At 36.9% G+C, this 72,089-nt stretch overlaps 1 protein-coding gene and 2 pseudogenes across 3 annotated transcripts; all 3 read left to right on the top strand.

Annotated features, from left to right (window-relative positions):
- The first annotated feature begins 19,158 nt into the window (after nucleotides 1-19,158).
- Nucleotides 19,159-19,858, top strand: LOC143624034 (root allergen protein-like; annotated as a pseudogene). The gene is made up of 2 exons (XR_013152024.1): nucleotides 19,159-19,372; nucleotides 19,477-19,858. The product of XR_013152024.1 is annotated as a root allergen protein-like (transcript).
- Nucleotides 19,859-27,132: 7,274 nt separating this feature from the next.
- On the top strand, nucleotides 27,133-28,015 carry LOC143624033 (root allergen protein-like; annotated as a pseudogene). The gene is made up of 2 exons (XR_013152023.1): nucleotides 27,133-27,394; nucleotides 27,509-28,015. The product of XR_013152023.1 is annotated as a root allergen protein-like (transcript).
- A 17,481-nt stretch (nucleotides 28,016-45,496) lies between these two features.
- Nucleotides 45,497-46,223, top strand: LOC143624032 (root allergen protein-like). The gene is made up of 2 exons (XM_077094783.1): nucleotides 45,497-45,730; nucleotides 45,845-46,223. The coding sequence occupies exons 1-2, from the start codon at nucleotides 45,550-45,552 to the stop codon at nucleotides 46,129-46,131; spliced, it is 468 nt and encodes a 155-aa protein (XP_076950898.1). The 5' UTR covers nucleotides 45,497-45,549; the 3' UTR covers nucleotides 46,132-46,223.
- Nucleotides 46,224-72,089: the final 25,866 nt, after the last annotated feature.

Below are 72,089 nucleotides of genomic sequence, written 5' to 3'. Positions count from 1 at the left end.
ACTCTACCACAAATACAAAGAGACTTAACCGGCATCCATATGATATTTCTTATTTATTTTTTTACATGCAACTTACCCATTCACTATAGAAAGATATCGTAGAATAATAAGATTTTTTAAGACGTTATGTACTGTGAATGTAGAATACTTAATACTTTATTGTTCATTCCAGTGTTTATGGGCTTTAGAATTTGGTGTATATGATAGTTGTAGCTACCCACGCTAATGAATAAATCAGTTACTTAATTTGTTTTCACGTTATCACAATTGAACGCAATATTAAATCAAGAAAAACACCAGTTGTCTTTTATCTAAATTGATTTATGATAGAAACAAAAACTACTCCAGTACCGTTCGTCAGCCTGAAGCCATTTTGAAGCCACGGGAATGGCCACCCCCACAAGTTGTTTGAGATTCCAATCTATAGTCACATGGTCCATTGACACTGTTGCGCACTAACCGTGACTTTTTATCTTATCTATAATAAACATTTATCCCTAAATTTGTTCACTTGCTAAAACACTCCATATCCAATTTCCTACATATATTTTTAATCAATTAAATAATAACTTTTTTTTATTATGGGTTAAGAAACATAGTAAATCCCCAAATATTATATTTATTTAAGTTTTTTTATTTTTATTTTAAAGCACAGGGCCTCAATTTATGAGCACTCACATTGAAGTATCAATCTCCATAACTATAATTTACAGAAAATACTATTTATTAATAGAATTGTTCGGTCAACTTTTAAAAATCTTAACATTCGATTATATATATATATATATAATCAACTGAATAATATCATTTTCACTCGCAACCACAATAAAATATAGGATAAGAGATGAATAGTATATAACATATCGATTTTTTCTTATTTGTATTCGTTTATGTTTAACCTGACTCGGGAATGTAATATCACTAGTACAAAAAAAAAGAGCTAATAAGACGTTTTTTTAATCAAATAAGACGATAGGCTTACCGTCTTAAAAGCCAGCGTAGTATTTGATCATTTACCGTCTTTTTTTGTACTAAAATCTTTTAAGACGTTTACTTATAAACGCCTTATTATGATTCAATAAAACCATCATTTTTGACAAAAAAAGGCACCATATTAAAACGTCTTATTAAAGCCTAATAAGGCGGTTTTTAAATTTTAATCAAAACGTCTTATTAAAGCATAAAAAGACCGTTTGTGATTTTTAATCAGTCACCATATTAACTGTAGTAATAAAGCCAAATAAGACGATTTATTGTGTGACCTAATAAGACGTTCAGTGGTTTTTTTAATTCTTTTAATATGTATTTTATGTAGATCATTATTGAATCATTTAGTCCATCAATATCAAATTTAATATAAACACAAATTATAAGAAAATATACCAAACAAAGAAAATTTTTATAAATATCTTCAAACAGCTAAAGCATCCATATTGACTAATTGTTCTAAAGTATAACATAAAAACTATTCGAGCATTCAATTTGAAACATAAACAACCATCAAAAAAACCTTCTTTGACTTCGTGCAACCTCTTTCATCCACCACAAGCTCCAAGGCTAGCTAGAATCCGTTTTTGCCACTAATCAATACACATAAATTTTCTATTAGCTATTATTTAATTAAAATTAAAATAAAGTGTGATCCATCTTTGAAATAATAAAGGAAATTAAAATGCAAAAGTCATGCCTACTAGAATCAACATTTATACAAAGCCTTTTGAGCTCCCATGAACACCTAACATTATATGCTATCAATGATGTCAAAAACCCTTTAGCGGGGGTAGGCCTTGGGTCAAACAGACGGGTCAAAGTAGATGAGCAAGCCAAGGTGACTTAAACAAACATGTACTGAACTCTCAGTATAATGAATAAAATGATTGGGTTTCTATGCTCACTCAATTGTCCTAAACAGTTATTAATAAAAATAAAGAAAATGAGAAAAAACTATAAAAGAGATAGTTTACTATACGTACCTTCATTCATTCACCCCCATCATTCTTATCCTCATTGTTAGCAAATAACAATGTAAACGCTTTTAAAGTGCGCTCTACAAATTTAGTAATCTCATCTTGACGAACCTTTTTTTTTATTTGGCAGCTAAAACATAAATATAATACAAGTTAGATTACGTTTTAATATACATTGTAAATATATATAAAAAATAGAAGTGTATAAAATAATATGCTTACCATACATTCTTTGTCACAACCCACAAAATCATACATGGCCATCATAACACAATAACCGCACTCCCATCCATTAGGTTGTTGACGACACTAAATATTTAAATAACTTCACAGTTAGTTAATTAAAATATAAACATAAACAACATGTAAAAAACGAAAGAGAACTTACTTTTACCATATCTCACGTTATATTATGTTCTATGGCCTTTTCAAATAATTCCGTGATCTCGTAATTTGAACGATCCTTTGTAGCTTTTATTGAATCAAATATGTGACCCTTCCAAGTTTGAGAAATCGGATTACATTGAAGCAAAATCAATACCCAATGTCCCCTGCGTAAATGATCTGACTTAAACAACACTTAACAAATAAGATTTAAACAATATTTTAACATAACTTAAAGAAAGTTCAGATCCTAAAAAAATTGATCTATATATATATATATATATATATATATATATATATATATATATATATATATATAAAGCAAATTGATACCGGATTAGATGTGGTGCCATAAACCATTGTTTGTCGTTATGGAAGGTTATGACTTTTTTGATGTGCTCAATCACAAAGTCACCATCATCCGAGACAAGATCCGCATCAGTATAACGAGGTTGAAAATAAACGGTATCATTTAAACCCTTTTGCCTCCCGGTTTCATATAAGTACCTAAAATAAAAGTAGGAAAAAAACATGCTAAGGTCAGTAACACCCGGTTATAATGTAAGAAACAATGCAATAAAATATTTAAACAAAAAAAAGTCAAACATACATTGTAAACCAATGCATAAAGCAAACTTTTACGAAACCATTGGCGCATACTTAGGTGCTGTTTGTTTTTCAGAGGTAAAATGTCAGAAGACTGCGAAACCACATCTGCCAACATCTGTAGCAGAAGAGGTGGACCAAAACTCTGCAGTCTGCAACAAGAAGACTGTTTGTTTTTTAACATCTGCAGACTGCTAAAATAAGCTGAAATTTAAATAATTAAAGAAAAATAAGTAGTATAAACGATGATGGTTCGGGTGAAATATATGACTCAAAAATCTTCAAATACCATCATCTATAAATATCAAAAGAAACTAAAACTTGAAATTCATCAATGATTTAATAATCACTATAAAGAGGCTCAGACCTATTGAAACATTGGTGCAAAAGGTTCAAAGTGCCATGGCTGCAAGGGTACCTGCCATCCTGCATTTTTGCCACGCCAGGCATATATCCTGAGCTGATGTTAACTCGAACAACATTAGATCATCACAGCCACAAACCTGATTTCATATTTCAAACAACCATCCAAAAAACCCAAATCAAATGTCAATCGACATCGACAGAGGCGGCAACCGGCGTCAGAAACCGTGGATTTAAAAGCCATCACTTCCCCACACCGGAGTACAGCCACCACACCGAATCCGGTAACAATCAGAGGTCATAAACCCTAGATTTAACAACCGTAATTTCCCAACATCGGAGAGCTGCCACCACCACACGATCGCTGCCTAGGGTTCGTAAATCAAACCCGGTAACAATCGGCGATGATGGCGGCAATCGATAGAAAAACACAGCCATAAACAAAGATTATGGTGACAACAAATGAAAAGAATAAAATGAAGAGTGAAGAATTGCTGGTGGAGTCATCAGTAGCAACTTGGCTCATCACTTCTGGGAGAAGAGGTTAAAGAAGTAATAATACCAACACTTCTGGGAGAAGAGGGCGCGCAGACGTTTTTTAATGAAACGTCTTCGAAAAAACAAACACACTGCAGAGCCCAACGTCTGCGCGCCCTCTTCTCAGTGCAGACAAAAGAGGTGGAGAAGTCCTTCTGAGGAAATACAAACAGCACCTTACATAACCTCCTCAAACTCAACAGTCTCTTCAAAACCATCCTCATGCATCCCCGGTGGCGAAATACGAAGTACAGACAAGGATTTTTTAGATTGAATTGCCACTTGTTGAGCTAATTCATATATGCTTTGAGGCCGACACCTTGCCTTTTCTAAAAGTTTTGCTATTTTTTCCTCTCTTTTGATACTTCGGTTTGTTATGTTAAAGGTTTGGAACCAGCAACTGGCATTTTTGTTTTTTCTTTTGATATTTCTGTGTTTTCAGTTAAACTTTTAAAAGCACCAGCAGGCTTGGTAGGTTGACTATAACAAATAGAATCTGTAGGTTGATTAGCAACGGGCTACATTAACCAATAACAAAATTATTAGTAAACATAGTAACATACACACACAAATATATATTTATATATATATGTATAATTAATGCGATTACCAATTCATTAAAAGCATCATCGTCTTGTAATGCGTGTGAGTATATTTGATACTGCTCATTTCTTTCATTTAGAAATGTTTGATGTTGTTGAATAGATGTTGCCTGAAACTACAATTGCAAAATAGAACATTTTTTATTACAAATATTTATTAGAATAATGAGATAAACTAAAGTTACCTGTGGCCTATAAGGTGTACTCATAGAATGGTGAGACGGTTCTACAGATTGGGAAGAATCATTGTTTAAAGTCTGTACGTTGAAAACAAATTTAGTATATCAACAAACAAAATCTGTATAAAAATATTTATATAAAATATACCTTTATTAGTTTAAATGGCCACTGAATAAAACCTTCTTTTGCATCTTCCAAATATTCTATTTCGTCTGTACATGACTCAGGCAAGAGTTGGGTTAATTCGTAACCTTCTACAATTCTATCCACTTGAACTTTGACAAAGCCATCTATCATTGGGCATCCATGAATAATCCTCCCAGGATTAGGATGAACACAACCCATAGCTATAACCTTAAGGGTGCCTTGATTGTCATGATGTAGAAGTTCACACTTTTTAATAGACTGAAAACGATAATTTCCAATCCTCCCAGGATTAGGATGAACACAACCCATAGCTATAACCTTAAGGGTGCCTTGATTGTCATGATGTAGAAGTTCACACTTTTTAATAGACTGAAAACGATAATTTCCGGTAAATATATCTAAAATAAAGAAATTAATAAACTTTGACAATATATTACCAAGATTTCTGTAGATGAACTACAAGACGCACGACTGAAGTCACAAACATCAAGTCTCTCGTTAACCGCCAACTCTACAGCCTTGCTCTTCTTCTTTTTTTTTTTTGGGTTCAAGTATTGCTGTCAACTTTTCTTCTGATTCTAGCTCTTCTCCAAGTTCATATAAATTTGTGATCGGATTGAAATGTGCTTTACTAATTGTCAGCTCTTTAGACCGTTTGTCTTGAATAAAATTTAAGAATGGATAGATTGAAACAAGCTGATTCCATCTATTTTCAATGTGGGGCTTCAATCCAGCAAATCCTGAACGTCCTAAATGCGCAAGAGCAGTGTTATGTCCTGAACTCTTCTTTGCTTTTTCACTTGTTACCTACATAAAATATTATAACAAGAGTAAATAAGAAATAAATATATAATAATAAAGAATATAATGATAAACTAACAAATAATTACAAATAACCTTCCAATCTTCATTTTTAACAGCTTCAACAAAAGATTTCCAAATTCCCTTGTCAAGATAATCATATTTGCTAAAAGGCGTTTTTTCTTTATCTTCATATTCGTCTTCATCTTTTTCTTCGTCTTCATCGAGAGATCTAACATTATAAACAATTTTTTTTCTAAGAGTGTAACGAAATTGCCTCATCATAGCCTTCCCCTTTGATATTGTAACTTTTTTTGCGTTGTCATTTGGAATCTTTCATGTTTCCTACATATTATAATTAATAATTAAACATGAGGAAGAACAATTAAAAATGGCAGCAAAGAACTCTAAAGATTTTGTCTACTTATTAAAAAAAATTCACAAATATATATTTTCAAAATGTATTGGAAAAGAAGAAAAAAATACCTTAGCGAATTGCCAGATATCTTCATACGCTTTAGGGTTTATCTGTCTAGCGGTTTTATTATATGGAATCCTTCTGCATTCTACACCAAGCCAAGACGAAAACTCCCCGCCAGTCTTACCGACCGCTCTACCAATCACGTCAAAGGCAACTGTACTTTCATCAGGATTCAAGAACTTCTTTTTACATTTCGAAACCCTCTCGTTCTCTTTTTCTTGTCGGGCATTTTCATACTTGATTTCTAACAATAAAACACAATATGGACAGCGATTGTGTGTATAATATCTCTTTGTTCCTCACAGGCAAAATAGCTTCTGAATGCAAAAGTCTATGTCTCTAAATATGATATCAAATAATAAAAAAGAAAGCAAACCAACAAATAAAATGGATTTCATTTACTCTGTTTATAACTGTAAATCAAAATACCAGATAAAAACCACATGCCTTAAGCAGCAGATTGGTGGTCCACATTCATGAAAACCACCTCTACTATAGTACTATTTTGATTAACAATATCTGGAATTAGCAATACCCTTGCATCAGATGATTACTAACAAGTACACACAACAAAACCGATTTATACATCAAAAATACACAAAAACAATTTCCCATACTTCGTCAAATTTGAACAAAACTTTAAATTTTACTTGAAAATTAATGCATAATAATAGTTAGGTTGATAGCATTAAACGAAATTCGGAGAATGTGAGACAAATGGTAAATTCAATAAAGTAATAACAATATAATAATATATAATAAATAAATAAAACTGCATCATCACCCGTTATAAATAGTTATATGAATAATTGTAAAAAAATAATTATAATAATTATCTAATTCTAATTATAAAGAAAACTACTTTTTAACAACCAACACATACTATACGTGCATCAACAATCGATCATTTAATAAGAATTAACTAAGTCAACAAGATAGTCAAACGCGCCAAAAACCGTATAGTTCTCAAACGATTATATAAGTTTAGTGGATAATATATGTTTAGAGCAGCAAACAAAACAATAATAATTGTAGTAATTGTATGTTTGAAAAAGAAAACAAGTAACTAAGTTTTGAAAACAAAAATTAAAAAGATGGCTAAAATGGAAATAGAACATTTAAAATAACAACTCAAAATATAACCAAATAATCGACAAATATCCTTCAGTATTCATCATTGTTAATTTGTCCTGCAAAAAAAAATATACCTTTATCAATAAAATTACTTAAATTTAATTATTTATATAGAAAGAATATATAAGCATATGACTATATCAAACCTTTATTATTTGGTTTATGCTGTTTTTACGACATATATCCCATCGTTGTGGTCTGTTCGTAAGTATGAGGTGCCAAGGGTGGTAAAGTCATTATCTGGTTGAGTACCAACAGAAAATGGTGGTAATTCATCAAACTGGTTATATTCTTCCTCGTCGTCAACATCAACACCAAGAATACGTCGCTTACCTTGCAATATTATATGGTATCTCGGTTTGCTCGGGTCTTTAACAAAAAATACTTGTGTGGCATGAGTTGCGAGAATGAATGGTTTTGATTTATGCCAATCTGTTGAAAGATCGACAAGTGTAAAACCGTGTTTGTCAACTTTAACACCGGTGCGATTATTGACCCACTTACATTTAAACAAAGGTATTTTGAACGAAGAATATGATAACTCCCAAATTTCTTGTATGACACCGTAATATGATTCTTTGGCGATCATTGTTCTATCAACTGTTGTACTTGAGGCTATTTGTGCAACTCCGCTATTTTGCGTTGCACTTTTATCATCTTGATTTTTAGTGTAAAAAGTATAACCATTAATATCATACCCTTGGTAAGATACTCTATGATCCGGTCCCTTCGCTAACCTCTCCACAGTTTTATCAAAGTTTGGTTCAACACAAGTTTCTTCCACCTTCTTCTTCAACTAATCAGAAAACCATTGCTTATGTTGTTTGGTATACCAATTATCTGACTTGTGCAAATGTGTCGACCGTAATATTGTCTTGTGTTCATTAACATAAGGATCAATGCATGTCATATGTTGTAGAACAGTAAAATGAGCATTTTGTAGCTCATCGGATAGCGGGTTAATTAATTTCTTACCAACTCATCCCACACCTGCAAGTCGACCTGAATGATGTGATTTAGGAACGCCAATACTTTTGACCCCTTCCATATAACCTGTAATAAACCAAGTATATTAATAATATTTATAATTAACAAAAGATTTTATTATAAATGTTGTGATATAAATACCTGTGCAGAACTCAGTCGCCTCTTCGGAAGTATACCCTTGAACAATACTACCCTCTGGTCGATTACGGTTTCTCACATAACCTTTTAGCACACCCGTGTATCTTTCAAAGGGGTACATGTATTGTAGGAATACAAGACCACAAGACTTTATCTCTTTTACAATATGAGATACTAGATGAACCATTATATCAAAAAAGGATGGTGGAAAGTACATCTCTAGTTCACAAAGGGTAATATAAATACCTTTCTCCAGCTTATCTAAGTCTTCGGGATCAATAACCTTTGAGTGAATCATGTTAAAAAAACAAATAAAGTTCTGTGATTATGTGTCGAACTTCCTTAGGTAACAATCCACGAATTGCAATAGGAATCATATGTGTCATCAAAACATGGCAATCATGAGACTTCATACCAATCAATTTACGATCTTTTATCGATACAAACCTTTTAATGTTTGCAGAATAACTAGATGGAACTTCAATATCATGCAAACATTGACAAAACTTTCTTTTCTCTTCTTTTGACATCGTATGACATGCGGGTGGAAGAAAAATACTCTTGGCTCCCTCAACACGAGCAAGCTCTTCACGTATTCTCATTTCTTCCATGTCTTTATGGACTTTAATCCCATCTTTAGTTTTTCCAGAAATATCTAACAGTAAACCTATCAAACTTTCACATACATTTTTCTCAATATGCATAACATCTAGGCAATGTCAAACTTCCAAACTTTTCCAGTAAGGTAAATCCCAAAATATTGACTTCTTTGTCCAATTGCCTACTTTTTCGATACGAGTTCTTTTTCCCATAACGGTATTCATATTTTCTACTTTCTTATACGCATCAAAACCTTTCCTAGCCCTTTCGAGCTTGACATTTCCGTCAAACTCTTTTGTAAGTGTTCGATAACGGTGATTTCGCGGAATAAATCGTCGATGTCCCATATATACCGTTTTTTTGCAATGTTTTAATCGTTTAGAGCTTGTTTGGTCTTCACATACAGGGCAAGCTTGTTTACCTTTCGTACTATATCCTGACAAATTGGCGTATGCTGGGAAGTCACTTATAGTACAAAAAATCATCGCTCACAACTTAAAGTTCGCCTTTTCATAAGCATCATACACATCTACACCTGGACTCCATAGGGTTTTAAGGTCATCAATCAAAGGAGACAAATAAACATCAATGTCATTACCAGGTTGTTTAGGACCCTGAATGAACAATGACAACATTATGTATTTTCTTTTCATGCATAGCCATGGAGGAAGGTTATAAATGGACAGAAGAATCGGCCAAGTACTATGACAACTACTCCTGTCTCTAAAAGGATTGATACCATCTGAACTAAGACCAAATTGTATATTTCTAACCTCGTTACCAAAATCGGGATAATCAAAATCAAAATTTCTCCATTGAGGTGAATCAGCCACATGCCTCAACTTTCCGTCATCTTTACGCTCATCGGAATGCCAACGCAACAACTTTGATTCTTTAGGATTAGCAAATAAACGTTTTAGTCTTGGTATAATGAGGAAATACCACAATACTTTAGCTGGTGGCCCGTTTTTCGTCACATCATCATCATATTCATCATTTTCATTTTTACGCTTGTACCTTGATTCCCCACACGTTAAACACGTATGAGCCTTTTCATGATTTCTGAACAACATGCAATCATTAGGACATGCATGTATTCTTTCAACCTCTAACTCCATTGGGCACATCAATTCTTAGCTTGGTATATGGATATAGGTAACTCATTGTCTTTGGGGAGCATGTCATGCAATAACTCTAATAGACATGTAAAACTCTTATCACTCCAACTGTAGTTTGTCTTTAAGTTAAAGAGTCTCATGTAACGTCCTAAATTTCGTATTTAATAAAAGAAAGTCGCGTTTAGTTATTGTGCCTGAATAATAAATTAGTATTTATAAAGATCATGGACTTGGACTAACTAAGATGGATTAAAGGGAATGGGCATTAGGTCCATGGGCTTTAAGGGATATAAATACCCCTTAAACCATCCTAAAACCCTAACTATCATTTCCATCTTTCATAAATCTCTACACACTCAAAAACACACACACACACACACACACTTCCTTATTACTATTTACGGCCAAGAGAGAGGAAGAGGGTGAAACGACCAACGAACATCGAATAGCAATAGATCTCTCATATACGAGCTAGATACAAGATAACCAAGCAAAACGCGACCAACCGAAAGTATAAAAGGTATGTTTTGATCCTAAAGTTTACGTTTTTATAAACGTTTAGCCTTGAAACTTAGAATGAGAATAGATCGGGGGTAAACGAAATGTAAAGTTGTAAAATTGATACTAAAACGAAACTAATGAACCCTTAAACCTGTGCGAATCGATTAAATGGAAAGATATAGTCTTGAACGCTTAAAGGTCCCAAATTTATGCATTTTCGGGCCAAATCTTATCCAAAAATGACCATAGGGTTGATCGCGAGTTGGTTAAATATCGTATCCAAGAATTTCCCGTTAAAACAGATATGATTGTGGGGGATTAAGATTGAACAGAGGCGGCAGCTGGGCAACTTCGCCTGCAGGTAACCTCGCCTGCAGCTAAGTTCGCCAAGCTAAGTTCGCAAAGCCAAGTTCGCCAGGCCAAGTTCGCCAAACCAACTTCGTTGAGGTTATAAGTTCGCTGCTGTGTGAACTTCGCTGGTTAAGTTCGCTATTATATAACTTTGCCTAGTGACAACTTCGCCCGGCATATGTTCGCTTAGGGTTAACTTCGCCCATGTTAAATTCGCTTAATATTAAGTTCGCCAAAAGTCAAGTTCGCTGAGAAATAAATTAAAATCCTAATGAACAATGTGTTAAGACAGCTAATGGAAATAAATTTTTTCCAAGCTCGACCCCCAGCCAGGGGCTCTGCCCTTTGGACCCTGCTAGGGGCTGCCGCCCCTAGAACCCCGCTGCCATGGGCGCTGCCCCCAGACCCCCATTCGTTGTGGGTAATAGCTAAGACTAGAAAGATGATATGAGTAGCGATAGTTAATTGATACGTGAAATTATTATACAGTTAGCCGTGCACAACTGAAGAAAGGGATTACAATTAACGGTGAACGTAACCGTATTCAGGTGAGTTTCTAGCCCCATTTATGTGTTATGTTTTCGGGGCTGTGTGCATACTCAATATGTTTGTTAATACGCTTATCCTAAGAGATAAGTGTATGCCTTATGTGAATAATGTGAAATGTATGAATGATTGCGTGATGGTACGTGAACGATCTTCGGATATTGCACGTACTGTCAGATTGTAACGCTATGTATAAGGTAAGTATGATATGTATGCTTATGTGTATGAACGTGATAAAGTTAATAAAAGAAGGAAATGATGGTTGTATGGTTACGAAAAGGGTACCGAGCCCTAATAATACTCGAGGTTTGATGTATGGTTGTATGGTAACGAAGAGGGAATCGAACCCTACTAATATTCGAGAACTAGGGAACCGAACCCTACTAATATTCGAGGAAAGAGGGTACCGAGCCCTAATAATACTCGAGGAAGGAGGGTACCGAGCCCTAATAATACTCGAGGAAGGAGGGTACCGAGCCCTAATAATACTCGAGGAAGGAGGGTACCGAGCCCTAATAATACTCGAGGAATGTAGGGCGTAATGCTCTTTATAACATAAGATATGAAAGCAAGTTAGTACAAAAGAAAGTATGAAAGTATGGAAGTATGATTAGAAGAATATAAGTTTGTGTGTATTGTATAATGTATGATTAACTAGAACTCACTCAGCGTAACTGAATTTTAGTATGCACGCAGGTGAGTAGGATGAGACAGCTCGCTTGAGGGGACACGTGGTGTTGAATAAGATACTGGCATAGGAAGGCTCAGGGCGTGTTATGTTTTAATTACTTAGTTTTCGAAAGACAAGTTGGTTGTTTAAGACAAGTTTTGAATTGCTATGAAATGTTTTATTAAAGTTTTTATATTCCGCGAATGTTTTTAATTAACTCTGATATTAGAACTGCATTTATGAGTAAATCCAACACAAAGGTAGGGCTACCGGTAGCGGGGCCTTACATCTCAACACAGCGCTAAGCTTAGAAAATTTTTTGCAACCAACATATAACGGCTTTTCCGCATCGGCAAAGATCTGTTGTAGTTTTTCTTGCTCATTGTCGTAAGTATTAGTTTCCAAATCATGGCACATGTCATTTAAATCATCATTCCCTTCGTTTAAAATATCATTGCTCTCATTTAAATTACTGATGTCTTCAATAATGTGCGGAGAATTGTTCTCTTCATTATAATTAGCATATAAGTTTATCGAAGTTGTGCTACGACTAGCAAGTGACTCCCCGTGTTTTGACCAGCAAGTATAGTTAAACATAAAACCATTTCTCAACAAATGATACTCTATCTGTTTTATATCATTGAATTCGGTAAAAGTTTTGCATTCCATACAAGGACACGAAATGGTTTCTTTTCCTTTTTTAACACGATCATCTTGAGCAGCCTTAAGAAAACTTACCAAGCCAATCGCAAACCTTGGGTTAGTATATCTATTTTCATACATCCAACTGTTACAATCCATCTGAAATCAATAAACAAACTATCAAAAAAACAATATTGATAGGAACAATCTAAAATTAATCTCTAATAGAGTAATATCATGATGAGTATAAACTAAATGGTCTACATCTAAACAAATATTAATTTATATAACTTACATAACAAATAGTTTAAATTAAATCTAAAAATATTAATAAAAGTGTGACCTTAAATATCACCTAGCCACCACCCAAAAGAAGAAGACGAAAAGTACGCTGTTTGGCAATTGTAACTATTAGAATAATATAGTAGAATAATAATTTGTTTTGTTATCTCAAAACTTAAAAGTCGCGGTACGTGTTTAAATTTCATATAGATTATATAATATTTGATTTATAATACATATAAATATTTCATATATAAATATAAAACTATATATGTATATATGTATAAACTAGTTATGTCGGGTACATCGGGTATATAATTGGAAAATAAGTCAATGTTATCGGGTAAGCGGGTCAGGTAATTATCAGGTATATTATAAATCCCAAACCCGTCTCATCATACCCATGAAAAATTTCAAAACTAATCCAAAACCGGTCCCAATATGACGGTTCTCATCAAGACGATTCCATCAAATAAGGCGGTTTTGATAAATTATTTAATTTAAAAAATCGGTTTAAATCTCAAATATGACGGTTCTCATCAAAACGCCTTAAAAAGTTTTTACAAACCGCGTTATTTAGTGTTTTTTGTACTAGTGAATCCAGATTTTTCTGATAATTAAAATCTTGCATTTATTAGTATTTAACATGGTTTAACTTATTTTATATCCTTGTGACTTTTAAACTCAACAAACAACTCTTAGAAACCCTTAAAATCGCTTATTTTGGCTTAAGATAACATTTTTATAAGTTTTCGGGCTAAAAGTGATAAAGTGTTCAGGTTATTTACCACCCTGCGCCGGGCGTAGGATTGAGCCTAGTCCTACACGTCGCTCGTAGCATATGTCTGATCAGCGAACCTTGATTTTGTTCGTTTATTCGTTTCCGATCCTTCAATCTCTTCTTAACCGATTTAAACGACATGTAAGCTCCAAGTAAATGTACCTAGACCTATTTTAACTCTCTAACTCGTTTTATTATTCAATAAGGTTGAATATTTCGGGTTTAATATTTCATTTACTTCCTAAACGAGCCCATCTACTTCTTATACTATTAATAAACGAATTTAAACTATTTTCCTTAAGACCCTGGCCTCCAAAACCCTAAATATTATTGTAACATTAGCCTCCATCTCTAATTTTCGTGCATATGTTGTTCATGTATCTTAATACATCACTTGCACATAATAAATATTGTGTGGTTTATCAATTGAATTTTTATATGCTACATGCTTATTTGTTTATTTATCGCATTAGGAGAGGGTCATCATAATATATCGCAGTAAGTATGATCATACGCCGTCTTAGTTGCCATATCCCGATTCGCTAGGCAATGGTCAACCGACACCATTATTTGTTTTTATTTCCTCTTAGTGGCCAAATCCTGATTCGCTAGGCAATGGTCAAACGACCAACTTTTTTGCTCATTATTTATTTGTTGATGCTCATGATATTTATTTGCAGTTTTCTCGTATATTATATTTATCAACAACTGGTGATTACTTACTCAACTTTATGTTGACAAAACTACTCTGTCTTGTACGCATATTGCATGTTAGCATATGGTTTGAAGTGAAGGTTGAAGATCATTTAGAACAGACATTAGGCTATTTATTAAAAAGACAAAGTTTTTGGATTATTTACTTTGGATTATTTGTTTTTGGATTATTTGTATTTGGTTCAAAAGATGTGTACTTAATTCGGAATTTCATAAATAATTTAGATATTGTCATAAAAAATATTGTATGATAGTGTCTTGTGAGTTGTGAGCGATCACTTAATACGGCGACATTTCCGTCGTAGGTTGGGATGTAACGTAGTGAATGTCACACCCCAACCTACGGCGGAAATGTCGGGGTGTAACTGATTGCTCACAGCTTTTAAAAGGTTATTATCAAGCAATAATATAAGTTTCAATAGCTATTAATTAAACTTTATATAAAACAAAATCCATACAATGTTCAAACAAAACAATAATGTATCAAACAAATATAAATCATAAATAATATTGTCTCGTTAATATTTTATTCTAGCATGCATCCTTAAGTGATCTTCTAATTACTTCACATCACACGAATACCTGCATATGCGTTGAAAATAAAGTAGTTTTGTAAACACAATGTTGAGTGAGCAACACACCAGTTTAAATGTACATATAGTATATATAAAAATAAGTAATTGCTACAAGTCATATGAGAATAACAAATTAACCAAATGAGCAAGTATAACTGAGATGTCGAGAAGCACAAAGGCTATAACGACTGGCGTATGATCATACTATTATGCGATTATGTTGGACCTCTCCAAATGCGAAAGCATATAAGCACATAAACAAGTAAACTATAAGTTATTAACACGTAAGACAATAGTTGCCGTTTTGTGTATAAGTATATATGAGAAATACAATTTACGCATATGCCCCCAAAACGTGAGAAAACGAGTAAAAAGAGGGGAATGTGGTACTCACCTGATCGGATGAACGAAATATAAATGAGAATGATGTGAGGATGAGAGCAGTTAAACCCTTTCGGAATTCACCGACAAGGATTCACAAGATAATAGACAATATAAATTAATTATAAAAGATACACTCAACTTAATGATTCAAGATTTTGATGCGATTCGATTTAGGTTTGGGATTAGAATGTTATTGATTGAACAAATTATTTTCTATATGCATTATTATTGTAAAGATTTATATCATTGATAATCCATTATAAGAAAAATCACTTTTTTTATTATTTATAAAATCACCTTTAAACTAGAAATAATATTTATAGAATACTTAGACAATTTTAAAGAATTAAGATATAAGATATGCTTAAAATATTAATATCTAAATATATAATTAAATATACAAATTAATTAAAATAATTTGATTAGTATAACTTGAGATATACTTCGAACAAAATTAATTATGAGTAAATAAATATAACATGTATTAAGATATAAATACATCGTAGGGTTGGGTCCGCTATTATTATATGGATGTACCTCCAAGATTAATTGCGTTATTGATATGAGTTAAGGTGTATCGATATATCTTTCGAACGAGTTGAATATTAGGTAAATCGTATATTTCTGTATCTTGATTTCCAAATCAATAATGTCGGTTTACTACATACGTAATACATAAGTAGATGATCTTAGACAATCAATTCCGAAGTTAGACGCGAAAATTAAGGTTCAAGAAAAGTATACGGGTCATGGTTACGGCTTCAAAATGGGCTCTGGATCTTGGGTTCCTGTTTTAAACAAATTAAATGAGTTATAGATATGGATTTTGCACTTTAGTCCCTACAGTATATGGTTGGATACCAAAAGGGTTAAAACTAAGGTTTGGGTGGAAATTGAATATAATCGAAAGTTCTTTTAGGTAATTAATTAAATATAATATATAAGAATAATAAAATATTATTAACTCGTAAAAGACACGTATTTTTGATTAGAAATTACCCGAAACCATAACAGGTCGGGTATCGGTATTTTAATTTAAACGAAGAAACCCCGAGTTGTTACAGTGAACCCCAAATTTGATGTTCAATTTAGTTTCCCATATAATTTAGGGTGACGTATAAAGATGGAGAAGTGAAGATGAACAAAAACAATATTTTCCATATAATTTTGGTATGGGAAAGGAGATGGTGACTCCTACCCTGAAGGTAATGGGTTAGAGCATTTTTAATGGGATCTCCATCTCCATCTTTAAAATTTAACTAAAAAACACAATTTCTTTAATTTATACATCATTTTATACAAACCTCCTCCAACTCATTCTCCATTCTCATCTCTGTATGTTTTTGGTTTGCATATGGAATGGTAGTTGGAAATGGAGTATTGTAGCAACACTCTAAATTTGGAGGCTTCCTATAAAATTTCACTAAAATTTAGAAATGGAGTTTGAAGATAGAGAATGGGTTGGAGTGGTTATTTAGATGATTTTTCTAAATTTTAGAAATGGAAATGAGTATGAAGAACCCACTGAGAATGCTCTTACTCCTATAGCATATCCTTGTACATTGCTTAAGGCTCTCGGCTAGGTAGCAGGAACAACTTTTAATTTATTATGAGCCCAAACGATGGATTCAGTAAGTTCTTGCCAATAACCATGTCCACTGAATAAAAACATTAAACTAAAAGGCCATACAAAATGAACATCTAGGAAAAAAAGGCCATATGCGGATAATAAAGAACCATAAGACTGAATTACCTGGGATGCCTGTTCCCATAAGGGATGAGCACCATGGATCCTGATACCGGTATTAAGTTTTGAGTTTTCAGTGCCAGTACGGTACCAATATTTTCTGAATTTTGCTTTGAATACTGGTACCATTCTGGTACCGAACGGAACATTTCGGTACCGGTACCAATACAAATAATTTGAAAAAATAGATACATGTATTTTCACTACCGGTACTCGCTCATCCAAAATATTTTAGTTTGTACTCTTTATATCTATCTCTTCTAATAAAAGTCTACCACTTTTGCCGCTTGTCAATACCATAGCCCTTCTCATCTTTTTTTCAACCAATTTTCATATATAGTCCTTATCTTTTAAGTCATTTAAATATATGGCATTAAAATTATAGGTTTATTCCAACTAAATTCGTTACTACATATATTACGTATTCTCCATATGGATTGACAAGAGACGATTAGTCATTAGTGTTTATTATGGTTTATATTGAAAATAATAAACAATAAACATTCGATTCATAATATGTGGAATGAGAAAAATCAACTTGGACTAAATTTTGATAGCGGCTAAGGCTTAGCCTTTAATACCTAAAAATACATATGATTTTAAAACTAAAAGTTTTTAGGTTGACCCTAACCTAGAATTCGGACCCAAGAACCAACCCGAATTACTTCGGTTCAGGTTCTGGTTAGTATTTTCTTGGGTTCGAGTTTCTCAGGTCGGGTTAGTTTGGGTTCAGGTACGGGTTTTCTTGGGTTGGGTTTCATGTTACGGGTAAAAGCGACAACCCTACTTTCAACGATTGTATATAAGAATCACTACATTCACTTTATGCAACTTTAAAACTTTAAACCTTTTTTGTCACACGGATAACTATATATGGCTATATCAAGAGTTATAAGCAGGCCTATATGTTACTTTATTAATAGCTACAAGCAGACATGGAATAAAGATTTTGATTTTTGATAAACAATGTATACCTGCTAATACAATCACAAATGTAGTGTAAAAGGAAGTTTTTACCTATTTGTAACATATTTGTGTAATCTTAGTTATGTAATTTATGTACTTTTAATTTAATTGTAATTGTAATTGTATTAACAATATATAATCAATTTCTTGAATGTATTTCACTTAATGGTCAAAGTTTAAAATTTTCAACAATTACCCGTGTAATACACGGGCCTCAAACTAGTTCAATATATACTTCTTTTTATCACGACCAAATTTAAACAGATTCTTAGTTTGTAATATGACAAATAATATCTACTACACTATTAAAACAAGGTTTATTTTCATAAATAACATGTATTCTTATAATTTACTGTTAATAAAATAACTTAAAATTAAATTAATTTAAATTAAATTCAACGTCTAGAATTTCTTCTTAATATAATAAATCAAAAGTAAATTAAAATAATCACTCTTATCAATTCGATCAATTTCACACCAATTTTTTTATATATCTTATTATTTGTGTCATTAAATTGCTTTCTGTTAGTTGTCATTTTTTTATTCCGACAAATTTATGTCAAATAATATGTTAAATCGGTGATTATAATATAAATTTATAGGGTATGCTATTAAAATAATATCAAATTCATTCTTTTTGTTGTATTTTTAATTACACGGGTCCTAACCTAGTTATAACAATTAAAGAAAATCAGTGTGAAATGTACTTGGTCTCTCTAGGGATTATATCATTACAAAATAAAATGTAATGTAATATAATATCCATATAAAATGTATCCAAAGAATAGTCCATTATATCACTACAAAAATAAAATGTAATATAATATCCATATAAAATGTATCCAAAGAATAGTTGTCAAAGTTGAGGGGCTTTCTTCATCTTATCAGTCTATTAATACTATAGAGTTTATGAACATTTCATCACAACAAAATCAATCTCAATCCTCTCTTTTTTTTCTCATAAATCTCCTTTGAAATTAACTAATCATGCCTTCCACTACTCTTGAGGTTGAGGTTCCTTCAAAATTTCCCGCCGAGCAAGTTTTTAAGACTTTCAAGCAATTTGATAATATTGCACCTAAAGTTAAGCCTGAAATTTTCAAGTCCATTAAGACAATAGAAGGACATGGAGATGTCTGAACAATCAAGATTTTCACCTGTGGCGACGGTAAGAAAACCACTAATACGTAACTAATAATTATTTTCGTATTAAAGATTACATTTAAAAATTTATTTTGAAGCTAATAAATATTTTCTCATTTATTAATACAGCTGTACCGTTCAAGACTGGAAAATACAAGGTTGTTGCTTTGGATGCGAGCAACCACACCTATAGCTATTCGTTCACTGAAGGTGACAATTTGTTGGGCATATTAGACTCAATCAACTGTCATGTTAAGGTTGTGTCTTCTTCAGATGGAGGAAGTGTCTTTAAACAAACCGTTATTTATAACTACAAAGGAGATGAGAAGCTACCCGAAGAGTTTCTTAAGAAAGAGAAAGAACTATATGAGGACACCTACAAGGCTATCGAGGCTTATGCCGTTGCTCATAATTAAACTTATGAAAGATCTCATTCTACGTATTTTGGTTTTTAGCATGGGTTGAAATAACGGACAAAGTTCCGGTTGAATACCGTTGTACTATGTTTCAGTTTGAAGTGATAATAAAGGATGTGCGAGTCTTTATAATACAATCTATTTCCAGTTTATGATACAATTATTTTCTTAATTAACTTATTGTGCATGTTTAGTTTACTTGGGTTGATTATTGAGCCGGAGAATGTGACTAAGACCGTTCACTTATTTACATGATAATTAAGACCTCTTTCAAGCGCGGAAATTATGATTTATTTGTTCCCAGTACATGTTTTTTAAAAATAGTAACATAAATGACATCGCTTGTAATATATATATATATATATATATTTATTGTAAAAGTTAATTAATAAGAAAATAAAATATAATAAAGTATTATTAAATTGAATAGTAAATGGAATAGTATTTTTGTGAGGGAAAGAACATCCCCTTTTTAATATATATAATAATTTGTTGGTAAAAACGATCATGTGCACAAACAAAAGGAAAGAGATGAAGTGGGAAAGATTCCCGAATTGTGACGAAAATACTCTAAAAAAATGGAGTACGGTGTTTCCGGTGGAAGTCGGACACTCAACAGGCTCTTCTGACTCCCACTCCGTATCCTTAAAGAACTGAAACGTTTTTTTTTGAACGGTTAACAAATAGATAATTGTCTAGGTATTCCGTACGGGGTGACCCAATGGCAAAAGACCACCGCTAGCTAGCCCAACCTAGCCGTACGGAGCCCTAAAAAGTCTCCAAGTTATCTCCACTTCCGGGGAAAACGTGCCTGTCCGAAAGCCCACTGGTGGTAAAACCCGGACGCCAAACTGGAGATAACAAATTTTTAACCGTTTTTATTTAAAAATAAAGGAATGTTAGTCTTATATAAAAAATAAATAATTTATATATATATATATATAAAAAAAGAAATCATTTGTTAGTTAGAAGTAGGAATAACAAATGTAAGATTGTTGTTGAATAATTTTATGGAAAATTTATAAAATGGCCAACTTTTTTAAGAAAACTTTTTTTAAAAAAAAAATTCCAAAAATAACCCTTTAATTCTCGCCCATGTCATGCGATATTGGAAATTGACTCGACCAGATTCAAAATGATTTGAATCTCGTCGTCTTCGTCCAAATTTTAAGTAATCCCGTATTCTCTGTCCAAATTTTAGGAAATCACGTTTGCTTTATCCGTTTTGTCATCATTTTCTTTTACATTATTTTTCTCTCCTCACACCTCTCTCTTCCCAACTTCTTTTCATCATCTGCTTAAAAAGAACCTCCAACCATATCAACCGGGTTGGGCTCCGACAACGTTTGAACCATTTCCGGCGAGCACAAATCAAAATCTGATAAATCCATCCATTGGCTTTGATTTGTGCTCGCCGGAAACAGTTCAAACGTCTTCAGAGCCCAATCCAGTTTACATGATTAGAGGTGTTTTTTTAAGGAAGATGATGAAGAGAAATTAGGAAGAGAGGGGTGAAAAGAGAGAGAAATAGTGTTATAGAAAAGGACAAAAAAATTTCCCTAAACATGGACGAAGCATACGAGATTTCCTAAAATATGGCATGAGAAGACGAGATTACTTAAAATTTGAACGTAGCCGACGAGATTCAAATCATTTTGAATCTCATCAGATCGATTTTCAATGTGACGCCCCAGACGAGATTTGGAGTGTTTTTTTGGATTGTAAAAAAATTTGGATTATTTTAGGCTTCTTCTAAAAAAGGCCATTTTGGGAATCCTCCTACAATTTCATATCATAAATTTATTTTATTTGATTCAAACCCTCATACCCTCATGATAAGGCTTTGTCTTTCTAAAAAATCATGGGTTAAAGTGTTATTAAAAAAGTAATAATAATAATATCTTTCATAACGATCATACCCAGTAAATCTCACTTATGACGAAACTACTAGTAGGGTCTGGTGAAGGGTGAAATGTAAGCAAACCTTACTTCTATCACTAGAGACAAGAGACCCTCAGTTCAAAGCTGAACAAAAAATACAAAACTAGACAAATAGAAAATATGGAGCCACCAAAAACCGAATAAAAAGTAAATAGGTAAAGTAAAAGCATATGTACCAAATATACAAAAAAAAATATGAAACAATTACACACGCGGTAGCCTAAGTTAGGCATGTTCAAAACGGTTTGGGACTAGGAACCGGAACCGGTTCCTAACCGGTTCCTATATTCAAAACCCCTTTTTAAACCGGTTCCAGGCTCGAACCGGTTAGGGAACCGAACCGGTTCTCCTACCCTCGGACCCCTAACCTATCTAACCGGTTCTTACCGGTTCCTAACCCGGTTCCTGTACCGTAACCGGTTCCAACCGGTTACAGTGTAAATTTTTTTTTTTTCGTTTTTCGTTTGCGATTTGGATTCTAAACTACGATTCGTATTTGTATAACATGAAAAATAAAAAAAAACAATTAACATAAAAATAAACAATTAACTGATGAAGAAAAGACAACTACTGAAGATATTTGCCACTGAAGACAACTACTGAAGGTTGCTACTGAAGACAACTACTGAAGGTTGCCACTGATGACAACTACTGAAGATTGCCACTGATGAGGAATACTCATCAGTGGGAACATTCATCAGTTGCAGAGTTTGTTGTCACTGATGCAAAATATGAATCAGTGACACATCAGTTGCAGAGTTTCATCAGTTGGAACATCATCAGTTAAATATGTAACCATTGTACAATGTAAACTTGTTCATTTGATTTGTAATACAAGTGCATTTAGTTTTTTTTTTTCGTTTTTCGTTTGCGATTTGGATTCTAAACTACGATTCGTATTTGTATAGCATGAAAAATAAACAAAACAATTAACATAAAATTCATTTTATTTACTTTAAGAAGTTAAAAAAAAAGGTTAAATGTTTTAAAATCTTCAAAAACAAACTAACAAAACATTAAACTTATAAATATAAAGTTGTGACATATTATTTCTAAAAAAGCCTTCTAGTTCGTCGTAATTATTGAGCGGCGACTTCTTCCTCGGAATTACTTGTAGAAATGTCTTCTTATTCGTCGTGCACTCGAACATCAAGTGGTGTTTCATCTTCGAGATTGGTTACGTGTTGAATACGATCGATTGAGTCCAAGTGATCCTTTAAGCAAATGCACATCTCCACCGACTCCGAATTTAGTCTTGTTCTTCTCACCGATATTACCCTGCCACTAAGAGAAAAAGCGGATTCCGAAGCTACCATAGAAGCTTGGACGGTTAGTAAATCACGGGCCATGGTGGCAAGAATCGGAAACTCGGTTTCCTTTACCTTCCACCAAGCCAAAACATCAAAAGTGCCATATTCCTCTTCGGATAAACCGGTAGAGCAATCATTTGCACTATACCTTCCTAGTTCGCTTGAAGGGGTGTTACCCCTTTGTTTTTTAGCCGTTACGTTGCGAACGGTGTTCATAAGGCTAATCATGGGATCTCGTACTCTAGTAGCACTTGAACTTGATGAAGACCCCCCGGCATAGGCATGTGTATGTTTGACCCATATTTATTTAAATAAAAGTCATACATAAATTTAAAATTCAAGTTAAAATCATTTTTTGCCTCTGTTGAAAAGTTTGGGTCAACTTCATGCATATCTAAGGCTGAAAAAATTTCGTCTATCACACATTCAACCCCCGTAACATTTAACATTGGGTTTAAAGCGGCGGCGCAAGTAAAAACCGGTGGCAATTCAAGAAAGTATTTTATTAATTTAAACTTCATTGGTAATATGATGTTTGAAAACATTGGACTTTATTTTCAAATTCTTTAAGATTGTTAACGATTAAAAATAACTCCGAAAGAATCAAGGGACTTGTCGGATAATACGTTCCCGATAGTTTCGTAGTTGATGTTTTAAAAACTTCAAGAAAAGTCGATAAGTCATTGATAATTTCCCATTTCTCATTTGAAAAGGGGATTGCCAAATCATTCTCGGCAAGACTAGAATGAAACATTTGTAAAGTTTCTCTTTGTTCCAAAGTGGAATTCCATCGATGAGGTACATCCCAATTAGCTCCCAAAGCTTTTCTTCCCGTATCTTTACAAAATTTTCTATAATCCATTTGTCTTTTTTTACTTTTCTTAAAAACTTCATGTATCATTAGTCTAAAATCGTTTATAACCGATGTAACCTCATCCGAAGCAAGTCCGTCTTGCACGATTAAATTAATGATATGTGCAACACACCTTGAGTGAAAAAATACACCATTGCAAATCGGCGTATATTTTAATTTTAATTTATCAACCGCCGATGTATTATTCGACGCGTTATCAAATGCTATTGAAAATATTTTATTTTCTAGTTTATAAGTTTTTATAACATAATCTAAAATTTCAAACAAATTATCTCCCGTATGTGGATACTCAAAGAGTTCGAAAGCAATGGTGCGTTTCATCATTTCCCACGATGACGGGTCTACCCAATGAGCGGTGACACAAAGATAAGATTCGGGTAGACCATGTGGAGCCGACCAAACATCACTAGTTAAGTTTATTCCCGTATTTATATTTTCAAAATATGCAATTAGTACCTCTTTGGCCTTCTTCCACAATTTTAAACAATAACGTTTAAGAGTATGACGACTTACGTGAGTGTATTGTGGTTGAAGCGTATCTCGAATCATGGCGGTTAAGCGAGGGTTGTCGAAGTGGCTAAACGGCAAAGCTTCTTAAATCACAAACTTCGCCATACGATCTTGAACTCGATCAATTTGGTATGTAAATATTCCGCCTTCACTATCCATTTGCGTTTGTTGCGAATCGACGTTCTTTTTCAACGCCTTGCAATACGGATTTTCGATGTGTTTCTTCAAATTTGAATTCGAAAGTGGGTTTAAATAAATCTCACAAAACTTGCACCGAGCCTTCAATGAATGGTCACTCAATTCAACCAAATCCCAATTGCACCAAATCTCTTGATTACGATTATGAGGTACAATACGAACGAAACTTGGTTCGGCGTTGGAACATTGACCAACCGATGATTGTGAGGCAGCCATAACAACAAATATGAATATAGAAGAAGAGAAAACAAGATATTAGAGAACTCAAAACGTTGTAATAGCGTTTTTTTGTATGTTTTTGCGTTCGGGTTTGCGTTTTGAGTGTTGTGATGAACCCATGACACCAAATACCTATTTATACTAGTAGTGGGGTGCTTGGGGGAGCCAAAAAACGGCTATTTTTGACCCCAACGGTCAAAAAACGGCCAAAAAAACGATTTCCAACGGCTATATTCGATCCAACGGCTAGAACCGGTTAGGAACCGGTTCCGGATGGTTCGGTTCCAGAACCGGTTCCGGTTCGGTTCCGGTTCCTACCCGCCCCCACTCAGAAATGCAAGAACCGGTCACGGATTATCGGGTTGAATCAGATAGGGTCCGGTTCCTACAAAAAACGGGTAGGAACCAGTTCGGGTCCGGTTCAGGTCCACCGGTTCGGTTCCAGGAACCGGTTTCGTTGAACATCTCTAGCCTAAGTTAAGGTGACACTAAGTCCCTATACAAAGCTAAAAACACAAATGTACTCTTTCTTGAAAGTCATTCACCTTAATTCCACGTCTCCACGAAATTTTATCTTAAACCATGCCTTTAGATAGGTGCAAACTTTTCAAATCATGCTTAATCCGCTTATCTCAAGTCAGCTTGGGTATGCCTCCACCATTCCTCTCCTTACATTAAAGGTTTCTATCACTCTAGCCAGTGATGTCGCACACGTGCTCTTTACATGCCCAAACCATCTCAACCCCCCTCCCTTATTTTGTCTGATATACTAGTCACCCTTAACCTTTCCCTAAAACCCTCATTCTAATCCGATCCAACCTAGTGTGATCACACATCCATTTCGACATCCTTATAACATAGTAGGTCTAACGACAACCCCTATAAATTCCATTTTGATCCAATGGGCAACTTCTCGTCGCATAATACGTCGGTGGCTAATCTCCATCTACACCAAGCACACAGTGAGCCACATCACTGTGTATATTTTCATCTCTTTATACAAATGATCATAAATACTTGAATTTGGTTGACTATGGAACTACTTGACTCTTAATGTTGACCTAAGTGCCCTCAGCAACAGTTGAATCTCCGAAGTCACAGTAAAGGTACCCTCTTAGAGTGACAAATCTTTAAACCTTCGCCATCGAGAGCCGCATGCCACTCATCCAACCTAATATTGAGGCTCTGTTTACTCTCCAAAACTAACACAATATCATTGACAAAAAGCATGCACCACGGAACTGGCTTATGAATTGACTTTAATAAATCATCGAGAACCACAACATAAAGGAACAGGCTCAACGAAACCGTTGGTGTATTCCTATCTCCACAGGGAAGAAATTGGTATCCCCACAGGTACACGGACAATAGTCTCAGTCTTGCAACCGCTTCTAATTATTTGATGTTTTGGAATCGCTATGGTATCAGTACGGTTCAGTACTGGTATTTGTCAAAATTTTGCCTATGGTACCGGTATCGTATTCTGCCGATACCAACCAGCATCTTCAGTATTTTTTAAAAGACCGGGATCGAGAAATTCAAGATCGATACCGGTCGGCATCTGTATGATACTAAGTTCATCTCTAGTTAACCCCCAACTATTAAGACCCACCAATTAAAAATAATTGCTTTTATGTATGTTTTAACTTGAAACACCTAAAATAAATTATCAAAAAGTAACAACCAACCCAGATATTTACATATATTATATGTATTGACGCTCTTTAAAAGTACATTTTAAGAACTTCATGTATTTGGGGGAAAAAATTGTTCGCTTTAGACCTGATTATGTTGAGTGGCCCTTGAATATATCTAATGAATATTATTATATATTAAAAAAAATATATGAAAATATACTCAATGAATATTTGGACAAAGTTGAAGATTTTATAAGGCGAGATTTTTGACAGAAGACAGAGAGTCGATGATGAGATTATTTTTGAGCAAATAATAAGGAATTAATTGTATTGTTGTGTTTCTTGTTATAAAATAAAATCAACCGTATAGGTAATTAGGTATAGTTGCATATATACTGATATACAGATTGGTTATACACAAGCATGTGAAAACTTGGCCACGTATATATATTTCTTTCAACTAAAATATAATTTATATCTTATGAAAAACCAAAAAACAAAAAAACAAATGTCAAGTTTACCCTGTTTAAGAGGGCATTTACACGACAGAAACGATAATAATAATAATAATAATAATAATAATAATAATAATAATAATATCCATGTTTAAGGTATTCAACAAATGGTTAGGTCAGAGTTGATGGGCTTTCCTCTTCACCATATCTGTCTATAAATACTACAATAATTTATGAACATTTCATCGCAACACAATCATCTCTTTTTCCTCATAAACTTTCATTTCTTTAAAATTAACTAATCATGCCGTCCACTACTCTCGAGATTGAGGTTCCTTCTCAATTTCCCGCGGAACAAGTTTTTAAGACTTTCAATCAATTTGATCACCCATCGCACCAAAAGTCAAGCCTGAAGTTTTCAAGTCCATTGAAACAATAGAAGGAAACGGAGATATCGGAACAATAAAGATTTTCACCTTTGGCGATGGTAAAAAGCCCAATATTTCTTAATTAATACCGTAGTTATTATTTTCTTTATCACAGATTTAATTAAAAATAAACTTATTTTAAAGCTAATAGATCTTTTCACTTTTTTATACAGCCGTACCCTTCACAACCGCGAAATACAAAGTTGATGCTCTAGATGCGAGCAATCATACCTATAGCTACTCGTTCATTGAAGGTGACAACTTGTTGGGTATATTAGACTCAATCAACAATCATGTGAAGGTTGTACCTTCTTCAGCTGGAGGAAGTGTGTTTAAACAAACTATTATTTATAACTCTAAAGGCGATGAGAAGTTGCCCGAAGAGTATCTTAAGAAAGAGAGAACTATATGAGGAAACCTACAAGGCGATCGAGGCTTACGCCGCTGCTCATCCTTAAAATAAAAACTTGTTGAAGATCTCGACCTACGTACGTATTTTGGTTTTTCAGTACGGTTTGAAATAATGGACAATGTTCCAACCGAATAATTAGCGTGTCATGTTATTGTTTGCTGTTATAAAAATTATGAGTGAGTGATTGTAAAATAATATATATAGTTTATAACAGTTATTTACACTTGAGTTGTTCATTGATATGACGAATATGATTCGATCTTATTTATTTTGTTTTTTTTTTCCTTTTTTAAATAAAAGCAACCTTTTCTATTCTTATATCCTTTCTAACAGATGGTAAGGGGCTAGCGTAGTTAGTTGTCCGTTTTAGCCAGTGCCGGCTCTAGGGTAATCCAAGTAAGGCAATAGTTTTAGGCCTCCATATTTTGAAGGCCTCTAATTTTAAGATGCTCTGTAACATATTTTCTAAGCTGGATGTATCTTTTGGAAATGTGATATTCATGAGTGTCAAGAAAGAAGAGAGAAACTTTTGTAACAAAATAATAAGAATAATTTGTGAGTCTATGGATTTGCTCTATTTTATCCGTTGAAGAAGGTTGATGTTGGTTGTTGAGTGTTAGAGAAGATGACTATAGAAATAAAGAGTGAAGATGTGATAAGTGATAATATTAGTAATTGTAGCTTAGGTGCTGTTTGTTTTTCAGAGGTAAAATGTCAGAAGACTGCGAAACCACATCTGCCAATATCTGTAGCAGAAGAGGTGGACCAAAACTCTGCAGTCTGCAACAAGAAGACTATTTGTTTTTTAATAACTGCAGACTACCAAAACTATTCTAAATCTAATCTAATCTAATCTCAGAAGACATATAACAAGTTAATGTTTGATATATTAGCTAGCATTCACAGTTCAAGTAACTTCAAAGCAACTATCTTTTCCACAAACTAACGCCTAACATAGCAACAATTATCAAGTAAAATCATGAAAATGTTTATAGCATAAAAATAACAATCAAAACACGTATTCATTACCACGAGACAAACAAACACACACTCTGGTTCAATAAGCCCTAACAATCACCAAAATCAATCAAAACATGTATCAACCACTACGAGATAGCATAATCTGGTTCAATAAACCCTAAAATCACCAAACTCAATAATAATAGAACCTACACACCAAACATCAATAGTAACAAAAGTTATGAAATTAAACCTGATATGGGGGAATAGAGGACTGCGGGGTTGCAGCGGTGGGGCGGCACTGGAGCAGTAGAGCGGCAGCGGCAGGTTGCGGCGGTGGGGCGGCGGCGCTGGAGCAGTGGAGAGATGGGGTTGCAGCGGTGGGAGAGTTGGGCGGTAGTATAGTGACGGGTTGATGGTGGGTGAGTTGGGTGGCAGTGGAGAGGATGAGGGGATTAGGGTTTGGGAGTGTCTGATGGAATAAGAAAGATGGAAAGAAATTAGTTAGAAGAGGTGAGAAGTAACAATACCAACACTTCTGGGAGAAGAGGGCGCGCAGACGTTTTTTAATGAAACGTCTTCGGAAAAACAAACACACTGCAGAGCCCAACGTCTGCACGCCCTCTTCTCAATGCAGACAAAAGAGGTGGAGAAGTGCTTTTGAGGAAAAACAAACAGCACGTTACTTTTTCACTAAAGGAATTATGAGTTTGGCTTCATAAAGACTTGTTTCTTAAAGTTGCTTTTCTTTAAAATATTATTAAATTTAATGTATGATGGACTAGCCAATTTATTTGTACTATAGTTTTTTAGAAGTAACATAAATTAAATTGTATATATATAACAAATACGTTTCTCTTGGCATACACTTACATTTTTTTAATTTTTTCTGTTATTGCTTGAGATGAAATTGTAAGTGTACATGGAGATTGGAAAATATATTGCTTGAATAACATATAATTTGTAATAGAAAATATTAAAATATTGATAAACAGTGAGCTAGGTGAATATAGTTAAAAGAACTAGAAAATAAAATATTTATTGTTGAAAACTAAATAAAATGTCTAATAAAAAGAACTACTCAATATTATTGTTGAAAACTAAATAAAATGTCTAATAAAAAGAACTAGAAAATAAAATATTTATTTGTTGATGGTTTATTTAAACATAATTTGTTTGGATGAACATTAAACCTTATTTTTATTATACTTCAAAAATAATTTGTAATTTTTTTTTAGAAAAGGCCTCTAAGTTTTTTTTTATTTCAGGCCCCGAAAAGAGTTGAGACGGCCCTGGTTATAGCTCATGCAAATATAACTCTTTCGCTTACGACTAAACTCGTTTGCTTAAATTTACTTACATATATGTTTACAAAACAATCCCTACCCCACATACACACACCACCCCCAACCACGTTTTTTTTTTAAATTAGTAACTTTAATATGAAAAAGAATGATTTTTAGGCATCTGACAAGGGAGTAAATGAGATTTAGGTGCCCCAACCAGTTGAGATGGTTGGATTGGATTCCTCTCTCCTAGTGGCAATTCACGTAAGCAACAACGTGAAAGTGTATTGCCACTGGATTAGTCATATGAGATGGATAGATCCAACTTTATTCTCTTATTGGCACGTGGCAATGAATGATTTGAACTAGGTGTTTTACAAAAGTTGTTAGTTTAAACCCTGAGCCTACCCAAGTTTTCGTCACACCATGTTACGCCAGAGAGTTATGCTAGCTCTTGTGGTGGCACATCGACTGTTAAGTGGCAGCCGGCGGTATGGTTTCCCTCGCAAGCCAATCTTTGAAAGCTAGTATGGGCCCGATTAAGCCTGGGTGGGGCAACGAGACTCTCCAAATTTGAAGAGTACGGTAGCATAAATAAAAAAAGTCGTCGTTCTAAAAATAGCTAGTTTCATATTGTGTTGCTACGTGACAGTAGAGTAATAAGGTTTGATCTAGCAATCTCAAATGACTGATCCAGTCACCATACACTTCCAAATCCTTATAGATTGCTATTAGGGGAGAAAAATCCAATCCAGCCATCTGAGCACACATGACTGGACATTACTCCCTTGACATGTACCTAAAAACCCATTTTTTTATATTAAAGCTACTATTTAAAAAAGAAATTTCCCTCCCACCCATTCAAGTTAGGGTTGTTCAAAAAGCTCGCGGCTCGTGGCTTGTGGCTTGCTCGAAAATAGCTCGGCTCGAAAAAACTCGATTCTAAATGAGCTAGGCTCGACTCGGCTCGATTTCTAAATGAGCCGAGCTCGAGCCAATGTCAGCTCGGCTCGTGGCTCGGTTTTGGCTCGACTCGTTAGCTCGGCTCGTTGGCTCGGTTATATTAAACCCTAAATTTTAATATTTATATATAATAATTGCATATCAAGAAATAAATAAATAACAATTATACATATATTATGCCACTAAATACCTAAAACTTTATAAAAGAATAACTAAAAAAAACATATAATGTTATAAAATTCTCTAGTTTATATATTTTATATAATATGTATATTAAAATTATAATTTTTATCTTTTATATATCAAAATTTATAAAATAAAAAAAACAAAAAAAAATTAAATGAGCCGGCTCGACGAGCTCGAGCTCGGCTCAAACTTTAAACGAGCCGAGCTCGAGCTCGATTTTTCAGCTCGATAAAGAAAACGAGCCGAGCTCGAGCCAGCTCGGTTAAGTTCGAGCTCGAGCTCGAGCACACTCTGACTCGACTCGACTCGACTCGGCTCGTTTACAGCACTAATTCAAGTGTCGTCCCATCCATTTGAAGCACATAGAACTTATTGTTAGAAGTTCTAGGCACATCACATGATCCAGCTCATCTAACTTTTATTTTTGAATGGTCAAATCCTTTAAATGGACTGCTGATTAAATTCACTGTATTAGAATACACTTGTATTTTGATTCGGGAAAAACCCTCATCTAAGGCCAACGGCCGTGAACACTAGCCCGAAGGCACGACAGTGTGGTAAGATAAAACCCGTTGAGTTCAGGGATCGAACTAGAGAAAACCACCCACTCTCCTTGTCTCTCATCATCACTCCGGTGCCTCTGAAACTAAATATTGTGAGTAGGAATCAAACCTGAGTCACATGGGACATCAAATCTCTTCCTTACCACTCCATCACTAACTCATTGGCAAACTAATCTAACTTGATATCAAAAAGATTTGATAACCAAAATATTCGAAAAAGGAAAATAAGAGGATTAACACCGGCCAAGACCTTGAGTTGATGAGGGAAACAATTTCGATTGGCAAATTTTAATACTCTTGAAATTCAAAAAAAAGAAAAAGAAAAACATGACAATTAAACTTTTAATAGTTTTTTTCTCTTTTTTTTTATTAAAAGAGACGAAATCCTCTCTTCCTCAATTCCTAGCTTGTCCGATGTCCAGGCTCGCGCCGCCTGCCATTTTTTCGCGCCTTTCACACTACAGTCTGCCGTCTCTTTGTACAGTCCTGCCTTATCCATTGACAAGCTGCTTAGCTGCCAAGAACAATCTGCCTGCACATAAAGCCCAATACAACAACTCGTAGATGCTTCTGCGTCGCTTTATCATTTAAAAGGAAACTCATGTTTTTAAATAACAAATAATCAACAGGTAGTCGGACGTGGGTTCAAATCCCGCTCGAGGGAAAAAACAATGAGACCAGCAAAGGGCCAATCATTTTCATAAAAATATTGCATTTGTTAGTTAGAATTACTTAAACTTAACATGCAATTATGCAAATATGAATAGTATTTGTCTTAAGATACTTATATAAAATTTCATATTCTGTTATGTTTTTCTCGATTCACTTTTACCTTGATAAGTCATAATATATTTTCTAGATTCGCTCGCTCAATTTTATTATTGTAACCTAAATTTACACCCACTGTTAACTCTTCTTCAGTTCTTCTCTTAATTTAAGGATAAAGAAAAATATCTAAAAACAATATTCAAACTTATTATGAAAAAAAATATATATATAAAGTGATGGTTAGTCAAATATGATGGCTTTCTAAAACAAAAGTTTTTGACAGAAGAAAAGAAGTCGTACTCAATAAATAAGAACATAATTATTCAGGGTGCTAAACACATGCCATTCCCAATCTAATACTCCATCTGTCTATCTTTAATTGTCATGGTGAAGAAACACTAACCGGACCCCGGGCAGATTACGGGTAACCTGGGGGTTAGATAGATGTTTCCCACGAGGGGTTAGACCCGGTAAAGATGGTTCTTCTGATAACCTGCAAAACAGACAGTGAGCTTGTCACTGAGAAGGGGGGGGGGTTCCTCCTTGTGACCACCCTCCGGCGTGAGAATCAGACTAGATTGCTCTTTAAATATAAATGTATATTAAGAGATTGCTAGAGCAGATATCAGGTATAATATGATAAGATATGTTGATCATACCATTTGTGGTATTTATAGCCGAAGGTAGGTTTCCAAGGAGGTGTGGCCGGCTGCAATAGTATTCCTGTTCCACCAACAGTGGCCTACGCACGTGCCCTGCTGGTAGTTGGTGGGTAGGCAGCGGCTGATAGTGACCAGGCCTGCTGTGTACTATTCCTTTTCCACCAACTGCCGGCTATGCACGTGGTATGACAGGAGTTGGTGAGTAGGCAGCGGCTAATAGTGACATACAGTACAGGAGCATGCTGCTCGCCATACTGTTGTCAATAAGCTGTCGTATCTTTAGTCAGATCTTTTGCCCATACCTCGTCAGGTACAGTACAGAAGATCTTCCCGTATCGTACGGACTGGCTTATTTGGGCGGGAGTATTCCCCTCCCGCCCTTGTGCGGGATTGTTCCCGGCTTTGCTCATTCCTTCAGGTGACACTAAGTGATTTGAGAGCTAAGTGCCTTGTGCGTGTAGCCTTGCTGCGTGGGTGGCCTTCCCTGATGGCTTGTATCCGAAGCTGCGGGAACAGGCGGAGTCCTTCACCATTGGGAGGCATTTCCTGCGGGAACAGCTTGCGTACTGCGCGTAAGGACGTCACGTCTCTGAGCATGGTTGGTCGTGCGAATCCAGTTGGTTTCTGCGCAGACGTCCCTTTTCAAGGTGAGTCTTGCGGGTCCAACTGGGCTCTGCTGGGACTTACCTCTTCAAGTCCCCCCAGTCCAATGTTCTTCTCATGAGTGTTTAATAAAGTGAGGTGAACTTTTGGACTTAAGCAAAGGGTTTTGAAAAGGGTTTTTTAAGGTTTTCCATGGGGATTCTTCCCGCGGAAGTCCTTGTCACTTGCAGAAATTCCCGAGTTTCCTGCTTGATCTTTGGGTATGATGCGGGTAGGTCTGTAACCTCCTCGCAAGTCGGGAGCGTTGAGTCCCACTTGTGTGGATTCTCCATGAGGTTTTGGTAGTTTTGAACATAGTGATCAATTATGTTAAAACCACCAATTCCATCCCGGAACTTCAAACAACGTAGTTCTCGACGTTCCCGCTATGCGGGGATATTATTTCCGTTTCCGCAAGCATTGCCCAGAAGATCCTTCTTGGTTTCAATTCCCAGCGTAGCGCTAGGTATGTGAAGGGTTTTGCCTTGACACTATACCCGCGCTCGTCTTACGGTTACTTTACTTCCAAGGTATTCCTGGCGTCAATTCCCTGCGGGTGCTAGGTATGTGAAGGATTTTGCCTGTACCCGCACCCGTCTTACGGTTACTTGGTTGCCAAGGTATTTTTGGCTTCAATTCCTTGCGGGTGCTAGGTATGTGAAGGGTTTTGCCTTAACACTGTACCCGCATCCGTCTTACGGTTACTTGTTTGCCAAGCTATTCTTGGCTTCAATTCCCTGCGGGTGCTAGGTATGTGAAGGGTTTTGCCTTAACACTGTACCCGCATCCGTCTTATGGTTACTTGTTTGCCAAGCTATTCTTGGCTTCAATTCCCTGCGGGTGCTAGGTATGTGAAGGGTTTTGCCTTAACACTGTACCCGCATCCGTCTTAAGGTTACTTGGTTGCCAAGGGGTATTTTCCCGCTTACTTTTGAATCTTTTTTAATTTTTTTGAAATTCGAATAGTTGGTGAAAGGATAAGAACAGTCCAAACCTCTGAAACGTCGTGCGACGGTTTCTTCTGACTGTGTCAGGACGTGCAGGAAGTTATGGTGACGTGACAGTACATGGTCATTCCAGACGCTTTTTCAGGCGCGTGGGCACGATTTTTCGGGCGCGTGGCCGCGAAATTAATGGTATGCGTCCTGTCAACAGCTGTTGCCAGCTTGCTCTTTGTCACGTGTCATAGTTTCATTGCACCTTTGATTTCTCTCTCTTCCGCATTAAATGCATCGCATTAATTGCGATTAGTATATAAAGGGGGAGAGGGTTCTTTGTAATCCACACTTTCACTCTTCTCTTCATCTTAAGAATGATTTCCGGCGAATACTCATCTTTCAGTCGAGCATTCTCTTGAAATCGTTTTCTTCTTTCTTTTGCAAGATGTCGTCTCGTGATCTCGAATCTACAGCCGATGACAAGAGTACTGCTGGCGAGTGCCAGTGTGCTCTGCCTGGCGATCTGTATCAGTACATCGTCAGGAAGTTCATGCTCGAGTCTCTCGAGCCTGAGTTTCCTGAACCTCACCAGACGGTGTATGATGCCCCCAGAAGCAAGATCGGGGTTTATGCTGCATTCTTTGTTTATGGGAATCTTAGGTTCCCATTGACAAAGTTTGTTTTCCGTGTCCTGGAGAGGCACGGTGTGCACCTGACAGAGGTGCACCCGATGGCGATTGCCAAGATTCGGCACTTCGAGTGGGTGTGCCGGATTCTGGGCATTGAGCCCTATGTTGACCGCCTGATGACCTTCTACACTTGGAGGTGCATCCAGGGGTGGTACACGTTGATAACCCGGATTAAGGGTTATCAACGTGTGCTCTGCCTGGCGATCTGTATCAGTACATCGTCAGGAAGTTCATGCTCGAGTCTCTCGAGCCTGAGTTTCCTGAACCTCACCAGACGGTGTATGATGCCCCTAGAAGCAAGATCGGGGTTTATGCTGCATTCTTTGTTTATGGGAATCTTAGGTTCCCATTGACAAAGTTTGTTTTCCGTGTCCTGGAGAGGCACGGTGTGCACCTGACAGAGGTGCACCCGATGGCGATTGCCAAGATTCGGCACTTCGAGTGGGTGTGCCGGATTCTGGGCATTGAGCCCTATGTTGACCGCCTGATGACCTTATACACTTGGAGGTGCATCCAGGGGTGGTACACGTTGATAACCCGGATTAAGGGTTTGAAGATTTGCGCAACCGAGGGCAGTCTTCGCTCGTGGAAGCGAGAGTTCTTCTACATCTCCGCTCGCGCCATCCCCCTTGCCATGAAATTTAAGAACGGGCAAGCACTTCCCAGCCTTCACGCCTCCAACTACGAGGAGGCGGAATGGTTTTCGAAGATATCCCGAGTCCAATCTCCGGTTTACCGGTTTGCGGAGTCCGGGATGGTGATGCTGGGGATGAGCCGGGTGTGGAAGGATGCGGATGCGCATAAGATTCCAATCGTCCTCGAATACGGTTCGAACTCTGTTCCTTACGGTATGCTTTGTTTCTTTTTGTTGATTTAAATCTCTTCTAACTTTTTTTTTCTGTTTATTTCAGAGGGGAACGACTTGCAGTCGCTCCTGAACCCGCGGGAGGCTGACGGTCCCGCTCGGATGGGTACTCGCGCTCTAGACGAGAACGAGTTGCCCATCCTAGAACAAACGGCGGATCGGTTCGTGGAGGTCTATCCGCTAGGCCACGAGATCCTTAGCGCCAGGCAGCCAGGTAAGGCGCTATTCGACCCTCGACCCCTCAATGTTGAAACCTCTGCTGGAATTCCTTTAATCGTATGTTCTGATGAGGAATCCGCAGATGGTCCTCCGTTGGTGCGGAAGAAGAAGGCTGCCGGCGGGAAGGGGAAGGAGAAGGTGGCCTCCACTGCCGATCCGGTGCCTCGGTCTGATTCGGAGACCGAGAGCGAAGAGGTGGCGGGGAATCCCGGTGGTGATAAGACCACCCCTCCGGAGGCTGCGACTGTCACCTCCGGAGAGCCCAAGAAGACGACGGTGAGCGGCGCAAAGAGGCCGGCTCCATCGGGTTCGTCCCCGCCTCTCCGTACCTTTAGGCTCAAGAAAACCCGTAAGTACAAACTTCCTTTATCTTTTAACTTCATAGTTTTCCATCATTAATACTTTTCTTCTTTACGCAGGCGTGGATGTTGACGCATTCCAGGGTGGAGCGCAGAGGAGTACCTCTCCGCCAATGACGGTAGGCTTGGTCAGCCTACCTGAGGCGACGACCCAGGCGCCTGCGCCTGCTTCCGCTGGTTCAGTTGCTCACTCCTTTGAGCCGACTGTTCCAGCTGTGATGACGTCACCGCCGGCTGTGAGTGCCATTTTTACCGCATCTTTCACTGAGCCGGCGGTTACATTTGCTGCGGATTCCGCGGCGGCAACCGCGGCGGCTTCTACCATGCCTCCGTCATCGGCAACGACGGCCGAACCTTCAGGTATGCATGGGGCTTCTAGCCAATCTCTGCCTCCTTCCCATCTGCCTGACCTTTTGGATGGATTTCCTTTGGGTTCAGGTGATGGGTTTGGCGGCTATCGGCCTGTTATTGACCCTACAGGTGCGTAGGGTTCTTTTGGCCCATTTTATATATTTTTTTATCATCTTTTCCTAACTGCTTTATGTTTTTTGCAGTGTCGGATTCCAATGAAGTGTTTGTTCCACGATGGAACATTCGCCGAGGAACAACCCTTCGCACCCCTGTGGAGTGCGTGGAATGGGCTCGTCACGCTGCTCCCAACGGTGCGTTGGGGGAAGCCATGGCTAGCTACCAGGAGGGTAGGCTAACCAATGAGCTTCGGGTTCTCCTGGCCCGGATGCAGCCGCGCTTCGAGCTGCTTTGTCGTGAAAACGACAAGTTAAAAGCAGCTCGCATTAAAGAAGTGGCTCAGGCGCGGGCTGTCCGGGAGGAGAACCAAAGGCTTTCCGCAGTAGCTGCGGAAAAGGAGAAGGCCTTCAAGGCCCTTGAGGTTGAAGTTCAGGCCCGGCTCGAGGCCCGTTCCAAGGCTGCCCAAGCTGTTAATGAACAGCTTCGGCTGGCTAAGGAAACTGCAAGGAACGCAACCGAGAGGGCCACCAAGGCTGAAGCTGTTGCTGAGCCTCTACGCGTGGAGAATGAAGAGCTTAAAGCCAAATTAGAGGCTCTCCAGCAGGCTCATGATGCCTTGGCGATGGAAGACGCCAAAAAGCTCCAGGAGATCTTGGACCAGAGGGGGGTGCTTGACCATACTGAGCGGAAGCTAAAGGGCGTCGAAGAGGCTGCGGCTAAAGAAGTGTTGCTTGCCAACCTCAACAAGAGTGAAGCCGAACGCGCCCGTAACGAAGCTCACGCTGCCCTCCAAGAAGCTCTGGTTGCCAAGGAATGGCTTCTTCGAGAAGCGTTGTCTCAGGTATGCTTTTCATGTCTTTACGCTTTTCTGTGTAAATAGAAAAGGTTCCGATACTTGTATATTTTCTTGTAGGTTGTGCATCGGGTCTTCTCAGAGACGTCTTATGATGATGCTATGAGCGCAGCCCTCAACGCTTCTCATGAGGATGGGGAAAAGGCCGGCTTCCTGCTTGGTCTAGGGTTCGTTGAGAAGGGCATCCCGCCTTCCAACTTCCCTTTGTACAATGTTGATACTGAAGCTGTTTACGACCAAGCAGTGAATCAGTACGCCGCCTTCCCGCATCCGGTGGTGGAGAAGGTGAATCAAGTTGCTGCTGCTGATGATGGGTTAGCTATCCTTAAAGCTTTCCTTGAACTGTCACGATCTACTGATGGTGCTGGTCCAAGTGGAAGTGGCCCTGAAGTCTGATCCTGAAGATCCCTTCCCACTGCTAGGATAGACTTAGCTTGTATAGATTTATTTTCTTGTAGGCGGGTAGTTACCCGGCCATTCTTGTGATGAATCATTGTGAAATATAAATCTTTTTGCGGGTAAGACCGCTACTTTCATTGGATTCCTTGCTTTGTAAACGTATATGACTTGCATACTTTAGTTTAAATTAGCAATTTTCCAAGTGTTTAGAATAAGTTAACATTTGAACGTGGTAGATAATAGGTTGAAGTTTTGCTTCCTCTTTCGTGATTGTGCGGGTAGGACCGTCACTTGCACTTAGTAGGATGGCTAAACTTTACCAACATCTGACCTGCGTGGAGGTTTTCCTCATCTTTTTTTTTTTTGAAATTTCTAAGTATTTAGGATAAGTTAACCTTTGAACGTGGTAGATAATAGGTTGAAGTTTTGCTTCCTCTTTCGTGATTGTGCGGGTAGGACCGTCACTTGCACTTAGTAGGATGGCTAAACTTTAACCTACATCTGACCTGCGTGTAGGTTTTCCTTATACTTTTGTTAGAAATTCTGTGTTTTGAATAACCGTTCGACGCGCGGTTGTTAATAGGTTAGTGTTCAGTTTCCTCTCATGATTCATGCGGATAGACCGGCACTTTCATTTAACGGGATAACTGAACTTTTCCCCTTCAACTGACCTGCGTGAAGGTTTGCCGTTTTTTGGGTTTATGCGGGTTTTGCCGCTTTCCCCACGCAACGACTTTCCACGTATTTATGCGGTGTAAACCGGCATATCCGTATTGAATAAATTAACCGTTCGACGCGCGGTTGTTAATGGGTTAGTGTTCAGTTTCATTTAGTGGATAGACCGGCATTTTCATTTAGTGGGATAACTGAACTTTTCCCCTTCAACTGACCTGCGTGAAGGTTTGCCGTTTTTTGGGTTTATGCGGGTTTTGCCGCCTTCCCCACGCAACGACTTTCCACGTATTTATGCGGTGAAAACCTGCATATCCATGTTGAATAAATTAACCGTTCGACGCGCGGTTGTTAATGGGTTAGTGTTCAGTTCCCTCTTATGATTCATGCGGATAGACCGGCACTTTCATTTAGTGGGATAACTGAACTTTTCCCCTTCAACTGACTTGCGTGAAGGTTTGCCGTTTTTTGGGTTTATGCGGGTTTTGCCGCCTTCCCCACGCAACGACTTTCCACGTATTTATGCGGTGTAAACCGGCATATCCGTGTTGAATAAATTAACCGTTCGACGCGCGGTTGTTAATGGGTTAGTGTTCAGTTTCCTTTCGTGATTCATGCGGATAGACCGGCACTTTCATTTAGTGGGATAACTGAACTTTTCCCCTTCAACTGACCTGCGTGAAGGTTTGCCGTTTTTTGGGTTTATGCGGGTTTTGCCGCCTTCCCCACGCAACGACTTTCCACGTATTTATGCGGTGAAAACCTGCATATCCATGTTGAATAAATTAACCGTTCGACGCGCGGTTGTTAATGGGTTAGTGTTCAGTTTCCTCTCATGATTCATGCGGATAAACCGGCACTTTCATTTAGTGGGATAACTGAACTTTTCCCCTTCAACTGACCTGCGTGAAGGTTTGCCGTTTTTTGGGTTTATGCGGGTTTTGTCGCCTTCCCCACGCAACGACTTTCCACGTATTTATGCGGTGTAAACCGGCATATCCGTGTTGAATAAATTAACCGTTCGACGCGCGGTTGTTAATGGGTTAGTGTTCAGTTTCATTTAGTGGATAGACCGGCATTTTCATTTAGTGGGATAACTGAACTTTTCCCCTTCAACTGACCTGCGTGAAGGTTTGCCGTTTTTTGGGTTTATGCGGGTTTTGCCGCCTTCCCCACGCAACGACTTTCCACGTATTTATGCGGTGAAAACCTGCATATCCATGTTGAATAAATTAACCGTTCGACGCGCGGTTGTTAATGGGTTAGTGTTCAGTTCCCTCTTATGATTCATGCGGATAGACCGGCACTTTCATTTAGTGGGATAACTGAACTTTTCCCCTTCAACTGACTTGCGTGAAGGTTTGCCGTTTTTTGGGTTTATGCGGGTTTTGCCGCCTTCCCCACGCAACGACTTTCCACGTATTTATGCGGTGTAAACCGGCATATCCGTGTTGAATAAATTAACCGTTCGACGCGCGGTTGTTAATGGGTTAGTGTTCAGTTTCCTTTCGTGATTCATGCGGATAGACCGGCACTTTCATTTAGTGGGATAACTGAACTTTTCCCCTTCAACTGACCTGCGTGAAGGTTTGCCGTTTTTTGGGTTTATGCGGGTTTTGCCGCCTTCCCCACGCAACGACTTTCCACGTATTTATGCGGTGAAAACCTGCATATCCATGTTGAATAAATTAACCGTTCGACGCGCGGTTGTTAATGGGTTAGTGTTCAGTTTCCTCTCATGATTCATGCGGATAAACCGGCACTTTCATTTAGTGGGATAACTGAACTTTTCCCCTTCAACTGACCTGCGTGAAGGTTTGCCGTTTTTTGGGTTTATGCGGGTTTTGTCGCCTTCCCCACGCAACGACTTTCCACGTATTTATGCGGTGTAAACCGGCATATCCGTGTTGAATAAATTAACCGTTCGACGCGCGGTTGTTAATGGGTTAGTGTTCAGTTTCATTTAGTGGATAGACCGGCATTTTCATTTAGTGGGATAACTGAACTTTTCCCCTTCAACTGACCTGCGTGAAGGTTTGCCGTTTTTTGGGTTTATGCGGGTTTTGCCGCCTTCCCCACGCAACGACTTTCCACGTATTTATGCGGTGAAAACCTGCATATCCATGTTGAATAAATTAACCGTTCGACGCGCGGTTGTTAATGGGTTAGTGTTCAGTTCCCTCTTATGATTCATGCGGATAGACCGGCACTTTCATTTAGTGGGATAACTGAACTTTTCCCCTTCAACTGACTTGCGTGAAGGTTTGCCGTTTTTTGGGTTTATGCGGGTTTTTCCGCCTTCCCCACGCAACGACTTTCCACGTATTTATGCGGTGTAAACCGGCATATCCGTGTTGAATAAATTAACCGTTCGACGCGCGGTTGTTAATGGGTTAGTGTTCAGTTTCCTCTCTTGATTCATGCGGATAGACCGGCACTTTCATTTAGTGGGATAACTGAACTTTTCCCCTTCAACTGACCTGCGTGAAGGTTTGCCGTTTTTTGGGTTTATGCGGGTTTTGCCGCCTTCCCCACGCAACGACTTTCCACGTATTTATGCGGTGAAAACCTGCATATCCATGTTGAATAAATTAACCGTTCGACGCGCGGTTGTTAATGGGTTAGTGTTCAGTTTCCTCTCATGATTCATGCGGATAGACCGGCACTTTCATTTACTGGGATAACTGAACTTTTCCCCTTCAACTGACCTGCGTGAAGGTTTGCCGTTTTTTGGGTTTATGCGGGTTTTGCCGCCTTCCCCATGCAACGACTCACACTTATGTATGCGGTGAAAACCGGCATCAGTGTTGATAGTTCATAAAGTATAAATGTAAAATCATCAGCGTCGATGTTCTAAGGAGAATCATTTCCATTAGAAGTGGCTCTTGGCCTTTTCTTTACAAATTTGGAATTGATCTACATGCAAACTGTGTAATTGAGCTCCCTTCCATGTTGTTGGGATGGGAGTGCCATCGAGCCGATACGCACCTGGTTCGGGATCTCGTTCTTTACGCAGCATGTAGTCTCCACATTGAAGCTGGAATTTTATTCGTGTTTTCCCCAGCTGGGGTTCTACACGCATCAGCCTGCTCAGCGTTCATTGCGCCACGAGGTGTGCGAGCGTCCCATCTCTGACAAATGCTTCGACCATGTCTTTTACGTCTATGCATTCTTCAGTGTTGTGGCCTTTTGTCCTGTGAAAGTCACAGTATTTGCTCCGATCGGCATTGTGACGATGTCGGATTATTGGAGGCTTTGGCCATGGGAGCTCCTCAGTGGCGAATATCTCGGTGACGCTTTTGGTGAGCGGCGTCCATCTGGAGTTCTGGTTTGACTGTACATTATCCCTTCCGCCTAACCGATGTTGCAAGCCGGATGAGGTGTCAAAGTTTATCCTTGACTGCCAAATGCCTAGCTTCCGCTTTTTGTTTAATCGGGCGGTAAGGACGTTGTCTTCTCTTGTTTTCTGGGTGTAGAGGTTTGTGCTCTGTGGGAGATCTCTACCCAGTTGCTTCTCCGTTTCCGCAAAGCGTTTAGCTGCTGTCATGATGGCATCCCATGTGGATGGCATGCCATCTTTACCCGTTAAGGTGCGGATGAGCTCTGGGTCGTTCGCGCCCTGGATAAAGGCAGCGCGAACAAGATCTTCGCTAATGTTACCCAGACTTAGCTTCTTCGAATTGAAGCGAGTGATGAAGTCTAGCAAAGATTCATCTTCCTCTCGAATGCATTTGAGGATTGTCCATTGCTCCTCGGTATACTTTCTTTGCTGGCTGAAGTGTTGGCTAAACTTCTGTTGGAAGTCTGCCCAGTCGTAGATGTGGTTGACCGGTAGACGATCGAACCACGCTCTAGCAGCCCCAACAAGCGTCATTTGGAACATGTAACACCACGTAGGTTCCGTCCAACTACTGACGGTTGCCCCCGCTATGAATCTGTTCAAATGATCATCTGGGTCAGATATACCATCATATGTGCCTATGCTGGACATTTGTTTAGCACTTTTTGGGGCAATTGCTTCCGCAATGTTCCTTGCAAATTTGGACGTTCCCGCATTTGCAACGTTTGGTCTGAATGTTTTGGAGAAGTCACGTGGACTTCCACCTGTGTTTTTTGGTTTGAAGGCTTCTCCAAAATGCCTTCTCGGTTGGGAGTCCGTTTCCTTACGCTTCCCTTTTGCCCTATGGCGAGGGTTCGCGTCGGAGTCGGATTCCTCCGAGTCTTCGTCCGAATATTCTTCGAATTCGTCAGCCTGTTGGACAGAACGCAAACGTTCGTCCAACTCAGCTTGGAATTCCCTCTGACGTGCCTCCGCCCATGCCTTAACTTCATCGAGTGTTTGGCGGGGGAGTCTTGTTCGTTTCTCTAACTGGGTATCGGTGAATCCCAGTGAGCGATTATTTACTGCACTTGCCCCAGCTTGGGTAACTGGGGTAGTGTTCGTAAAATTTACTTCACTTGCCCCGGCGTGGGTAACCGGGGTAGTGTTTGTAAAGACTGTGTAGCCGGTATTCCCCCCAGTAGCTGGGGTTGTGGTTACCGGAATTTCTTTAACCATCTTTCCAGTAGTTTGAAAAAACTGGAGAAAAATCAAGTTCTAGCTTTATGCACGGATGGCGCCAATGAAGAAACACTAACCGGACCCCGGGCAGATTACGGGTAACCTGGGGGTTAGATAGATGTTTCCCACGAGGGGTTAGACCCGGTAAAGATGGTTCTTCTGATAACCTGCAAAACAGACACCGTGAGCTTGTCACTGAGAAGGGGGGGTTCCTCCTTGTGACCACCCTCCGGCGTGAGAATCAGACTAGATTGCTCTTTAAATATAAATGTATATTAAGAGATTGCTAGAGCAGATATCAGGTATAATATGATAAGATATGTTGATCATACCATTTGTGGTATTTATAGCCGAAGGTAGGTTTCCAAGGAGGTGTGGCCGGCTGCAATAGTATTCCTGCTCCACCAACAGTGGCCTACGCACGTGCCCTGCTGGTAGTTGGTGGGTAGGCAGCGGCTGATAGTGACCAGGCCTGCTGTGTACTATTCCTTTTCCACCAACTGCCGGCTATGCACGTGGTATGACAGAAGTTGGTGAGTAGGCAGCGGCTAATAGTGACATACAGTACAGGAGCATGCTGCTCGCCATACTGTTGTCAATAAGCTGTCGTATCTTTAGTCAGATCTTTTGCCCATACCTCGTCAGGTACAGTACAGAAGATCTTCCCGTATCGTACGGACTGGCTTATTTGGGCGGGAGTATTCCCCCTCCCGCCCTTGTGCGGGATTGTTCCCGGCTTTGCTCATTCCTTCAGGTGACACTGAGTGATTTGAGAGCTAAGTGCCTTGTGCGTGTAGCCTTGCTGCGCGGGTGGCCTTCCCTGATGGCTTGTATCCGAAGCTGCGGGAACAGGCGGAGTCCTTCACCATTGGGAGGCATTTTCTGCGGGAACAGCTTGCGTACTGCGCGTAAGGACGTCACGTCTCTGAGCATGGTTGGTCCTGCGGATCCAGTTGGTTTCTGCGCAGACGTCCCTTTTCAAGGTGAGTCTTGCGGGTCCAACTGGGCTCTGCTGGGACCTACCTCTTCACATGGTTTGAAAAACACATAGTTAAGGTAGGTTGAATAATAAATTGTTTTGTTTACCAAAGGGCAATAATGCACTTTGAAAGTGAGTCCATCAATATTGTTTATTAATGCTAGTTGCGTGTGTTTAAGGGTAAACTTGGAAATTGACTAATAAATTTTGAAAGTGGACATTTGTAATTAGACAAATAAAAAAGAAAATATGTACACTTTTAATGAAACGAATGGAGTATCATATTTAAACAACTTTTCAAAGGTTATATGTCAAATTATAATCATTTACTTTTTCAACGACATTGTTTTAAGGACTGATCACACAATCGTTTAAATTTCTATGGGTGCGATCTTGTTTTCTTAGCCTAAACTAGTCGTCGCGATTTTGTAAACTACTCATTAACACCAATAATCTAGTCGTCACGACTGGTTTAAAATATCTATTTATAGATTTTTTTACAAATAACACCTGAAACTAAAACTTGTGTATAGAAATACTAATTTTGGAATTTCCTCTTATATGTATCCAACGAATGATTAGGTGAATGCTGACTTTAAAACAAAACATATTACACACATCAATGCACCCTATACATGGTTAGGTCAATGTTGATGGGCTTTCTCGTCACCGTATACCTCTATAAATACCACCGGGGTTTATGAACATTTCATCGCAACAAAATCAATCATCTCTTTTTCCTCCCAAGTTTTCTTTCAAGTTCTTTAATCATGCCGTCAGCTACTCTCGAGGTTGAGGTTCCTTCTAAATTCCCTGCTGAACAAGTTTTTAAAACTTTCAGTCAATTTGATAACATCGCACCTAAGGTCAAGCCTGAAGTTTTCAAGTCCATTGAGACTATAGAAGGAAATGGAGATGTCGGAACAATAAAGATTTTCACCTTTGGCGATGGTAAAAAAGCTCACTATTATGTAACTAATAATTATTTTCTTTATCTCCTATTATACTCAAAATAAATTTAATTTATGTTGAAGCTAACATATCTTTTAACATTTATTTATATAGCTGTGCCGTTCACGACTGGAAAATACAAGGTTGATGCTTTAGATGCAAGCAACCATGCCTATAGCTACTCGTTCATTGAGGGTGATAACTTGAGGGGCGTATTAGACTCAATCAACTATCATGTGAAGGTTGTACCTTCTTCAGACGGAGGAAGTGTTTTTAAACAAACTGTTATTTATAATTATATAGGAGATGAGAAGTTGCCCGAAGAGGTTCTTAAGAAAGAGAAAGAACTATACGAGGACACCTACAAGGCGATTGAGGCTTACGCTGTTGCTCATCATTAAACTTATTGGAGATCACATCCTACGTATTTTGGTGTTTCAATATGGTTTGAAATAATGGACAAAGTTCCAGTTGAATAATAGGTGTGCCATGTTACTATTTCATGTTATAAATTTACTGTTCGATGTGATAAAAATGATGAGTGAGTGATTCTAAAATATTCTATTTCGAGTTTATGATAAACTTCTTTACTTGATCTCGACATATTTTCCAGTATAGTTTTATGGGGTTGTTCATTGATGTGACTAATGTGATTAAATCTTATATGTTCTTGAAAATGGTTTTCTTACAAAGGCAACCTTTTTCTATTCTTACCGTTAGAGCTCATGCTATTACTTTACCGCATATGACTAAACTTTGGCCTTCTTGTTATTTATCATTAAAAGAAAAAAAAAGTATAATTATAAGCCTAGCTGATCGATTTAAAAGATAAAACAAAACCAAAATAAAATGGAGCCCAAATACACATAACTATTATCTAATTAAATAATAGGTTAGAACAATAGGACAATAATCAATTAGTTAATCCCATATTCATCTTTGGTCTTCTGGTCTAATCCCATAATATGATGGCTAAGCTTGGAATTTTTGTGAACTTCGGTTTGAAACTTAACTCAACTATTCATGGGGTTTACCGACAGTTGTGGGTTTTCTCTATGATGGTGTACTCATAGGTGAGTCATGTATCCAACATCAAATTAGTATGGACGGTTAATCGGTTGGCATCCGTCTCAGAAAGGCTCACATGGGTATTGAGAGTAATTTCAAATGTTGTTCGAGAAAAAGTTCATTCCATATTCACCCACGACCTAATAGTCTAGTGGTTTGGTGTTCACTCAAAAATAAAAATGATCGGTTCAAATCTAGTCCTAATAAGGTCAGAGATCCTTTAGGTAGAAATAAATATGTTCTTAAATAAGAAAGAACTTAATTTCACATTAAAAATTTTAAAATACTAATGTACCAAGTTAATGATCACAGCCTTCAAGTAAGGGTGTTCTTCGGGTTCGTTTTTCGGGTTTCGGGTTTTTCAGGTCGGGTTATTCGGGTTTTAAAGTTTTAAATCTCGACCTGAAACTCAACCCAAATCTCTCACGGGTTCGGGTTCGGGTAATTCGGGTTCGGGTTTTTTCGGGTTGGGTTAATCGGGTTTCGAGTATCCTAGAAAACAAAACAAAAAACAAAAATAAAAATAAAACCCACAATGCTAAAATTAAAACGACATATTATTCTTTGCTCGTAGGCAAATAATCAATTAATAAACTAACATAACTTGATAAAACAATCCAAAAGAAGAGTAAAACTAACTCGAACCATAATCGTCTTCAATCGGGCGTGATTTAGTTGTTCGATTACAGTTGCTATTAGTAACAAATGGAAAACACAAACTATTAATAAACAATCAATCAATAATAGTTGTGATGAAAACAATCGATTGGGAACAGATTCTGATAACGTTAGTCGCTAATACTAAGCCTATTATACATAAATATATATTTAATTTCAAAACTAAAAGTTTATTTGGGTTATTCGGGTTGACCCAAAACTTATAAATCAAACCCGAGAACCAACCCAAATTACTTCGGTTCGGGTTTGGGTTTATCTTTTCTCGGCTTCGGGTTTTTCGGGTCAGGTGAGTTCGGGTTCGTGTACGTGTTTTCTCGGGTTGGGTTTCGGGTTTCGGTTAAAAGTGACAACCCTACCTTCAAGTAAGAGGTGTACATAAATGTTATCAAGAGCCAAGATACTATTTTATAGCGTTCATGATTCTCGGTAATCTGATTAAGAGGACCATTGTTTGAAGTACTGATCGAAGATGCTACCAGGTAAACAAGTGACCCTCACCGTTGCACTTCGTCAAGACCTATTCGAATCTTCTACTTGCGGACAAGGAGCCGCCCATGCAACAAGCACATCATCTTACGTACTAGTGTTAGTACTGGGCCCGGTAGGCGGTAGTATTAGTTGTGTTTATTGTTATTTCCTAGTAAAGCTACACATTGACCAAGTTTAATGTTGATAAAGAAGCATGAATGAAATGAAAACATGAAATAAGTCAACGTTATCCTCTTTCTTCTTCAGTGCCCGAGTTGATACAAATCCCATGCTTGCATAATATTGTACGTTGCGGCTGTAAGCTGACGCAATTACAGTTGAAATCGACTTCGTCGGCACTAAATAGTAAAAACAAATGTTTCAAAAAAGTTGTTTAATCAATTTACCAATCAGGTGCCGCTATGGCATTGGATTTGAGTTCTATAATTTTATTTATATTGTATTAACTTTTGTAGATTAGTATTGACTTAATAATATGTTAAGCTTGGTATGTTAATTGTTTTTTTGTCGATTAACCTCAAATTGGAAAACATTAGCACAAATTCTTTTTAAGTATTTGGATACTAGGTTAATTAGAGAGAGTAGAAACTGAAATATTATAATATATATTAAATATTAATACTAATGATATGTTTTTTTAACGACCAACGAATCTTTCAAATAGGCCACTGGTTAAATTCATGACATTTTGAGAAACACTCGCCTTTTGATTTGGGAAAATCCTCACCTAATGTCAACGCCCGTGAACACTCGCCCAAAGGATCTAACCAATGAACCTCATATACTCGCTTAGTCTAACATCATCACCCTATGCCGCCAAAACTAAATGATGATGACAAAAATCAAACTTGAATCACATAAACACCAAGTCTTTCTTTAAATACTCAACCACCAGCTCATTAACATATTAATTATATAATAGACAAGAACATTCTTATCATAAAACTACAGAATAGACACGTAAACAACTTTCTAAAAAAAATTAAAAATTACGAAAAAAAGAATATTAAATGATTGAGAGAAATATAGATGTTGAATTCCACTGTCTTTCTCAACATACGATGCGAGTGAAACCTAAAAAGTAGTAGATAAATTCCATCGTAATTCCTACGTAACATATATGGTCAAAGTCTAAGTGATGGCTTTTGAAAACGAGACTTGAAAAATGAATTTAATGGGAAACAGAAATAATAAATGCTCTTTTTTTTCATTTGACCCGATTATAATTTTAGGTTTTGGATCAAATACAAATAAAATTAACGTACGAAACGTGAGAATCAAGTAAAGTAATTATATATATAAGTAGAGTAATTATGTAATTACATCATAGAGTAACTACATAATTACTTTATGATGTAATTACATAATTATTTACTCTACTTGGTTTTTACGTTTAGCACGTTAATTTCATTTATACGATAATTATTCATTTTAGAAAAATTAATTATCATAATGACATGATACTAAAGGGTCTTATTACTTATTTTAATACGTTATTTGCAGCCTGGACACCTAATGTCTGTCATAAATACAACTAGTATAGCCCTACTCCCCTACATGGGTTCGCGGAGCCGACTCTTTGGTTGGCAACCTGGGCGACCGTACGAGACACTTAATTTTTTGGGGCACAAATTTTTATATATATGTGTGTATATATAAAATAGGTACAAATCTTAATCTTTTTATTAGATATTAGGCCCAATCTTTTTTTACCCATAACCCATTTGAGATATTGGGCATATACGGGTCTTTTTATTTCGTTACTCGTTAGGGCCTACGTGTCTTTTCATTTCAGCTCGGCAAAGACATTTAAATTCTCGAGGACGGCCCAGTAAGGGCCGTATTTCTTCAATCATATCATACCTTTCAACGTTTGCAATTCTCTTGATACAAAAGAAGTTTATATTATCAATTCTCTTGAATCGAAGTAGTTCGTATTATGTGCTCTACAACTCTCTGAAATGGTTGCAATTCTTCATCTTATCCTAGCTCTTAACGCAATTTCATCTATATAATATGCTTTACAATTCATCTTATCCTAGCTCTTAACGCAATTTCATCTATATATATAGTTTTAATAATATTTTATTGAATTTTGTAAATGTTTATTTTTTGAAAAAAAGTTATGGTTCTTAAAAAAACTTTCTAATCTGATATGACGTTAAGAGTTTGTGAAGGTTTGTTGTTTTGAATGCTCTAGTACTTGCTACATGTATGATGTATCCGACGTCGTTGTCGGTCATAAAAGTATTAATATTAGAGTTGACAAGTGATGTTTTGTTAGGTTCATCAGTACATGTGGTTCAATGTTAATTGGTAAGTTTCACTTGTATTGTTTTTCTCTTAAGTTGAATTGGCCCACCCCTTATCGGATTCTTTTGTCTGTTTTGATATGTTCCCCCCCCCCCACTTAAATTATTATTATTATTATTATTATTTCATACTTTTATTAATAATCGGTTTACTTATCTGCGGGTCGAACTTGACATAAGAATCTAATGATCAGTTATGTAGCCATGATTATTTTTCTTTGGGTTCGGAAACTTTCAATGAACGGACGATCGATTGTCTATCACTAATGTATAGTACCAAAAAGAAGTTTGTTTAAGTTCACAAAGGTACTGATATAAATAAAAAATAAGGGTATGTTTGACAAGGAGCTTTTAAGAGCTTCAATCTTTAAGCTTTTAAGAAAAATCTCATATTTAATAAAAAACTTTGTTTGGTTGGAGTAGCTTCAAGCTTTTAGATTGATAGAAAAAGCTCCTTGTTTGAAAGCTAGTATTGGTAGCGTTTGAGAAAAAGCTAGCTACAAGCTTTTACATTTGAATTTACAAGTTTGACCCTTGAACTTATATCAACTTTTGTTAATTTATATACTAGTTACACATTCAACCTTTATTCAAAACTAACTACCCCATGACTTTTTTAGGAGCCATAACTTTTTCACACGTTAATAATTTTTTAAACAAATTACATCATAAAAACGAACATTTTATTCTCTTTAATTTGAGTATGATATTGTTATATTTCTTTAACTTTAAAAAAATTAACATACTACGTGATTATCGGTTAGGATCGGTAAAAAGTCGAGTCAGGTGAGCTCGAGTCATGTGTAAGACCAAATTAGGAGTCAAGTCAGATGAACTTGAGTCATGTGTAAGACCAAATTAGGGTCAGAACGCCTCGATACAAAAATGGGTAAATTAGTTCGATTCACGTCGGTATGCTTTTGAGTCGAAAGGGGTCAGGTCAGAACATGTTTCAGCTAGTTTTATTAAAAGCTTCTGCTACTCTGTCAAACACCTAAATGTTTAAAAGCTACAGCTAACATCTACCAGCTTCCAGCCACCAGCCTTCAGCTTTCAGTTTCTAACCTTCAGCTTCCAACTAACAGCTACCAGCTAGTTTTGCCAAACATATCCTAAATCTGCCCAAAATAGTAGCGACAATTGTACAAATTGGCACTCGTAAAATAGTATCGGTACTCATATGGATTATGGTACAAAAATAATTTCGTTATGCCATCGGCACTCGTACAACTTATGGTAAAAAAATGTTTAACATATAAAAAAAAGAAAACAAAAAATAATGGTACTCGTAAAACAGTATTGGCACACGTACAACTTATAGTAACATATAACTTTGTTAGAGTATCGGCACTTATAGAGAACATCAACACTCATATAGCTTATTATACAAAAAAGTAAAATAAAATAAATAACATATTCTAAAAATAAAATAAATAAACTTTGTACTTCTGTAGCCGACTGGGCACATTTTTGGCCTGCTACATGGCCCAACAAATTCTTGCGGTCTACCTAAGTTTGGATCCAATCCAACAGCTTAAACTGTTTTAGAATTTTAAACTTTTAAGTACTTTTTTGTTTCCCTAAAAAGCTAAAACTATTAGAAGTTAGTTTTAAAATTACAATCACCAAAGGATTTTTTACATCCCTTTGGTAAAACTTAAAATGTTAAAAACTAAAGATGTTGGGATTGATTAAAAATTTGAAAGTATTGCATGCATATACAGTATATCAAGTGAAAGTTTAAAACATTAGTTATGTCTATTTATGATACCTAAATATTATACCTCACCAAGGTTCATATATATCTCCACGCGGCGTTCAAGACATCACCTAACAACTGGTTAGGTTAAAATGATAACTACTTGTTTCCTCAAACATTTGATAGGTTGCCAACGATCGAGGATTCGCTTTCATAGGCAAAAGCATCGAGTGTCTTCAAGATGTACAACAGCTATAGCATACCTATTGTGATTTGTGAAGTAGATTTAAAAGATATATAGTTGATTGAGGACTAAAATCATCAAGAAAGTCATGTCATTACATTAATAACCTTGAGTTTTGGCTTGATTTTCTTGCTGCTTTTCATTCTCAGTATTGTTCATACAACGTAGAAACAATATACTTGTTAGTTTAGTTTTCTTTTTTATAAAGAGAGTAAGATTCGCTAATGTGGGTGCCTTTTGACCCATTCAACCCATTTGATAGATTTCTATTCTGGCTAAAAGTTTTTATATTACACGTATGACCTTTATAGATAACATGTGATATAACCCAAAAGCGATTTCTACCACATGTAGGTTGTAGTGTTGTACGTATTGCATTGTTTTTCAAAAACAATCTCATGCATGATTACTTTAACATGGAAGGATAATGGGCCTGTTGTTATGCTTTATGTAGATGTGAAAATCGATTAAGGGGTTGGACATCCCCAGGGTTGTTAGATAAATTCGTTCAAAAATAGAAACCGAAAAGATTGAGGTTTCTCAACAGTTTTTGGTTTGTTGATCTTCACACCTGCTGGCTCACAATTCTGAACTGAATCTTCAAATGCTTTTTTTTACATTAGGTTATGTAGTTGCTTAACACTAAGTTTAGCATGTCTTTATCTTCAAAGCTGTTTAGTTTAGAAAACCTATCTGAAGGTTTATCATCAATAAGCTTCTAGTTCGATCATATAACTTCTGGATTCCATTTCTTAAAGGGCGGATCTAACTAATAAATGGGTGGCTCCCCGAAACCACCCGAGTTTCGAAAAAAATAGTGTATGAATATATAGAAGATACTAGATTAACCACCTTATAAATTAGAAGGAACTACCCTATTAACAATTAAACTGTTGGTCTAGTTGACAAGTTGTTGGTTTTCTAAGTTGATGAAGGCCATGGGTTTTATTCCATGATGTAAGGCCCCGTTACCGGTGTCCTACTTTGGACGTTGGATTTACTCATCAATATAGTTCTAATTATCAGAGTTAATAAAAACATTCGCGGAATATAAAAACTTTCATAAAACATTCCCTAACAAACCATAACTTGTCTTAAAACAACATCTTGTCTTTCAAAATAAACAAAACATTAAACTTAAACGTCTTGAGTCTTCCGATGCCAGCATCTTATTCAATGCCACGTGTCCCCTCAAGCGAGCTGCCTCATCCTACTCACCTGCGTGCATACTAAAAGTCAGCTACGCTGAGTGAGTTCTAGTTAATCACATAGCATACAATACATATATACTTACATATTTTCATTCATACTTACATATCTTTATTTCATTCTTACTTACCTTCATTTCTACGTTATAAAGAGCATTACGCCCTACTTTCCTCGAGTATTATTAGGGCTCGGTCCCTCCTTCCTCGAGTATTATTAGGGCTCGGTCCCTCTTCGTTACCATAAAACCATACCTCATTTACATTCATTCATATATCGAACATATCATATTATCATTTAACATAACATTACAAGTTGACAAAACATGCAATATCCGAAGATCGTTCACGTACTGACAAGCAATCATTCATACTTTTCACATATTCACGTAAGGCATACATTTATCACTTAGAATAAATATATTAACAAACACATCGAGTATGCACACAGCCCCGAAACATAACAAAGAAATGGGGCTAGAAACTCACCTGAATACGGTTACGTTCACCGTTAATTGTTATTCCTTTCTTGAGCTGTGCACGGCTAACTGTATTACAATTACACGTATCAATCAACTATCGCTATCTATATTGTGTTTCTAGTTCAATTATAACCCACAACGAACGGGGGTCCGGGGCAACGCCCCTGGCAGCGGGGTTCTAGGGGCGGCAGCCCCTAGCGGGGTCCAAGGGGCAGAGCCCCTGGCTGGGTTAAGCTGTCAGCTCAGCTTAGAAAAATTTTATTTTCATTAACTGTCTTAACACATTTTCCATTAAGATTTTAATTTATTTTCTAATTCGTTAACTCATTCCTCATAACGAATTAAGTATGATTCGCTATCTGATTCGTTATCTTATTTTTATGAGCGGACATAAATGTAAGCCAACATGCATGTTAAGCGAACTTAACTTAGGCGAACATAACATTCAGCGAACTTAACATTAAACGAACTTATCATCAGGCGAACTTGTATGTGGAGAAGTTATATGTACGCGAACTTAACAGTGAGCGAACTTATACGTTAAGCGAACATGTCAGTGGCGAACTTATTTCTAGCGAACTTGGTCAGTGATGTGCTAAAAGTAGTCTAATTATTATTAACTAAAAATAAGCTAATCTAGATACTAAGTAATAATTCTAGACTCTTAACTTAACTAAAACTACTAATATGCAAGTGAACCGGTCGACTCTAGTACAGCTAAGTAAGTCTGGATATCGAACCCAGGAGACTCTTTAAATTATGTAAATTAACTAAATTAGACTCAACTACAGACACGACTATTTATTTTATATTATTAAAGGGGGTTTTAAAATAATTAAATATTAAACTAATAAATTAACTAATTAAGAAAAGACAATTAATAAAACATAAGAGATTGAATTTGACTGACTCAGATGATGATGAAAAACCACATAGGCTAGAATCCCCAAAGTTTCAGTTATCAATTAATCGGAAAATGCTTGTTATGGAACCGGGATCATAAAATAATCACTTAAAAGAAAACCCGAACATGACCCTAACCCTTCTCAAGAAGACACCTAAGGATTTCTATTAAGCTCTTAAAAACACCAATTTTAATATTAGACTTCCTTACGGTTATCTAATTAATTATGATAGAGTACCTTTATAGTGAAATCCTACCTTACAGCGCGAAAATCAAAGGTAATTTAATAAACTCAATTGACTCGCTAGACAATATTAATTAATCAAACATAGACGGACTCCTTACGAAGAACTAAATCTAGCAATCTCAATCAACAAAAATCTAGCAATAACCTATCACCTTACAACTTTCTAGGTTAGTAGCACACTTTTATTCATTTGACTAATAATATTATTCCTATGATCTTATTCGAATTCAATCACAAACTAGTCAAGAACACACAATAAATGACCTAACAAAATCCTATTATATGAAAGACAATCATCAAGGATAATGTGTAATAATAAAACTAGAACAACCAAAACCAAGTACACATACGCATCAATCAAATAAACCAAATAATTTACTGAATCATAAAACCATAACGAAAAGCAAATTCCAAATAAAATAAAACTTCAAACAATGGTTCATCACAAGCCTAGGCAGTCTAAGAGTTTAGCCAACAACCATACTCAAGAACAAAAGAAAATAAATTGGTTCAAATAATGAATTCATAAAGATAATAATAAATTCGAGCCAATAATAATGATGTCTGGTTGAGTATGTGTCAAACCCAAACGTTCTCCACTCGAACCATCCCTGCCTTCTCTCTTCTCTTCGTCTGCTTCGTCCCTCTGATGTTAAACTTTTTTTCGGCACCTCCTCCTCCCACCAAATTATAATCAAAATCAATTAAAAATACCCTCTAGCTAGCTTGCTTCCCAAGAATTAATAATAATCCCTATTTTTAAACCTTCCGTAAATAACTCCCTTTTATGTGTCCTTCTTGAGACAGCCCAATAGGAGGCCTGGGCTGTTTAGCCTCCAAGTCCAAAAACGAGACCAACACCTCCACAAAATTAATTGGCTCACCATATTGTTAATTGGTCCAATCGAATTGTTACCCTTTCTTGACACAACCCACATTCACAATAATCTGCATATATATGAAATAAAATATAAGCATGAAATACATATTATAAATAACTCATTTAACTTTCATTCGTTCAAACTCCAAATATTATTCAACCATTTTTACATGGCCAATCTAATCTCATTTAATTTTAAACTCTAAACTTGTTTAATATAAACGGTCGTGTAATGTACCTATCGTATACGAGTATATCAAAATAAACGGATTAATTATTATTATTGTTCAACTGATTTACTCGTTTGTCTCAAATTTAGTAAAAGTACCCAATTTTAACTCGTTATTTTTTATAACCTTAAAACCCCACATATGAGCCAACTAAAATTAATATTCAATAAAAACATTGCTCAAAGCACTTAAAAGCGTAGGAAATATTTATAATATTTATATATAATTTGGCCCATATCAGTCAGTTGGCGAACTTGTTGATAGGCGAACTTAACAACAAGCGAAGTTATAGCCAGCGAACTTAGTCAGCCGACGAAGTTATACAGTAACAGCTACGGGTTTGGTTTTAACTCCATAATGTCTCCGTTTCAGCGCGAAATCCTTCGATATGATGTTAATAATTCTCGTAAATGTTCCCATGGCCATTTTGGATAAAACGTGTAAGGCCCCGTTACCGGTAGCCCTACTTTTGTGTTGGATTTACTCATAAACGCAGTTCTAAATATCAGAGTTAATTAAAACATTCGCGGAACATTAAAAACTTTCATAAAACATTTCGTAACAATCCAAAACTTGTCTTAAACAAACAACTTGTCTTTCAAAAACAAAGTAATTAAAACATATCACGTCTTGAGCCTTCTGATGCCAGTCTCTTATTCAACGCCACATGTCCCCTCAAGCGAGCTGCCTCATCCTACTCACCTGCGTGCATACTAAAAAACAGCTACGCTGAGTGAGTTCTAGTTAATCATACATTATACAATACACACAAACTTATATTATTTCAATCCTACTTTCATACTTTCATACTTTATTACTTTCTTACTTTCTTTTATACTAACTTGCTTTCATATCTTACGTTATAAAGAGCATTACGTCCTACATTCCTCGAGTATTATTAGGGCTCGGTACCCTCCTTCCTCGAGTATTATTAGGGCTCGGTACCCTCTTTCCTCGAATATTAGTAGGGTTCGGTTCCCTAGTTCTCGAATATTAGTAGGGTTCGATTCCCTCTTCGTTACCATACAACCATACATCATACCTCGAGTATTATTAGGGCTCGGTACCCTTTTCGTAACCATACAACCATACTTTCCTTCTTTTATTAACTTTATCACGTTCATACACATAAGCATACATATCATACTTACCTTATACATAGCGTTACAACCTGACAGTACGTGCAATATCCGAAGATCGTTCACGTACCATCAAGCCATCATTCATACATGTCACATCATTCACATAAGGCATACACTTATCTCTTAGGATAAGCGTCTTAACAAACATATTGAGTATGCACACAGCCCCGAAAACATAACACATAAATGGGGTTAGAAACTCACCTGAATCCTGTTACGCTCTCCGTTAATCGTTATTCCCTTCTTGAGCTGTGCACGGCTAACTGTATAATATTTACATGTATCAATTAACTACTACTACTCATGTTGTATTTCTATCTTTATATAACCCACGACAAACGGGGGTCCGGGGGCAGCGCCCCTGGCAGCGGGGTCTAGGGGCGGCAGCCCCTAGCAGGGTCCAAGGGGCAGAGCCCCTGGCTGGGGTCGAGCGAACTTATTTCCATTAACTGTCTTAACACATTTTTCATTAGGTTTTTAATTTATTTTCTAATTTGCTAACTCCAGCGAACTTATCATTAAGCGAACTTAACAATAAGCGAACTTAACATTAAGCGAACTTAAGCATAGGCGAAGTTAGTGATCGGCGAAGTTAATGATCGGCGAAGTTAACATGGGAGAACTTATCACCAGGCGAAGTTATCAGTTAGGCGAACTTGGCCTTAGGCGAAGTTATCAGTTAGGCGAAGTTATCAGTTAGGCGAACTTGGCCTTAGGCGAAGTTATCAGTTAGGCGAACTTGCTTGCAGGCGAAGTTTGCTTGTAGGCGAAGTTGTCAGCAGCCGCCGCTGTTCATCTTTAATCCCCAAAATCATCATCGTTTTACCGAGAAATCCATGGGTATGGTATTTGACTAACCCGCGATCATTCCTATGGTCGTTTTTGGATATGGTTTGACCCGAAAACACGTAAAGTTTGGACCTTTAAGTTCAAAAACGTTCAATACTAGTGTTAAGGGTTCATTAACCGAGCCGTTTCCATTTTTGGGTTCATTACACTCGTATTTATCATCAAGTTTACAACTTTATGTTTCGTTTATGCCCGATCTACTCTCGTTCTAAGTTTCAATGCTAAACGCTAATAAAACGTAAACTTTAAAGGGTCAAGAACATACCTTTAGTGCTCGTTTGGATCTTGTTTAACTTGTTTACGCACTCTAGATCTCGTGTAATAAAGATCTAATACCAACTAACGTTTAATCTCTCTCGGATCTTGCTCGTTTCTCTCTCTCGGCCGCCGGCCGTATATGGTGGTGTGTGTGTTTTGGATGTATAGAGAATAAGATGGAAATGAATGATGGTTTAGGGTTTAAGGGTGATTTAAGGAGGTATTTATACCCGTTAAGGCTCATGAACCTAAGGCCCATTACCCTTAACCCATCCTAATTAAATCCAAGTCCATGATCTTTTCCATATTAGACGTTAGTTAATATTATTAACGCACGACAATTTAACGCAACTTTCTTTATTTATATTAGAATATTTTAGGATGTTACAAAACGCGACCCGGAAACTCATAAAGTTCGGACCTTTAACCTTAAAGGTTCAAAACTAGATCTTAGTATTCCATTTTAAACGATCCGTTTATGTTCATTGGTTCATTAGGTTCGTTTTGGCATCAAGTTTACAACTTTACGTTTTGTTTATAAACGATCTATTCTAGATCCAAGTTTCAAGACTAAACGTTTATAAAAACATAAACTTTAAGGTAAAAACATACATTTATGTGTTCGTCTGGTCTTGTTTGGCTTGATTATGAACTCTAAATCTTGTGTAATAAAGATCTAATCACCAACTAGCATTCGTTTGGTCTCGTTCCTCTCCTCTTGCTCACGGCCGTGTAAGGTGGTGTGTGTGTGTGTTTGGAGTGTGTAGGGATTAAGATGTAAATGAATGAGGATTTAGGGTGGTTTAAGAGGATATTTATATCTTCCAAGGCCCATGGACCTAAAGCCCATTACCCTTTAATCCATCTTACTTAATCCCAACCCATGATCTTTTCTTTATTTAGTATTAATTAACTATTAACACATGATAACTAAACGCGACTTTCTTTACTTAATATTAGAATATATTAGGATGTTACACATGACAAGTAGTTTTCTGGAAAAAAAATTTCTATAACTCACCCTTATCAATTTAGTGTTTTCATAAAACAATTACACAATGACATAGTTACACAAACGTGAAATTTTTTTTCTCTAACTCAACCTTATCAATTTAGGGGTTTTCATAAAACAATTACACAAAGACACAGTTATACAAATGTGAACTTTCACGCCGCTCTCTTCTCTCTCCCCTCTTCATACCACAATGCACGCCACTACTAGACCACTGCTTGACTGCCGTCACCGACCAATGCTGCTGCTTTTCTGACCTACCACACACCACCGTTTGTCTGTTGCTCCTTTCTCGTTGCTTGCTACTCTTCCTCTAATCTCCCATTGTGACGTTAGGTTTAGACTCATTTGTTAAATGTTAATTGTTCTTGATGTTGCTAATTGTTAAGTTATTTGTTAAATTTTAGTTTTAATTTGTTAGTTTAATAGTTTTTAATTTGTTAGTTTGTAATTGTTGACTTGTAGGTATCATGAATACCAAGAGATATTTCCAAAGAGAACCATTACCTTGAATCATCATCTTCAAGTAGTAAACTGTTGAAAATAAATGTGGATGATCTTTCATGGGTCCTTCCTAAAGGCAACCAATTTCATCTTACTACCCAAGCCAAAAAGATGAAATTAGATGGGCATATCTACTTAGAAGTCCGTGTCAACCATCGTCGTGCGCCGCGGGCTCGTGCCCTTCCCCGGTCGCCTTCTTCTAGCCTTGCTAGTTGTTACTCTTCCATCAAATCCTTCGACTGTGATGGTGACTTTAGATTCATTTGTTAATTGTTAAGTTATTTGTTAAATTTTAAATTGTAATTAGCAAATTAAACCAGTCGTAAATCATTATTATGTAATGAACCGACCCGAAATTTTTATATCCGATTCCATGAAATTAAATCATTTAAAACTAGTGCAAAACCTGAAAAACATTTCTGGATCCGCCACTGCAGTTAAAGTCTCCTTACAACCCGTCTCATTCAAGTGCCCTAAGCTCAGAATATTATTGTGAAGTTTGGGTATTTAGGCTTAGGAATAATGCGGCGATGCAGAAGCGACAACACACATACACAAACGATAAACACACGGAGAACATAAATGTAACATCCCGAAATTTCAAAGGTAATATTAATTATATTACTTATTAATAGATGGGAAGTTTACTCGGGTTATCAGGAAATAAATAAAAGAATAGGAGTTGGTATGGGTCGGGCTAGTGTCGGGTAATGGAAGTTGGTTATGGACTTGGGTTAATTGAGATAGGTTAAATAAGAATGGGATTTCAGGGATATAAATACCCCCAAAATCCCAAAATATCTCATTTTCTCACCAAACTCCCTAACACACACTCCTTACACCCTCAAAACACACACATACTAACCGATCAAGATTCGAAGCCGAGACCCGAGATTTTGTTGATAGATCTGAGTTGGTAAGGTAAGAACTAATCTAACAAAGCTATTATTACTGAAAATGGTTAAGATTGGATGGGTTAATGTCACACCCGGCCCTGAACGGCGGAAACAGCCGGGCGCGCGCGAGTGGGGATTGATACTTAAGCACGGGCCATTGCAACCATTCAAGATAAGATTTTCATTGCGCATGAAATGTTTAATACAAATACATTACATTGTTTAAAAATTACATAAAATCATCCAAGTGTAAAAACTGTTGAAGATTTCCACGCCATATCCCCTTGCGCGGCGAGAACAACCACGCGCATCGAAGGGATAGAACTAAAATCCTCCAAAAAGCTAGTTTTAGATGTTCAGCGTAAGGTGCTCTAAGTGTGACTCCATGCGCTACCTAGTTATCTCCTGAAAGACACGTAAAAACATTTGAATCAGTATAAACTGAGTGAGTTCACAAGTTTTAGTAACTTGATAAATCGTATTGCATCATAATCTTGATAAAAATCATTCTGAAACATAATTCTGATAGCATCATTAAAACACATGCTTGGTAAAACATAGTTCTATCAACACATTCTGATAAAATCGTTCCGCGGGTTATGCGCGAACATTTCTGGGAACTGTGCTCGTCTGTGTAAGTGGCGCTGCCACTACGAGCGAAATGAGTAATACCGTCCCGCGGGTTGCGCGTGGACATTTCTGGAAAGCCGTGCTCGTCTGTGTAAATGGCGCTGCCACTACGAGCGAATAATACTGTAATACCGTCCCGCGGGTTACGCGCGGACGTTGTGCCGGAAAACAAGGCGCTCGTCTGCGTAAGAGGAGCGACCTCTACGAGCGGGCTCATACCCATAGTACTGCCCCATGACCATACTAGGCACTCGTCTGCGTAAGAGGTGCGACCCCTACGAGTGGGCGGATCAAACCAGCAGTCCCTACCCTTAGAGTTCCAATGGTAAAGTGATCACTTACTCGAGTTCTAGCGCACATACATCGAAAACCTTAGAGAACCGTTCGCATTGCTCATCATGAAATATAATTTAAACACATAATCGCTTGCATAGCTTGTAAGTATGCCATGATAAAACATTATTTAAGTACGTGTCCCTTGCCCCGAAAACAGTTTAAAAACAGTGAAAACAGCGAGAATAGGGGCTGTGAGACTCACCTGTGGTTCTTGTTAAGGGATTTAATCGAGATTCGGGTTTTCTTGGTGTTGGCCTTTGAATTGAAGGTCTAGAATACGATTAAATAACAAGAAATATATAAGAAATAGGAGAATATAAGGTTTGGAAAGTAGATCTCAAGTTTATAATCTCGGCTTACCTAGTAATTGGAACGGGATTGAAAATAACGGATGCTTGGGAGATGTTTAGTGCAAGTTTGCAGTTCTTAAGAGAGAAGTTTGAAGTGTGTTTGGGTGATAATTTAGGTTACATATTTATAGGCAAACTCAAGGGAACACAATCCCTTGCTTTAGGGGATTGTAATCTTTTCATATCTAGGTGTAATGATGATAAAGTATGGAAATTATTATTGTTTATTGTTTATTTAAAAGTGGAGTAGTGGATAAAAGATTTTGATTTGATTTGGTCAGGACATGCAGGTCTGGGGTTGGTGAGAATAGGGTGGCTGACAGTTGACTTTTCATGTTACAGTGTGCTTTTTCAGGTACTTTTGTCAGTGTACAGTAAAAAGTGGAAAATCTCTGAAACACGCTACTGTTTCCTTTTGGGCGGGAGTAATCTCCTTACGTCTGGAGAATAGACTAAGTGTTCTGTGCGTATCACTTTGTGCGCATAGCTTTCTGCGTGAAGGACATTTCTTTGCTGCGGGTAGGTGCGTAACCTTCTCGCAGTTAGGGACATTGAGTTTCATTTGTAGATTCTCCAGGTGGTCTTGGTATTTCAACATAGTGATCAGTCATGTTGAAGTCAATTCCATCTTGGAGCTTCAGACAAACTAGCTCTCAATGTTCCCGCCATGCGGGGAGGTTAGTTCCCCTTCCGCACGCGCATAGACGATTTAGGATGCACCCGCCTTAGCATCGTGCGGGATGGTCGACCCATAGACAACATAACGTTAAGTTACATGAAAACATAAAGCCAAAACATTCGCGCATGGCGCATATAACATATGCCCACGCTGGTTCTTAACACGGTGCGCTCGCGCAGGGCGCACATAATATGCCCGCGCTGACTAACATGGCGCGTTCGCGCACGGCGCATATAACTAATGCCCGCGCTGATTCTAACATAGCGCGCTCGCGCAGGGCGAACATAACAATTGCCCGCGTTGATTCTATATGGCGCGCATAATACTTACAATCACCTAATTATTAGGTTGATTACTTGGTTTAAGGGATTGGGAATTTACCGGGTGTCACAGTTAACCGGACCCGAAACCCAACTGCCCAAATCGGACCCCTAAAACGTCGATTTTAGGCCGATTTGATGGTTGGGGTTTGTAGGCGCCGATCATACGGTTCCGTGGGTACCAAAATCGAGTTATTTGGCTAAGAAACGAAGGAGTTATGGGCAAACAGATCTGCAGCGCGACAACTTCGCCTGCAAGATTAAGTTCGCCTGATGAACTTCGCCTTCAAGCGTAACTTCGCCTTCAAGCGTAACTTCGCCTAAGGATAACTTCGCCTACGGCCAAGTTCGCCTAAGGATAACTTCGCCTGAAGCCAAGTTCGCCTAAGGATAACTTCGCCTGAAGCCAAGTTCGCCTAAGGTTTAACTTCGCCTGAAGCCAAGTTCGCCTAAGGATAACTTCGCCTGAAGCCAAGTTCGCCTAAGGATAACTTCGCCTGAAGCCAAGTTCGCCTAAGGTTTAACTTCGCCTAAAGCCAAGTTCGCCTAAGGTTTAACTTCGCCTGAAGCCAAGTTCGCCTAAGGTTTAACTTCGCCTGAAGCCAAGTTCGCCTAAGGTTTAACTTCGCCTGAAGCCAAGTTCGCCTAAGGTTTAACTTCGCCTGAAGCCAAGTTCGCCTAAGGTTTAACTTCGCCTGAAGTGAGGTTCGTTTAGAAAATAAATTAAAAACCTAATGGAAAATGTGTTAAGGCAGTTATCGAAAATAAAATTTTTCCAAGCTGACCTGGCAGCTTAACCCCAGCCAGGGGCTCTGCCCCTTGGACCCCGCTAGGGGCTGCCGCCCCTAGAACCCCGCTGCCAGGGGCGCTGCCCCCGGACCCCCGTTCGTTGTGGGTCATATATAGATAGAAATACAAAACGAGTAGTAGTAGTTATTTGATATGTGTAAATATTATACAGTTAGCCGAGCCCAGTTAAAGAAAGGAATTACGATCAACGGCGAGCGTAACAGGATCCAGGTGAGTTTCTAGCCCCATTTATGTGTTATGTTTTCGGGGCTGTGTGCATACTCGATGTGTTGTTAATACATTTATCCTAAGTGATAAGTGTATGCCATATGTGATATATGTGATGGATATGAATGGTTGCTTGTCGGTACGCGAACGATCTTCGGATATTGCGCGTACTGTCAAGTCAAAAATAAAGGTACGAATATTATACATCGAAGATGTATGAACATTACAAATGAATACTTGTCGGGGCGTGAACGATCTTCGGATATTGCACGTATCGACAAGAGGTAGGGTTGTTAAATGAATGATGTAAAGAACGCCTAGGGTGTTCTTATGCTATGATGTAATTATTGTATATGTGAAGTAGGTGTATACAGGTACACGAATGGTATGTGAGTTCTACGTTCGACATAGTAAGTTAGGATGGCAAATCCCTCTAGCTTTTGTCGGACATAGACTCGGCTGGTGATGGCGTAGTTAAGGACTGCGGGCCTTATACGTAAAGTAGATGATAGATGTAAACGTAGTTAAGGACTGCGGGCCTTATACGTAAAGTAGATGATAGATGTAAACGTAGATAGGGACGGTGGGCCTTATACGTGTTACAGATAATAGACGACAACGTAGTTAAGGACTGCGGACCTTATACGTATTATAGATAGGCATCAGCATAGGAAATGACTGTGGACCTTATACGTGCTGTAGTTGTATTGTGGTAGCATAGGGGAGGACTGCGGACCTCGTACGTGCTATGGTTTAGGTTGCAACATAGGGGAGGACTGTGGACCTTGTACGTGTTGTGGATGTAGGATGGTATAGGGAAGGACTGCGGACCTTGCACGTACCATAAAGGGTGAACATAGGTAAGGACTGCGGACCTTTGTACGTGTTCACGACCTTGAGTACAGGTATAGACGGTGAACTATGAACGTACTCTTGGTAGACTGAGGTTAGTGATTGTAGATATGTATGTATGTATGGTAGCAAGTATGTAAGTAGAACAGAAGGGTAACTAGTGAAGTATGGATATGTATCTACGGATATGTACGTATGTGTATGTATTGTATGGCGTTCGATTAACTAGAACTCACTCAGCGTAGCTGACTTTTAGTATGCACGCAGGTGAGCTGATTACAGAGTTAGCATGAGGATGACACACGGCATGGATTGAACGGCTGGCATCTGAAGAAAGAAGTAAAGATGTTTTAAATATAAAGTTTTGTGTTATGGTATCAAAGAAAAGGTTTAACGTTTTGTAACAAATGATTGATGTTTTATATTCCGCGAAAAGTTTTAATAAACTCTGATTTGAAGAACTGTGTTTATGAGTAAATCCGACGCTAAAGTAGGGCTACCGGGTTCGGGGCCTTACAATAAAATAAACGAACACGACACAAGAATTTTTGGTGGTTTTATCCCAACGGAGAACCTACATCCACAGGCTGCGATTATGTTATTTTGTGTTGCCAGATTACAATTACAATAGATAGATATAGATATAGACCTAATTAGGGTTTCTATCTTAGTCTCGAATATAACTTTAATGGGCCTAATTATAACAGACCCAAAATGCCTTTACAAACCCTAACATGTAGAAATGCTTTCACAAACCCTAACATGTAGAACATATCAGAAAATACCCTTGTCTCACCATTCTTGCATTGCATAGTTACACATCCTAAATTTACCTTGATTTTAATAGTAGAAGAACCACCTCCAGATTTTGCTTAACATGTTACATTTTCATCTAACTGAAAAAAAAAATAATTCTTCTGTCCGATCATGTGGTTACTTGTACTATTGTCCAAATAACGCATTCCTTCTTCACATTCATCTTGTGCATAAACTTTACGAAACGCCTTCTCTAATTGGGCATCTCAATTTAATGTCTAGGTAATTCATGCCTGAACTCATTGTCATGAGTAAGTAAACCCTTATATAAGCTTCAACTTACGTTAAAGCTTGTCAAAGCTTCGTGTAATTCAAGCTTCTAAAAATTTAATATCAAGCAAGCTTGCCTCATTTACACCTCATACATCAGTATATAGTTAAGTTTTTATATGAATGATTATTTTAAGATTAGTATTTGCTAGTGTTTCTAAATGAGTATGAAATTTTTTTTCTAGGTTTGTGTGTGTGAGAGAGAAAATCTTTTTTGAGTGGCATTATCATAACAGAAAAATATAACAAACTTCAACCAATATATCAATAAACAAAATATGCACTATGATAAACACAAAATGCGCTATGATAAGAATATCATATGTCTCTATCTTTTCTACTTTTACTTTACAATTTACATTTATAAAAAAATACACCTATATACTTTTATCTACAAATAACTATTAAAAAGTAATAATCTCTCTTATTTCATCATTGCCAAAGAGGATATGATTACTAATGAATGAAAAAAATATATATAATTGGGAGCTTTATATATCTCAAAAGTTGTTTTACTAACTTTATCTTTATTGTTAAGATCATATTATATCATTGTAAAAAAGAGGTTGAGAATGGGGTGTGACCGTGTGAAGCACTATAAATTAAATCACATCAAATAAAGTTTGGTTTTCAATCTTTTTTTAACTAACAAATTTTTCTCCCTAAAATTCCTATAACATTCTATTTGTAAGAATTTGAATTCACTGTCTTATATTTGAAGAGAAACACCATAGATCAATTTATCATAAAGTTTGGTTTTCCAATTCATATATACCTTGAACTGTTTCAGATATAGTTATTAAAATGATTAAACTCAAATTTGTTACACGTGAAATATAAATCTTTAGGTTTATTAAGATTAAAAGTTAAAATTGATTGAACTCTAATTTGCTGGATAATAAAAAATAAGTAGTAATAAAAGTTTGAAGGATTTATTTTATCAATTAGTCACATATACAGTAGAAACTCTATAAAATAATATACTTAAGACCACCAAAATTTATTAATTAAAAAAGTTATTAATTAATCGATAAATTAATAATTATTAATTTATATATTAATTAATATTTTATTAATTTATAGTAGAATACTTGGTTTACAAACACCTTTCAAGCTTCCAATTAATTATCATATACAATGCATGTATATCAAATGAATGGCCCAATTTGAAAGAAACTTTCAATCTCCCACCTTATTATGTTTCTTGTGTTCAATGTATCATTTTATGGAAATTAAAAATATTTTCTATATAAATACAAGATCAAAATAGGTTAACATAAACAAATCATACACACAATATGGCTTCCCATCTTAATGGTGTGAAAAAAACAACAATGACAGACGAGATTCGAATTATTAATATGCTATATTAATAAAAGACATTTGAGTCATTTTTCAAGAAACTTTCATAAATTATTCATGTAATATGCTATATATAAGGAATTATTAATTTATATTTTATATGGGGTCTAAAGAAATTATCAAAAATGTATTATCTTATAATTTTAGTAAATTATTAATTTAGTACCCTATCCTCGAGTCGGGACCGGCAAAAAATATTATCTTAGAGAGTTTATTAAATAATCGAGTATTAATTTATCGAGTTTCTATTGTATTTACTAGAAACAATAACGCATTTAATCTCAAATCCTTCTCTTAAAATTCACCTCAATTTTAGTTTATCACTTAATGAGCAATCACATTCTATTATCTGTATTGATCTCCATATTTAAAGAGTTAGACTAAACGTGCCCATTATGTACTTGTCATACCTCCTACCCTATACTTTCATTTCCTTTAATTTGACAGATTACTACTTTCTAATATTTTTAGTCATTTCAAATATTTTTTTAAAATATCAAATCAAATACTATAAAGTTTATTTTTTATTTTATCTCTTTGTGTTTATTGTTCTTTATAATAATAATATTTATTATCATTATAAAATGTATTTAAAGAATAATGGTATAACACATTTATAAAAACGATAAAACGTGTTGTATATATTTATCTTATCATATGCCTCGCACCCGACAAAAAAATTATTTAAATATTTTTTGATACGCTAAAAAGCATGAAATTAATGTCACATGAGAAAAGAACCAACTTGTTGATCAAGTTGTATATTGTTTTATCAGTTTTATTGATAAAAAGTGTGTTTCTTTTGTATAGTAAGCTGTCTCTAAAATTATTTAAAAAGAAAAATACACCCTAAAAATATTAAAACACTTGTAGAAAAAAATGTTTTTATTCTTTTAATTTTAAAAAAACGTTTTTTACATAAACAATTTTTTTTGTTATTTTAAAAACAAAAATAAATATTTTATAATATAGAAAAAAAGATTAAAGGAAAAGAAAAACTCTTTAAATAATAAAAAAACCTTTTTCTAATTAATAATTATAATAAAAGATGACAAAGAATAAACATAAAGGTTTAAATTATATTAATGTAAAACTTAGGGAATGAGGTACATTTAGTAAAAATGAAGGAGATAGGGGTACGTTAAGCAGCATCCTATTTAAATGATAGAGAAAATAAAAAGAAGCTAAAAATACCTTACATCCTATTCTCTTTATCTCTAATAGAAAGTAATAATAATTCTCTATATCTAAATGAACATGTAAATAAAAATATACACATATTCTCAACGTTTTTGGTTACGATCTTGACACATATACTCATTTCACACATAGAAAAGGGTTCAAATAAAAATAAGGAGTTTTCTAAGAATGGTAAGAACCAATAAATTTTTGACATTTGGCATTACAAATGATGGTGAAAGAACAATTCTAGGAAACTATGTCGGTTATAATGATGAAAGAATAATTCTAGGAAACTATGTCGGTTATTGGTAATCTTAAATCTTAACCATTAATTAACATGATCCAATGACTATGATTTATTCTTAGTCTTCCTAAGAATCTACTTATTTTTAGGATAACCCTCCCCTTCACACATATACGTATACTGATATATGCATATAAATATATGCTTATTTCTACGTAAGCATGCCTTAATTCTTTTCGCTTCAATTAACGTTTAGTTATGGGATGCCTTTAACTATAACCATAATTGATTAATCAAATAACCTTAACCATAACCCTCGGATATTGGTTAATTCGATCCGGTGACGGATTAGTTATCGGTTAATTTGGATAAACGTTAATTTGGTTAATTTGGATAATGAGTCACTAAATGCTGCAAATCGTCTTAGAACATGTACGTTTAACCATGCAATCAAATTTATGATCAATTAATTACAGCTCCAACCAGCAAATGCTTATCATCATCCATCATAATATCAACCCTTAATTTAGAAAACTTATTTGGACTCATGCATCCCAAATTTAACACGTTTGCCCACCTACCGGACGCCACCTTTCATAACTACGACAGACCATATAACCTTAAGATGGCGTTCATTGAAACTGTTCGATCCAACTGATCACCACCATGCCGATTCTGATTCGAAGAGGCTAGGGTCTCCGTTAGTTCCCATATTAACTGGAACTATTATAGGCATGTCCCTAATCTGGGTTCTCTGGCCGATAATAAGCTTCAGTTTCACATATCCCGACAGCATCGTGACTTTCCGTACAGAAGTTCATACTTTCAGCATATTTTCCGGTAACCTTCATGGGTTTAACATTACCCACGACCCACCCGAACCCCCACATTCTATGATGACCCGAACCTAACATAAACAATCGACAACCCGATTAAAAACTGGGACAAAAAACGGTGTGTTATTTGGAGGGGAATTGGAAGGAAATCGTGGGAAAAATGGAGAACATAACGGAGAAATATAACGGCATTATGAAAGGGGAGCATAGGTTAAGGAGACGACACACTGAGAAGGTTCGGGGCTATTTTGCGCTGTGGGAGGAGTATTTGGAAGGTGAAGGATGGAGGCGTCCGTTTATGACTCATTTCACGGGGTGTCACCCATGTAGACGTGTAGTGGTACGCATAACGGGTCATACCCTAGGCAGAGCTGTTTGGACGCTATGGAGAAGGTATTGAACTTTGCTGATAATGTAGTTAGTTATGGTTGTGTGCACTAGAGTTTAGGGAATTCAAGCTCGGTGGTTCATCTGTCGTTTGGTTATCATGCGTGAGAGAGTTGTTCGCTTGTATGTAAGTTCTTGATCTAATGGAAATATGGAATAGTTTACCATTATAGATAGCTTTTAAGAATTGATGAGCGTATGACCGATGGCGGACTCAAGATTTTTTGCCGGAGTGTCCCAATTTTTTCGGTTTAACAAATTCGGGTCGGTCGTTATTCGGGTCTGGTTAAGGCGAGAAACATAATAAAACACGAAAATATGGTGTTATCGAAAACGAGTAAGTAGAGAGAATCTAGATTTGACTTTTTAACTCATTTTTATTCATACCCGAAAAACATAAAAAAAAACTATATATATGGTCTTACATACATGATTAAAACATAAAACAATAACTTTAACACAAATAAATGATTAATTATAATATACATACAAAAGATAAATAATAAAAGAATATGCAAAACTCATGTTGTCATTATATATGGTGCATGGTGATAATCACTATTTGGAAGAAACTAAAAAAAACACAAATATCCTAACTAAATAACTAATATTGACTAAGATATAAAAAACACAAAAGAAACAAAACAAAACAAAACAAAACAAAAACATAGTATGGTGAGGCTTAAACCTGCAACCTCTCAAAGAAAAAACAAGAGACCAGTTCAGTTTTAATAGTATGGGTTCCAAGTATTAATATTTATAGGGTCCTTACAAAATTTAATATACCGCCTCTAAGTAATTTTCAAAAGCATTAGTGTCTCGGAACCCCAATCGGATATATGTGGGTCCACCTCTGCATACGACTAAAGTTCTGATCCTATAATTGTCACATCTGTCATATATTTATAGTACTTTTAAAATATAATTATTTAGTACTAGGCAGCCATTTGGGTTTATTGATTAGTCGTGCACTTCTTTTGTTTAGTGAAACTATTAGCTTTTGTGCTTAGCATAACTTGATGAAACGGCCTCTTAAGATTGTGGACAAACTCGGCCTAAGTTTTGATGATGCACGAACTCGTTCAAAGTCACCGTGTCTACATCTCCATGTTTAAATTTTTGTCATGCACACATCTCCGTAGTCCATGTCTTAACTTTTGTCGTATCGTCTCGGATGTTTACATGTCATATATAGTTCCTTTTCCCAAAGAAAATTGTTGACCATACTTGGTATGAGGACTTGACCCTCAGAGCGAAAGGGTTGGTGATGGCCGGCTCCGAGAAGTCGAATTTTTTTTGGGCTAAAGGCGAAATTTTTTTTGGGCATTAAGTAAAAGAAACATTTTGTTGTGTTGGCTTACTTGGTTATGATTTGAGTTACGTAAAAAACTTTTGTGTAAAAAAATCTAAAAAAGGTCTTAAATAAGACTTGAACCCACAACCTCTTGGTTATAAGTCATACCACTATTCCACTAGACCAAACTAGTGTTCATGTAAATGTGTTTAAACATTGATTATACATATTTTTTTTCATAAAAATACATATTTTTTTAAAATAAATAAAAAATTTCGGGCCTATCTAGGTGTTGGGCCTATAGCCGTCGACTACCTAGCCACACCCTTGGGCCGGGCCTGGTCATGCCACTTACACTAGTAGTGCCCTCGATGCGCTTGTGATGATTGATTAATAGTGCTACATTTACAATGTGAATGCTGAACTTTTGGTGGTGAGTTAAATGGCAACCCTTCTATATATAACTAACCTGATATTAGGGCTGTCACTTTTACTTGAAACCCGAAACCCAACCAGAAAAAACCCGTACCCGACCCCAACCTAACCCGACCCAAAAAACCCGAACCCCGAACCGAAATAATTTGGGTTGGTTCTCGGGTTTGATGTATATGTTTTGGGTCAACCCGAAAAACACGAATAAACTTTAAGTTTTAAAATTAAATATATTTTTAGGTATATAAGACTT

Source organism: Bidens hawaiensis, unplaced genomic scaffold (genome assembly GCF_021521415.1).
Source record: "Bidens hawaiensis isolate Kalapana, Puna unplaced genomic scaffold, B.hawaiensis_p1.1 tig00003653_1, whole genome shotgun sequence".
Lineage (NCBI taxonomy): Eukaryota > Viridiplantae > Streptophyta > Magnoliopsida > Asterales > Asteraceae > Bidens > Bidens hawaiensis.
Note: the sequence above shows the minus strand (reverse complement) of the source record. Positions and strands in the feature narration are given on the sequence as shown.

Coding starts and splice junctions, on each gene's coding strand:
- LOC143624032 (XM_077094783.1), top strand. CDS start 45,550: ATGCCGTCAGCTACTCTCGAGGTTGAGGTTCCTTCTAAATTCCCTGCT. Junction 45,731..45,844: donor GATTTTCACCTTTGGCGATG/GTAAAAAAGCTC, acceptor TTATTTATATAG/CTGTGCCGTTCACGACTGGA.